Genomic DNA, 72089 nt, shown 5'->3' with positions numbered 1-72089 from the left:
TTTACCGTTGTTGCCAGGCGCTACTTTTGCCTCGACAAAAACATCATAGGGAATAACTTGCGAATCAGTAAAAACCTGGTGATCTTTGCTGTCGCACCAGTTTTTTTCTACTAAGATTATATATATATATATGTTTTGAATTCATTTTTCTCGAACTTCGGAAAAAGAGAAAAAAATTTTTCTCGGAAAAAGAGAAAAAATTAACAAATCTTTGTGTTTAATTACTTTTAAATAGTTTAAAAATATTGTAAAGTGATTTTGATTGTTATATGTGTCAGATAAGCTACACGAATATCAACTATAATCATGTACCCAAGCACACATTAAGTAAAGCGTGACCGGTTAGCTTAGTCGGTAGAGCGTTGGACTTTTAATCCACCGGTCGAGAGTGTAAATCCCTAATTTTGTTTCTAAGCGCAGTTCCTGATTTTTCTGTCAATATTTAAAATTCAAAAATCAATGCAAATAAAAACAATAAATAAACTTTTATTTATGTTGAAATTTTGTAAATGATATTGCATACGTAAATAAATATATATACATGTATTGTTTGTATATAATACATTGTCAAAATTATGTTAAAATATTTACCAAATATTCACAACGTTTCAGAAGTTATCAAATTATTTTTATGTTAGTGTTGGTAGTCTTACGCAACTCTGCTATGACTGTAAAATAAAGGTGCTAAATTAGTAAGTTTTGCTCATTTTGTAGAGTTATTTAAATAAAAAGTAAGTTTTTAATCTTGTTAACTATTAAAAATATCCTTACCTAAAAACCGTTGTGTTGTTGTTTCATACCATGAGATATTGTAACGTCATATTTATTCATTGCTGATGTAAATAAAAACTAACATTATTACTGTCCTTACTTATGGATCACAACACCAGTTTGTAAACATACTTTCTGTACACTCTGTGTATATTAGATAATTAAACACATCTATATCCCGCAGTAAACGGCACAGTAAATTAAGTCTAGCAATATAAAACTGTATACACTTCGTAACACGCACTAATGACCGCACAGCGACCCGAGTAAACTTGAAGGCCTAAAGGCATCTGCGCCCATGCTTAATTGCCTACAAGGCTAAATCGCAGACCATATTTTAACTTATGCAATCACATACAAAATATTACTGTTAAAAGTACAAAAAGAATATTTACAAAATTCTAAAAATTAAATTCATTTTATTAATTCATACAAACAATAAATTTATTTTTTGTGTTATTGTGGATAATTTAAGCAGAAGTTGCTTGTTTATTAGCATGTCGTTAATTTAGATATAGCGGAAGTATTTATATTGATATATAAGGATATAAAATACAAAAGAAGGTTATAAATTATCTTAATACTCTATAAAAAACACTCATCAAGTTTTTAAAATCTTGTTAAATTGTTCACATAAAAGTTTTAACGTAAAGCGAACACATGCGATAGATATTAAAATAATTTTTAGTTGCAAAAAATTCATCATTAAAAAAAGAGATACAGTGCAACAAGAATTTATAAAATAGGTTCAAATATTGCCGCGAGTTTTGATTTGTATAATTATGTTAAAAGTTATCATAAAGTTTAGATTATATTGCAATAGATAATATATAAGCTCGATCATCTCAGCAAAGCCCAGTTTATACCAAACACAATTTCTCACATTTAAAAGGCAATGAAATCTACACATAAACAAAATAACAGTTTTTATGTATTTTCAATTACGAGAATTCCTGTAAACGTTTTGTTGATTGTCTGTAAAAAAAATAAAATTTGGTTTATGTACGCTTACTTTAATAAATCCTTTCATTGGGCAGCTAAACGCTATAAGGAAAAACCTTTTTTTTATTTTTTGTGATGTACTATATGAAGATAACAATGTGTTCAATAAATATAAGGAAGTGATTGCATTAAATGCATTGTATCTCGCTGACACACAAACAAACTAAAATCAAAACCAGTCCCATTATAAAAATTAAAAAAGTTTTTCAAAAAACTAATAATTCAGGTTAAATAAAAATTGCTTATTTACACACTTTTATACCTTTGCATTATAAGTGTTATATTAAAAAAAATTATAATAAACTTACGTGCAACAGCTTCTACATATCCATCAACTGTGTCGGCTGCAAAATAAATTAAAATTTAATAAAAAGTATTGGAAAAATAAAGACATGTAAGAACTGCTTGTAAATGCAATCTGCTTTAAAATTTGACGTGTTAACAAACTGGTTTAGCTGCAAAATAAATTATTTTAAAAATAAAACTTAGTTATAAAACCATGTATCCTAAGTATTTTAAAATATAAAAAAACAGGACAGATTAGAACTGCTTTCTTACATAATTTTAAATCGTTACATGTCAGAGTTAAGTTTATTAATAAAAAAAATGGTAAAATTAACTTACGTGCATTAAATTCTACATATCCAGAATTTGGTTGACCTGCAAAATAAAATTTAATTAGACATTAAAACAAAACATAAAAGCAATTTTAGTCCTACATAAACAATATAAGTTTCTATACGTAGACAGTAGTTTTGTGTGACCTAGAAAATAAGGCACATTAATATTTGTTGGAACAAGTATTCCACTGCTGAAACACCAAAACAGTCGATTACAGGCCGAAAGGGTTCGAGTTTGATTCGCAGCAATGACATACTGATCATACTTAAACCTGACGTTTACATGTAGTTTTTTAAAGGTAGTAAAACTTAACTGCTGGGTGTGCGTAGTTCAATTTTAATAATGATTAGGAGCAGGTAAAAAAGAGTACTTATTGTAGTTTATTATCCAGTACTTAACGTTATAACGAACTAGCTTTTACCAAATATTATTCTTATATAAATATACAACATGGTTTGCAAAAAATTCAACAAGATTTACAAACTTAACATTTCGCGTTTAAAGCAAGTATAATCATAAAGTGTACCAGGATAACACCCATGTTGTAGTGTGGAATTGATTGCTAGTGCAACCATTTCCTTTATGTGATGCGGGGTGATATGAGAGACAGCACATTAAAAGACGTTATGTTATGGGTGTGGACATTGTGAAGCTAGCCACTGCAAATGAAATATCAACGCGTGGTTAATAACTGAAAACAAACTATACTCTGTTTTGCAATTCCTGGTGCGAAAATCACGATATCTGTTAGAACCTAATTAACCCGAAGATAAACAACAGCTGTATCGAGGGTTAGCAAAGGAGCACCAGGAAGCATTAAGCTTCACGAGAACACGAATAATGTGTTTATGGACAAACTCCGGAATATGCTGTCAATCATTTATCGTTTTATATCGCATGACACATCACTTGTTTCCTTAATTTGAGTCATTAGATCGCCTATATATAGTTGAATTTATTTTGCTTAATTTTGAGAAGAGATAAAAATTACGTATAAGCTATAGTTATTGTTGTGATTATTCGCATTTTTGTATATTTTAATTTAGTACGTCGAATCTATCGCCGTTTCACTAATAAAAAGTGTAAACTGTTATTATACAACCAAGTTGTCAATAAATTAGCTAGCCATCTAGTTAATAAGGAGTCAATAACATTTTCGTAAACCAACACAATTAGAAATAAATAACAATAAACTCTACAAGTGGTGAACCCCGATCGTGAATTCCGCTTATTTTATGGTAGTAGAGGCCATTTAACCGGTGAACGCAACTTTCTTACGGAGAAGTTTTCGAAACAGGCGATAGCATTTCAAGTTGCAAAATAGACATTTTTTTCGTTATCATTCGCTTTCAAGTTAAGCCAGGACCAGTCATCAGAAATTCAGCTCATTTCGGCAGTGCACAGATCAGACTCGGTCTAAGAAGTCTTTTGGAGGTCACGGCATTTCCGAATCAACATCCAACCCCATCCTTGTTTGACGAAGACCAGCTAAAGGTATTTCTTTTCATTTACAGTTTTTTTTTTAAATAGATCTTACAGATAATTTCTTATTATTCATAATATTTTTTTATACAAAATTTGTGTCAAAATTTTAGCTAAATTAGTGTTTATTACGTTGTATGTAATACGGTCACATTTCACTATTTTATGACCTCTGACAAGTTTATACAATCAGTCTAAAACAAATTAAATTTTTCTTAGGTTAACTTGGTTATTTAATTTTTATTATTTAAACAATATAACATAAACTAAAATATAACATGGACAAGTTACTTAACCTTAAAAAAAGCCACAAAAATAAGTCATTAGAACCCTTATCCCATAATAATAACAATAACGAAACAGACATTGAATATTCCAATGAATCGCACGAATCACAAGACAGTGTAATTACACAACCACCTGGTACAAACGATTACGCTAATTTACAACCACCTGCAATAAATCGGAATATACAAACTAGTTCTTCGCTTTTGCCCTCAATAAACCCTTCGCAAGTATATCACAGTCAGTTAACCCCACCGCCCTCTAATCGAAAAATAGATAAACCCCTTACTAGTATTGACAATAACTTTCAAACATCTCCCCCAATAGAAATGCATTTAGTCGATAAACAAACGCGTAATTATAATGTAATGGCACCGAATCAAAATAATGCTTATTATTCGGAATTTCAAGAATTTACGGAAACGCTTCGCCGTAGTTCTATAACTTTACCGCAATTTATTCAAAGTGATGTACAACTATGGTTTAAATTAATTGACGAAATTTTTTATGAAGCGGCCTTTTCTGAACAAGAATCTAAAAATAGTTTAGTTCTTTAAAATCTTGATAAAAATATTTTTGAAAAAATCGGTTTTATTCTTCATTATAAAGACATTAACTTTCCATACGATCAATTAAAAATGATACATTTTTTTTCAAAAAGCAATGAGTCGTTACTTATTGTATGATATGGAATTAGGTGATAAAAAACCTCATCCCTTCTTTATCAAATGTTAAAATGCATTGACTTTAAACAAGACGAAACATCAAAAAATCTCGTTAAAATCCTGTTTATGCAAAAACTACCTACGCAAATCACATTAATTTTAAAATGCCAAGAAAATAAATCATTAGAGGAGTTAGCTAACATTGCCGATAGTATGATGTCCTCAATAAAACCAATTACGCATCCTGATAATACCGCTACAACCGTTAATCAAGATTTAATTAATGACCTTCTTGGCGAACGAATTGCCGATTTAACAAAAAAACTTAAACTAATGGAAGTCGAAGAGCAACCTAAACACTTTCAATATAGCTCAAACATACCTAGCACTTCGAAACGTGATTTTACCCTAAGACCTCGATTTAACTCTAACTTTGAACGTCAAACCAATAACAGACAGTTTTATCAACCCAAACAAACACAAGGTAATACGCCGCCATTTCCAAACATCTATAATCGAAACCTTAGTTATCGCTACTATCACGACCGTTTTGGCCCCAAAGCTTTTAAATGCATACAACCTTGTTCGTATCCAAAAAACGATCGAAATCCCATGATTCGCAAGTAAATCATGGGATAACAAATAACACTTTATATACTGATGTGAATAATTTAACTCATTGATTCAATTAATTCCAAACTTGATCCTGCTTCTCAACCTTGTATGGTGTCTTCTACAACGTCGACTGCGTTGGAGGATCCGGTAACTCTAGAGACCCATCCTTTAACCAAACCATCAAGTTCAGAAACTAATGTTTCTTTCTCTTCTTTTCTTATATACTCCTTGTCTATGTGGCAACCGCCCGAACATGTGCAACAAGCACAAAATATATATTCCTTATACTCACCTATATATCAAAGGCAATCGCATAGAACTGTGCAACTAGCACAAGAAACACATATAAATACGGCAACTAGCCAACAAATTAATCGTGCAACTAGCACTCATAGGAATTGTATTACAGAGACAATCCCTTCTGCTCCCATGGGGATGCAAACTTCTAAATTACAGGCCGACGCAATATTAACTCTGTTAAACCCCTCAATCTCCTCAACCTCGTCGCTGGTGGAAAAGTAGACACAGCGGACGAAAACATGTTTTCAACCGTTGTCAATCCATCTACATCAGTTGTGAATTTGCAGAATTGTTCATAGTCTATGTCCAATCACACGGGTTTTGATCCGTGTGAGCCAATAGATTCACATTCAACCTTTCATAATCTGCCGCAATATCTACGCGATATTGTTGATGAATTTCCCGGGCTTTTGCAGAAAACGTTTCGCAAAGGTTACCTTATTCATGGCTTTACCCACCGAATAGATACCGGGACATCACTTCCTGTGACTTGCAAAGCAAGGCATCTTTCACCGGAAAATTCCAAAATTGTTAAAGCAAAGCTTAACGACATGCTTAACCAAGGAATAATCCGCTTGGCAACATCCGACTACTCCAGCCCTCTTCACTTAGTACCAAAAAGGGACAAATATTTACGCCTGGTATGTGATTACCGAGCACTTAACAAAGTTACTAAACGCGACTCTTTCACAATGCCTAATCTTCAGGATTTCACCAATGATGTTTATGATATGACAATATTCTCTCAATTAGATTTGGCTTCGGCATATTATAATGTAGGTGTTCATCCAGATGATATTCATAAAACTTGCATAAGAACCAATATAATGACCTACGAATACCTCGTTTTACCATTTGGACTTTCTAACAGTGCAGCTTCTTTTGTTAAATTTATGTTTCATGTTCTTCAAGACATTAGAAATATCTTTATCTACATGGATGATATTATTGTTTTTTCTAATAACGTGCTAACTCATGAACGCACTTTAAGGCAAGTTTTTGCAAGATTAGATAAATTTGGTTGTCAGTTATCAATTGACAAATGTGTATTTGGTCAATCACAAATAGTATTTCTTGGACATCTAATCAATAAAAATGGCATTCAACCTAATCCTGATAAAGTTGAAGCAATAGAAAATTACCCCAAACCAATGACGCAACGTGCTCTTCGTCGATTTCTTGGTATGCTCCAATTTTACAGCAAATTCGTTTCCCATTTAGCAGAGCATATTCAATCTCTATATAATCTCATTTCAAATAAACGCGGAAAAATGGCCAACATTAAATGGGACGATAGTTCTTCTCAGTCTTTCGAAACAGCCGAATCTCTCTTAAGCAAGCAATGCCTGCTTGAATTCCATAAACATAACGCACCAACCAAATTAGTAGTTGATTCTTCTAAGTCTGGAATGGGAGCATACGTAGCCCAGAAAGTAGAGGATCAATGGCGCCCTCTTGCGTTTTATAGCAAATCTTTTGGAAAAGCCCAGTCTCATTACTCTGCTTATGATCTTGATATTCGACACATTGAAGGTACTTTAAATCAGCCTTGTGATGCATTATCACGACAAAATGAAGTTAATCTTATCTTAGATGACATTCCAAATATTGATTTCAAAAAGCTGGCGAAATTACAAGAAACAAACCAACAAATACAACACTTAAGAAACTCTAATTCAAATTTGGTTCTGGTCGAACACTATTTTGATTTTCACGACGTAACTTTGATGTGTGACATTTCTACGGGTAAATTACGACCCATTGTACCATGTCAAATGTATAGAGCTATTTTCAATTCATATCACAATCTGTCACATGTAGGCGTTCGACCCACCCAAAAACTGATTGCAAAAAATTTCGTATGGCCAAGGATGAACTCAACAATTTCAACCTTTTGCCAGACGTGCCTAGCATGTCAACGATCAAAAGTAACTAGACCCTCTTCCAATTTCACAGGGTTACAAATATTGCTTAACCTGTATTGATCGTTTTACAAGATGGATAGAATGTGTTCCGATTCAAGATGTAACAGTTAAAACAATAATCAATGCCTTTGCTTTAAATTACATTGCTAGATTTGGTTGTCCTTATAAACTACGAACAGATCGTGGAAGCGTTTTTCTTTCAAATGCTTTTAAACAGTTTACTGATTACCTAAATATTAAACATAAACTCACATTGGCTTACAGTCCAGCTCAAAATGGGTTAATCGAAAGAGTACACAGAAGTCTTAAAGTTTCGTTACGGGCTCATTCCAATGCTCTTGATTGGTTTGAAAATCTACCTTTTGTGTTGCTTGGGTTACGAACCGCTCTTAAAGAAGATTTGCAAGTCTCCAGTGCTCAGTTAGTTTATGGCACCACTTTACGTTTACCAGCTGACTTAGTAACAGACGATTTTTATGATGAGTCACTTAAACAATCTGATTATGCTAATAAGTTGGCTAGTTTTCTGTCCAATTTACGAGCAACTGAAACCAGAGTTGCACCTCGCGCTGCATATATTGACCCAAAATTACACACTTGCACCCATGTGTATGTTAGAGATGATGCAAGTCATACTAGCTTACTTCCAACTTATAAAGGACCCTACAAAGTTTCGGAGAGAACACTTAAAGCTTTTAAGTTGCAATACACCGAAAATAAAACTGATAAGGTTTCAGTAGACAGACTGAAGGTAGCTCATATATTCTTACCAGATTCGCTTATTAGCAATGCAACTTTAGACGACTGGATATTAACTGAAAATACCAATGATAATGATTCTTTTTCTTCTGATTTTACAGAAATAGGAAATAATAGTAATTTAAATTGTGATTTGATAAATTCTTCGGAGCACAACCAATCGTTACCACCAACTCAGCCAATTCAAAGGACCAGAACAGGACGAAAAATTTTTGCCCCAAAACGTTATTTAGACTAAAAATAACAAACATGCAATTCGTTTCTCTTCTGTCTCTATTGTTTCTTTTTGTTTATGGCATTGTTGCTATTGAGCAACTGCAGCTTAAATTATGCCATAAAGGTTTACATGAGGGACAATTTACAATTTCTTCCCCCCAATCTTGTAGTAAACATCGCCACGGATCTACCAAAAAATGCAAGGGTAAAGTGTATAAAGCAACAGATCAACTTCAAACAGTTTCAGGTTATATTTGCCAATATCTTAGAACAATCTGGACAACAACTAATTATTTCTTTGGTGCTTGCACTTTAAATGAACACACAATCTTTGACTCGGCACCCAGTTCTGCGCAATGTCATGAAATTGCGAGAACACTATAAGACCCATACTTAGGCACTTTAACCAAACAGTCAGATGGAATTTATGCCACAACAATCAAACCCAAAATAGAATATAACTGGCCCACAACATCACATGGTCAACAATTAAATATTAAACTTACAAAGGTTGAAATGAAATATGACTTTATGAATGATGCTATGCTTAACCCTCTGATTAACATGTCCCCTTGTCACATTTCAAAAGGCCAATGTCATCTGACCTCTTCCACTATTATATGGGATGTTCCTGAAAACTACAACTGTCCACCTTTACAATCACTTGGAAACGATGACATGCTTATCCATAAGAATGCCACTGGTCAAGTTTATCGGATCCAACTTTTACATCTTTCAACAGATTTTACAACCTGGACAAACTGTGGAGAATTTTTTCCTGTTTTAAAGAATCAGATAAAGTTAAATCTTGGTTGTGTGATAACGGAGGTTTAATCCTAGCTCTTACTGAAGAATGTGATGCCCTTACCAAGATAGAAGTAGCTAGATCTCACATCGCTCCTTTTGCAAATCCATTCAAACTTAATAGCACCACACACCTTTCCACATATTTCACTAATGATTCAAGTTTAAATGTTGCTTTTTTTATGATCGTCAAAGAAAATCAAGAACTCTTGGAATGTCAATTCCAGGCAGCTCTAACCAATATTTATAAAATTCTGGCCAAGTCTTACCCCAGTGCAGTGTTATCACAAATATTAAATACTCCAACTGCCGCAATGTCGTTAGGAGACATAATTTACCGAACACATTGTCAGAACATCAATGGGACACTTTTACACTCGTTAAAATATAAAAATTTGTTTTCGACCCGACCACTTATTGCTTACACGAAACCTAACAATAATACAATTCAAATAGGTCAATTGCATGAGGATAACATTGTTTTTGATACCGTTACCCTTTTAGAAACATACAAATTAGGACGCTATTTCACTTTTAAAATTTTAGACAATTTTGTAATGTTTGAAAACTATTCACTAGTTTTGGCTAATGCACATGTAATTAAAATACAGCCATCATTCCAACACGGAGATACGTGTAACAGTTAATGCTTTACACCCTGAACAAACGGAATTTTCATTTAGCGACATTAACAGTTTACAAAATCAAAGAGCAAGTTCTTCGATCACAAACGAAAAAATTACACGGCTTATACATGGTACTAAAAATTATACTCAAACATTAGATATGGATTTTTTATCAAACGAATTTGATTCTATAATAACTTCAGGATTTTTAAGAGCAATTTCAAATATAACAGACCCAATAGTAAATGTGTTTTTGCTAATTAGTTATATTTTGTCACAATTCTGGGGTATAGTCTTCACAATTTACTTCTCACGTCATTATATAACCACACTTAAAACCAAAATTCAAAAAAAAACGCCACGATGACGATAATTCAAATACAGTAATGGGCGAAATAATTAACCGGTCACACACATACCAACCAAATAGCAATGACCATATACGTTTATCAAATAATAGGGTAGAATCACCACCTAATAGAAATGTTAACATACAATACCCTTTATTACAAAATGACATTAGAAACGACATATAAACCATAAATCAATTACAAAAAAAATAACTAAATAAAAAAAGTATTATATAAATAAAAAAAAAAAATATTAATACAATTAAACAAAAAAAAAAAAAAAATATTATAAAACCGGGGTCATAAAAAAATATATCTATATCTATGTTACTCCTGTCAACCTAATATTGTTGTGTTTTACAAGTTTTTTTTAATTTTATTCCTTGTGTTTTCTTTGCGTTTTGTTTTGCTACAACTTGGTTCAATTGTTCGCTTATTTAACTTGTTAAAATTTGATGCTTTAAATTGTGTTTTTTTTTAATAGTGGCTCTTTTTCTGGCAATGGGTGATGTGGAATTGATTGCTAGTGCAACCATTTCCTTTATGTGATGCGGGGTGATATGAGAGACAGCACATTAAAAGACGTTATGTTATGGGTGTGGACATTGTGAAGCTAGCCACTGCAAATGAAATATCAACGCGTGGTTAATAACTGAAAACAAACTATACTCTGTTTTGCAATTCCTGGTGCGGAAATCACGATATCTGTTAGAACCTAATTAACCCGAAGATAAATAGAATTTTATCCAGTTCGGTAGTAAGGTGAACCTGTCATGGCGTCAGACTACGAGCCGAAAGGTTTCGGGCACGAGCCGCACCAATATCACGCTATTCGCCCTTAAGCGCGGCATTCACAGATAACTCGAACATGTTCCAAACCGAACACCCTTACCCGATAAAAAATAAAAACCTATTCCTTAAGGAGATATGGAAATAAAATTAGTATATTATCCAGTGGTCTGGCATACTGGCCTTAGCTTAGAATTACTAATTTTTAAAGTTCAAATTGCAACAACGTCATCCTATTCGCGTTGGCGATGTTAACACGTAGCTCGCACATATGACATTAAAAGGAAGTTGTATTTTACTATTAGCTGTAAATATTACCTTACATCAAAATCCATAAAGAACGTATTACAGTGTACTTACTGTTTTTCCATTTGCAGACCCCGTTAGGTTCACCACCATTCCAGTCAGATTGGTTACTCCGCAAAGTTGTTCCATCGTCCACTTAAACGAGGAATCCTTATTAGCTGGGTTGGTTCTTGTTAGGCCGATCCAGTAAAAAAAAATTTTGACCTAATATTGTAAAAGTTAAGTAAATATAACAATAGTTTTAAATATGCTATATTTACATACATGTTTAATGTAGAAAAATTGTACGGGCTGAATAAAAAAAACATTTTAGAGTCCGACGAAGTGAAAACAAATAACTGCCATACGATTTTGAAAATTGACTTTAGAGAAAATATACATTTGGTTAAATAGTTTTTCGGTTATATGAACGGATAGCAATAACACAGCTTTCAAAACCAATACTGCCTTGGTAAAAACAGAAGGTAATTAATCTCCAATTTTTAAACTTTTGATAAAATAAGTTTTATAAAACATAACAATAAATAACAAATTAAAATTAATACCCAAAAGTAATTTTATTCTTATGCTTTGTTTTATAAAATCACGGATTCCAGATGTCTTGGGGGTTGCCAACTTTGAGTTCATTTCTAAACATTTTGTGACTGCTGTTGCGTGGCTTATCTTATTTAAACTGAAATGATATGCTACATTCTTGTATGCAAACCATAGACGCCTATTTTCTAATTTTATAAAACATTGTTGTCCATTTACAACATTTAAACTCAAAATCAATAAACTTAACTTGTTCATTTTGTTATTTATCGCTTTGGTGTTTTAATAAAGTGATAAAACATAGTAGAAGTAATATAAGTCAAGTAAAGATTATAAACTTCCTGTTATAGCGTGAATAGATAATTAAGACAATAGGTAATTACCTGTTTAATACTACGGACAATATTTATCACAACTCATTATGCTTTAAATGTTTACTGAAATAATTAAGTATATTTTTTCTTTTTTTTATGTTCATATTTGTTGTTGCTGTTTAAATATTTTCCAAATTAAAAAAAACATCGCGTTGTAAAGTGTGGTGTACCCAATGATATATAATAAACACTAGATGGCCAACTCGCTAAAAAAAGTGAAGCCAACCATGTAAATCGAGATCATTCCCAAAAAAACATTGCAAGGTAAACAAAAATGTCCGTTTTTTGCCTGTAAATTTTGTTTAGGAAATAAAAATCGACAGTATTCCAAAAATATAACATATGTGAGTAAAGTGAAGGTTTGAACTGCACTAAAAACTTAAAAAATCCCGTTGATGTAACTTTTAGGCTGGTTAAGGCTGAAATTCATTAAATCTTAATTTAAAAAAATTGCTGTCAGCCTTTCAAATCTACATTTTCAATTCACCAAGCATGTTTCTATACAAAAAACGAAAAAAATAAATTTTGAAGTACATAAGATTTGACATCTTTAAAGAAATACGAAGCCACCACCTAGAAGCCTTGATAGCCTATTACTGTATTGGATAAGACCTTAAATAGTTAGGGTTGATCGTATAAAGGCAAAAGGGAAATAATTTATGTGAAACTGGAGCACTAATTCATTTTTGTACTTACTTAGATTAAGAAGTAGTGCGTGGTTGCAATTACAAAGATTAAGGGTTTACATTTTAATCTTGTAAGCTAGTCTAAAAAATATAATTTAAAACAGGAAATTTAAAATAAAATATAGAAAGTGTGGTCGCAACAAATTAACTTCTAATCAATGATAGTGCTTTTTACTTATTAGTCTATTTATTTCTTTCGCGATAAACATCCATGTTTTAATTTTTTTTCCTTAAAATTTTATATTTCATTTAATATTATGTTTTAAAAAATTTAGTATGAATTTACGTATTGTGTTTAGAATCTAAATAAATATGTATATCATGCAACTGACTTTGTTTATTAATATGCATAAACAAAAAGTAATGTTTTTTAATTTTTATAAAAAAGTGAATTAAAAATTTTATTTAACATTAAGGTTTAATTGAGAGTTATTGAAATGGTTACATGCGCTGCACATATCGGTCTACAAAAAGATTTCTTTTCTTATTTTATAAGTTTTCCATTCACTAAACATAATTTAATTAAAAAAATATATTCCATAAATGTTTTTAATTAAAAAAATATATTCCATAAAAAAAAATATTGTTCCATAAATGTTTAATTGCCCCCAACATTTGCAACAACAAAAAAAAACTCTATGCCAAGACAAAATTGAATATGTAATAGAATTTGATTACAGTTATGTCGCCCAAAATCACCATCTAAAAACAAAATAAAAGATAAAATTAAAAAATTTGCAACAAAAATTAAGAAGACTAAAATCTGGAGTTAAAAAATTAAAATCTTTTTTGAAACTGTAGAAAAATAAAAAGTTTATCGATAAAAACCTCCAGGACATGATATCAAGAAACATTTTAAGGAAAATCAGTTTTACCAAGCTTTTTTTGAATCCGAGGTAAAAATAACAAACGTGCATCAAGAGAAAGCGGAAGAGCTTACACTTATCTTCGTTCTCTTACCACCACCAAGTCCTTAAAAAAAACTTGACATTTTCAGTTAATTTTTCGTTTGAAAAACCAGTCCAAAGGTAGTGCAGTATACAAAGATTGCGCATTAATTTGTGATGGTAAGCACATAATGTCCATTTTTAACAAATCTATATTATAATTTTTTTTAAATCATTTTAAAATTAATAAAACAAAAATAAACAATTGGATGAGGTTAAAGTAGAGACTGGGCTCCGTGAATAATAAAAAAGTGGCAATAAAGAGTAGGAAATGTATGTAATAAAAAAATTACATATAATATTTTTTATACACTATTTAAAGCGTTTTTATTGCATATTGTACAAAATCGTAAAACTTACTCGTTGGGTTAATAAGTTTGCTTTGTTCTTTAAAACCCGATTAATAACGATAATATTGCATCGCAGCAAAACAAAGTCATGTGTATTATAAGACGTCTTATATTTCTAGTTGTTGTTTAATTGTAAAAAACTTGAAAAATGAGAAGCTGAATAAGTCAAGGTGTAGTTTTTAAACAACAAATTTTATTTTCATACACAAAAGGTAAGCATTCTTTTTTTTCTGAAAATAATTTTTGACTAGGGATATTCTCGGACAGACCATAAACCAATTTTCCAACTCGGTAAGTGATTGGTTTTGCGATAACAAACAAGGAGGTGCCTAAATAAACATCCTTATATTGCATAGTCTTAATAGGGGTTACGTTGATAGGTTTTGCTACGCTTAGCAATAAAACTTGCAAATGCTTACTAGCAAGATTTATTACCGTCAACATTTTCATCAGACCAAGGAGCACAGTTTCAGTCGATACTTTTTAGGATTAAAATTTTCTGTACCTCACTCCCTACAAGAGTCTTTTACAGCGTTTATTTGTTTAAGCAAATGCTCAAATTACCGAAAACATTTTACTTAAAGTGGTAAAGGTTCATGATTTTTACTTATTTTATTCTCAATTATGCTTAATTAATAAAAAATAAGATCAATATTTTGCTTTTAAATTTAGTTTGGTTATATTTTACGACATCGATGCGTGTTTGTTTGCTGAAATTTAGTCTAGTTATTATAAAGGTTCTATTTTAATTTACTGTGTAATTTTTTTTATAAAAAAAGGTTTAAACGATTTCGAACCAAATGTCATTTTTAAAAAAATAAATCAAGTTAAAATGCAACTACTGGGAGTGGGGTTCGAACCCACGCAGACATTCGTCCATTGGAACTTAAGTCCAACGCCTTAACCACTCGGCCAACCCAGTAAGTGTAGAAGCCTTGTTAAGATGCTAATTAACATAAATCTAAAGTAAGCCACCAATTGTGATTGGCAGCTTTATGCCTCATTATCTTTCGAAAACGTTGATTTTAAGTCATTTTTTTGGTTGGTTTAAACAAGGTGTTTGCGTAGCGAACTTTGCGCACTACTATTTTCTCGGGGATTCTAAAGTTTTTTGCGGGGTTCATTTTAAGGTAGGAAATGTCATTTTGTATTGCCTTTAATATGCATTTTATTTAAATAACACGATTAGATATATAAAACTGTTATTATATTGCAAAACCTGTTACAGCAATAAAATAAATTTTAAATGGGCAAGTAATTCTTTTCTTTAATGAAATGCAATAACAGTCTTTAATTTATTAACCATAATTATTTTTGTAATTGCGACAAAAATTATTTTAAATCGCTTTATTAACAAAGTAAATTAACGTAAAAATTGCAACAAATATTTGCAGCTGGCCATTTACCCACAACCAGCAATTCGAATTTTTATCACTTTTGCCTATTTATTAAATATATATGTAGTTCACAGATGTGATCCTACAACTTGAGTTGTAATAAAGAATATCTATTGGCTCACGTTTAGGAAATTAAAAATACGAACAATATGCCTTTTTTCTTTTAACTTTATTAATTGTTAGTCCAAAATTAAGATTCGTTTGATTAAAATGCGATAAAAAATGTTAAAATTTAACATTAGTTTGATTAAAATTGGACAATTTGTTCAGCAAAATTTTATTAAAATTCTGTTTTTAAAAAATATACAAATAGCATATATACCTTATTCAAATAGGAACAAAGTTAGTTGTTGGAAACGGTCAAAAGAATAACAGCAACTATAACCGTAAAGAAACTACACAGCATATCTACACATATTGCTGTAAATACCTAGCTTATTGGGAACAAAATCTACACGTCACCAATAAAAATAATTAAAACACAAAAACCATGAAAAAATTACAATGCCATGGGACGAGCATTTAAATAATTGAATAAAATCACGCTAGCTGCCTCAAGAAGGAAAAGCAAGAGTTGTCGTGACCGATTGGTTAAGGATTTAAAAAAGGAACCTATTTAGCTCTGCAGGCACAAGTTTGAATCCTGCCGAAAACGCATTTTTTAACTACAACTTTAATTAATTAAATACAATTTATTAATTAAAGTTGCCTTGAAAAGTAAACAAAAAAGTTGTCGTGGCCGAGTGGTTAAGGCAATAGACTTACAATCTTTTAGCCGCTGTGCGAACATATTCGAATCCTGCCGACAACGAATTTTTTTTATTTAGTTTTAGTTCAAATTTAATTAATTAATTAAAATCACGCTCGGAGAAGAAAACTTAAAAAAACCGCGCAGGTTCGAATCCTGCCGACAACGCTTTATTTTAGTTTAAATACAAATTTAATTAACTAATTCAAATCACGCGAGGTGCTTCGAGAATAGAACATTAGAGTTGCCGACAACGCATTATTTTATGTTTTAATAACTGCCTTTAGTTGTCGGTTGTTTACAAGAATATAAAATTCTGTCTAATTTCTTTCAAAATTAAACGCTAAATTAAGTAATGTCTAAATCCATGTTTATTGAGTGGCTTTTCTGTTCAGTAGAACGAAATTGCCCTTCGTCTTAAAAACAAATATTTGCTTTTAATAAAAAGCTAAAATGAATCATTAAAATAATGGTTTTATTCCAGAAAAACAAAGTTAGAAGTTCCATGTGAAAAGAGTTTCAAACAAATTTGCAAAGGAAAAATTTTAAATATAAAGAAAACTATTTTTATCTTTGGGTTGGCCTTTCGGTTAATAGCCAAATGCGCCAACCATTGCAACACAACAACAACTGATTCGTGATAATTTTATTTAATTTGCAAAACTATATTATAGTAATAAAAATAAAGCAAACGAAAAATTCGTCTCTCCACCTTTCGGTTTACAGCCGATTGCGCCACAGAGACGACATTCATTGCTACACTTGGATTGAATCTGAAGATCAAAATTATAATAATAAAAATGTAACAAAAAATATTATTGACCTTTGGTTGACTCGAACAACCAACCTTTCGGTTAACAGACGAACTCGCTAACTGATTGCGCCATAGAGACGACAATTTTTGCCACACTTGGTCTAAATTTGAAGATCAAAATTATAATAATAAAAATGTAACAAAATAAATTTGACCCTGGGTGGACTTAAACCTTCAAACTTTCTCCTAACACCTGAACGCCCTAACCGATTGCGCGACAGAGACGATTATTTCGCTTTTGAATTTGCAAAGCAAAATTAATATAATAAAAATGTAAATATATTTCGTTCATGAATGGGCCCAAACCTTCAAACTTTGGGTTAAGAGCAAAACGCGCCAATATATTGCGGCACAAATACGACTAATTCGCGACAATTCTATTAAATTTGCAAAGCAAAATTATAATAATAATAAAAATGAGAAAAAACTAGTTTCGTCCTTGGGCAGACTCGAACCTCAAACCTTTCGGAAAGTTAAAGAGCTAAACGCTTCAATGATTCCGACACAGAAACGACTGATTTGCGACATTTCTATCAAATTTGCAAAACAAAATTGTAAAAAAAAGACGATTAAATATTTGACCCTGGGTGGACTCGAACCGCAATCTTTTAAATTAAATAGAAAATAATAATGATAAACATTTATCTAATAATTAAATACATAAAATTTGATTTAATAATTTAGTTGATAATCTTAATTAATTAATGTTTATGATTATCTTTATTTATAAATAGAAATTAAATTTAAAAATGATCAATTGATTTTAAATCGTATTTTATTTATCAAATAAATCTAGATTGTAAGTATTTTTGCTTGTTGTAATGATGAATTTCAAATTACTTTGACACAATTATTGCGTTCTTAAAAAAAAACAAAACAATACTTTTATGGGATATCCCCTTTTTCAATCTAAATATATAAAAACAGTTTTACAAACGTTAACATGTGCATCACTAGCTTCTTTTAAACATCTTTAAAAAACAAAAATAATTTTATAAATTCAAAATCAGATGATTGATTTAATGAAAGTTATAGAATCTGTATTTTTATACAAAATATAATGTAACGAAAGTAAATGGTACAAAAAATAAAATGTAACAAAAGTAATTAGTAACTGATTTTGTCAAAAGTGCACTACTTGGGATCGAACCCAGGAACTTCTGTTTACAAGACAGGCGCTTTACCACTAAGCCATAACGCCCTTTCTGCTTATTAACGTATAAAATTAATATCAAAGTAAAATGTAATAAGGAAAATCAAAATTTTTATTGTTTATATATTTTTGCTTATTGTCGTTTACTTTTTTATAGGTTTAAAACTAAACAACATATAAAAAATATAAATTTTATTTTTTTGCGCTTTAAATGACTTAACTTATTCGTAATAAATAAAAAAAAAAAAGGTTATATATATTCAAATTACTAAGCCATTTAAAAAAAATCATTTAATTAAAATGCCGAGTTAGTGTGTTGTAGCTGATTGTGAAGGAAATTCTGACAACAGTGATGTTAGTATGTTTTATTTCCCCAAACACCCACAACTTCGAGAAGAATGGGTACTCTTTGAAAAAGCAGTCTTCAATATGTAGTTTGCATTTTAAAAACTTCAACCAGTTTACAATGGGATTTGACAAAAAGCTTATACTGAATAATGATGCTATTCCTTCAATCTACCCAGCCCATAAGGTTAGTAAGAAGCTATATGTTACCAATTATTAACAAAGTGTTGACAATTTATTTTTACAATCAGGTTGTTTCACCAATCCATATCAAAAGTGATTTGCAGATAGTTATGAAAGCCGAGGAAGTACACTTGGGCTTCAAAAATATTGCGAAATGGAAACCTAATGTAAACCTTTAAGTAAATCCATTTTAACACAAACACAAAATGTTTTAAAAACACATCATGTGCGGTCAAAATATACACAGACTGATACTAAAACAGCAAGTATAGGTAACACTTTTTTAATAAAAAGATAGACTATTTTTGTTTAAAAACTACATCGGATTTTAACATTAGGTGTAATTTTTCAAATATTTGATAGAAGTTTAAGCTACAGTAGAGAACTTTGAATCTGGTTAAACTTTAAAACCGTTTATCGATCCAATAAGCACCTCAACACCACAAAAAAACAAAAACAGAAAAAAACGATCGTTCGCCAAAAACGAGCGTTTTCCGTCGCGGATAATTTTTTCGTGCTTGGCGATGTAGCGTGTACACGTTTTTGATTGAGTAGACATTGTTTTACTTGTTTTTTAAAGCTCGGTTCCGGTGGACCCCCACCCCCAAATTGTTCCCTAACTGAATCTAATTTTTTAAAAAGAGACTTATTTTTTAGTTAAAACGCTATAAAAAAGTTGAAACGCTATAAAAAAGCATGTTAAAAAATTATTTCCCAGCACACAAAAAAAGTTTTAACAAAACCAACAACAATATTTCTTAATAACCACCATCGTCTGTTTCGTCCGAATCCAAAATGACGATAACCTCTTCTGCCTCCTTAAACATAAACTTTTATCAATTGCGCGCTTATAGTAATTATAACCTCACTTTATTTTTGTTATATACATTTATTTCCTAATTTAAAAAAAAAGTTCTTAATTACCATGTGATGTTAGTCGTTTATAACGATTGCATAATCTCTCTGCTATTCGAACTAATAACATACAACAAGCAATTAATATTTAGAAAAAAGAAACTAGTATATTTAAAATCTTACGTTCTTCTTCGGTGAATCCTCTCGCCACCTCTGATTCACTTTCAATTTCTAATAAATAAAAAACAGTTTTTTTTATGATTACATTACCTTTTATTTCTTCTTCCATTTTATTCCATTTCTTTTTCTAAAAAAAACAAACAAAACGCTATTTATTTTAACGAAATTTATTTATGATTACCTTTTAATTCTTCTTGCATCTCCGTATTTCCTTCTATTTCTTGGCTCATTTCCTCTTCTTCCATTTGTAAGTTGTTGACTGAAAAATTGATGCGTTACTTAATGTTTTTTTTGCAAAAATTGAAAGCAAAATTATTTTTTATTACCTGGACTCGCGGTGGTCAACATTGGTGAATACGAAAATCTACATCGAGAATTCTTTCTAAAATAAAAAAAATAGGTTAATTTTTGCAAAAAATATGGTATAATTATGTTTGCAAAATTATTTTTTTTATTACCAGGACTCGGGGTGGGCGACGTCGGTGAATACATGATATTTACATCGGGAATTATTTCTAAAATGAAAAAATTAGTTAATTCTTGCCAAAAAAAAGGTATAATTATGTTTACCTCTTCGTAAATTCATTAGCGGTCCGTTACCGCAAACATATTCAATTTTTCCTAAAAAAAATTAATGAAGTTAAAGTGAAATACTTTTAAAATAAAACATTTTATTACCTAGGCATCTGTAGGTATGCGAGATTGCTAAAGAAACCTGCTCGAATGTTATTTGACACACCTGACAAGTAAATAATATGCACATTTCTGTTATCAGTGGCGGCTCGTGGGTTAAATAAATGGGGGGGCTAATTTTAGAAAATCACAACACCGCTAGGGGTCTGGATCCCTCAGAAATATTGTAAATAATTAGCTGTAAACACGCTATTTTTACATTTAATGGTTAATTATTTAAATTTAAAGTATAGGCCCTTTTACACGGCGTTTGCAACGTAACGTCGTTCACACGTACGAAAGTTACGCAAGTTTTGTGTTAGGAGCAAAATTTACGCAAGATTTCGTAAGCGGTATACTTTTAGTAGATATTAATCTTAATTAATTATTGTCTATTTTCTTTATAATATAAAACGTATTTTGTATATTTTTAAATTCCGATTTTAATAGAGCTTGAGATTCCACAATAAAAAGCAAAGTAGCATAATAGATTTCTTTTATTAAAAGCGTTTTTTAAGTTTAAAACCAAAAACGTGGGAAAATAATAGTGCAAGTTATGTAACAACTGACAATCCATTCAAAAAAAAATATTAAAAACAATTTATTGAACTTCTTGTTCATCTTGTCAGCTCTTCTATGAAATAACATGATATATCATTAAGTATTAAAATAAAGACACAACAGATTAAGTTTTTGTTAATAATCTATTTCACTTTTTTCTTTTGAATAAATATATTTTAAAAGTATATCAGACTTAGCTGTATGCTAAATAATTACCTAGAAAGTAAGTTTTATAGTTAAAATTAAAAAATTATAAAGTTTTTTCAAATTGTATGAATTAAACCATAAATAATATCATATATCACAAATCTCTCCCATCTTCACAACATACTTAAATCTCCACCACCCCTCTCCTTCCTTTTTTTCCTAGTCATTCTTCCTCTTTTCATTCTCTTTTATGTACAATTACAACATCACTCTATGTATATGTTGTGGTCCTACTCTTATTGTTTAAGTGTTTGTGTAATGTACATAACTATTCATAAATAGCCTATGTTTGCAATAAAAAAGGCTATTTATCTAATGGGCTATTCAAAAAGTATTTATTTTTACATAACTTACTTTAATTTTGAAAACAATTTTTCCACCCATTGCACATGTTTTATCATGTAAGATCATTGGCCTTGTGATATAACAAAAAACTGTTTAACAGAATAACCATTTACGTTAAATCTAAAAGGAATTGCAAATTGTATTAATATTAGTCGATTATCTGATTGAGCTGCAATAAAATCAACCTTACTTTTGTTAGTTTATTCCACCAACACAGTTTTAATAGTAAACCGACAGACAGAGAAGTGCACTTAATGACTGTTGCACTTACAAAATGCTCCTGTAAAATGATGTCGAACTAAGCTTTTAGCTGCAAATAACCAAAATATTTCTTGATTACAAAAGTTTGCTGTTTAATTAACTTCTTACATATCAAAATATGCACATCACAAAATGTCAGCAGTTTGATAAGGGTGCCTCTAAATAGGCTGTGTGCATTGTGTGCAATGTGTGCATTGTGTACATTGTGTGCAGTGTGTGCAGTGTGTGCAATGAGTGTAATCAGTGTAATAAAGGTAAAAATAAATGTATTAAAACGGAAACCAGCCAACGGACACCTTAACACGAAGATTTTCCTCTAAAACAGCGGGGCATTGGAATTTTAATTACCGCGTTAAATTTTATCCCGTTATTTATGACCGGTATTCCGGATAGTATTTAAACAAATAATGAACAATAAATGGATTTTTTTTAATAATTAATGTGCAAGAAGAGGTTGTTTATCAACTAAAACTTATAAAAAGTTAATTTAAAAGCGTGCGGTTTTAGGCATCATAAGCAAATGCGTTGTTAAAATATGACGCATTGTGACAAAACTCGTCGTCTTTCTAACATTATATAAAGAAAATTAATCGTCATATTATCAATTTTTTTACTGAATAATTAGCAGAACAATGTTATCAAGCATTTAAACTATACTTGATGGGTAAATAATCTGTATGCACAATCTGACAATTACACACATTGTCAGTTGAGCGACAAACTAACAGAATACACAGTATGTGTCTGCACACGTTTTTGGTTGGGCACATACTGACAGAGTCAAAAATATACAACAAATAGTCTGTTTGCAGAGTTGTGCACAATGTCAAACAAAAAAATAAAAAGTTAATTTTGTCCAACTTCTTTAAATGCCAACACTTAATCAGCAGCGCAATTACTAGGCAAATAAAAATCTATAATATCTTTAACTTTCACAGGCAACTTGCCAGTTTAACAAAACCAGAACAAAAATAACTTTGTCTCCCCAAACTTTAAATTTGAATATTTAAACATTTCCGAATTGCACAGTCTTGCATTGGTTATAAGCTTATTTTAATGGTTTTCAGTAATTTAAATAGAGTCAGCTTAAATAAAATTTATTTTCTCTTTGTATATTCAGCACACATTGCACACATTGCACACAGCCTATTTAGAGGGACCCGTTTGATAAAGTTACTTAGAATGTGCCCTTTTTCTTTCAACTTTTTTATTGTGAGTTTCAACAGTTGTCTGTCATCCTAATCTATGACTGAATATTTACAGTCACTAGTAAACTATGTACATTGCATGTTTTTTTTTTTATTGGCAAACTTTATTTATGCTCTTTTGACAGGCAGGCAAACAGGCAACCTGCTCTTGAGTCTTCTTGTCAGGCAGTAAATCCATTATGCTTATCTTTAAAAACTTGCCTTAATCGAAATTAAAAGCATTAATTAACATACAATTCTTTAAAAAGAATGCAAAAACTGATTTAAACTTGCTGTTTTAGCGAGGCTTAAGAGCGACCTTTTCATCATAAATATAATGTGAGAATATACTCGATCGAACGATTAGTATTTCTATTTTTTTAACTTAAAAATATTATTTAAAGCCTTAAAACTTCCTTAAACAAGAATAAAATACCCAGTTTACACCTATTTTATTTTATTTTTGTTTAATAGTTAAACAAAAACGATAAAATTTGTTAATATACAACGTTTGAAATTGCCAAAATATTTGGCAACTCAATGGTGGTCTTAGCCCCACATTTCGATCAAAGTTCTCAACTTTTTTCCAAATTTCGAAATTCTGACAGCAAAAACGGCGTTATGATATTTTGTATTTGGCAGCCCGTGGGGCTAATTTTGGTTTAGCCCTCACATGTTTACGCTACGTTTTTCGAAAATTTTTGCGTATTTTGTGGCCAAAATAGGCGCTATTTTTTAATATTTTAAATAATTTTAGCGAAAAACAGTGCAAAAAAATAAATATTATTTAAAAAATTTAATATTAATTAAAAAATATATATAAATCAAAACATAAAACCATTAAAAAAAGTTGGGGGTTTTAGCCCCATTAGCTCCATACACGAGCCGCCACTGGTTATGATCCTCGTGCTCTTGCAGAGATTCAAAATTTTGGTAACATGAGTAACAATACATTGCTGTCTTAAATCGTTTCAAATATGATGCGAAGACTTTTTTTTTAATAAAAACGTGTTGGATTGCTTCTGTACGTTTCTCATTTTTCAAAAACAAGATGTCCAGAGAGGAAATCGACATGTCGTCGTGTTTCATCATGTTTTGAGTATTAGCTATGATGCAACATCCTGACCGCATTTCCTATGTGGTGCAATACTTTTAAGTCTTTAAGAAATTTGCACAAAGTTGTCACACTTTTTTACCGAAATCCAAACATCATGAGCCACAAAATGAATGAAATCAAGAATGAAATCAAGAAGATTTGTATCATTTGCTTAATGCACTTTGGGGGAATCATCCTATGCTTCAAGGCTAACCAAATAATAACGACTTCAGCTTGAATGTCATATATTACTGCGGCCTTTTGGATAGCGATGAACCTTGAGCTGTGAGGGAGAAAATTTGCCTAACGGTAGAAACTGCTTTGAAAGTTGACATTCAAATCAAGCTACATCACTGCCAGTCGATTTACAACTTACCTAAATAAATAAAATGATTCAATGAAAGAAGCCTAAAATTTGAAATTCTACACCCCTCTAAGCAACATGCCACCAAGGAAGATGCTGTTCATTTTGAACAAATTCTTAGTTTGTTGGAGGAACCTCAAATAAAAAAATAAATATAATCCAATCTATTATTTCAAAAAAGAATGTCAATCTTTATTGTATTACAGTCGTTCGTGTATTCAAGATATTTTTATCGTATTCATGCCTTTAAGCATTATTGTATTATAATCGTTCGTGTATTTGGGTAATATATAAATAAAATTGTTTACATTAACATACAAGTCTTAAGCTTCAAGCTTTACACCTTAAAAATCTCTTCGTGACAGGAAAAAGCTGCAACTACGTCACAGTAGCTATAAGCCTTGCGCCAATATGCATAAAAAAATTCGCTTCCTGACAGGAAAAAGCTGCGACTACGTCACAGTAGCTATAAGCCTTACACCAATATGCATAAATAAATTCGCTTCCTAAAAGGAAAAAGCTGCAACTACGTCACAGTAGCTATAAGCCTTGCGCCAATATGCATAAAAAAATTCGCTTCCTGACAGGAAAAAGCTGCGACTACGTCACAGTTTTTAGCTATATGCTTAAAGAGATGGTTCGGTTGCGGAGTTTTTTTTTTAGTTATGTTGGAATTTTTCCAACTTGCACGAGGATATCAATATTTTAAAAATTGGTCAAGTAGTTTTTGAGATATCGGAATTTAAAAGTAAATGTTGTAAATAGGGAAAGTCCCAACGCTCGCGAGTCACGTGACGCACGACGTCATCGTCGTAAGATCATATGCTGGCAGACATAGGAAAATGACCTTATTTTGTCCTCTCTGAGCCGTTTGTTGTACATTTTATTATTTTTTTTGCAGAAAACAAACTTAACATAAAAAGCAATATTTAGCGATATTATATCAGACATTTTTTACTTTTTAAGTATTTTTAATTGGGTAGGCCGTATTTAAAAATTTTAACAAATTATGGCTATGCTGTTAATTTTGAAAGTTTACCAGCCCTAAACGCTTACAAACTCTTCAAGAAACAGACAGGTCAACTAAGTCTTTTTAAAGCAAAGTTTACCGTTAACACAGCCTTAGTTTTGTTTAAAATAAAATCACTTCATTGTTGTTAACTAATATATTGTCAAATTAGCGTATATAGCCTATATAGACGATATATACTTTTATTTTGGTTATACTATAACAATTATTTAGGTTATATTTTTACAAGTGTAAAGCACAAACTAAGTTAAGAAAGGCAGCAAACACTAATATTTGTTGCCAGGGGTACAAGTACCTACGTATATTGTACGTTATATTAAAAATTGTTTGGAATTATTAATAAAAAAAATAAAATATGTTAATCAGAATATTTAGTTTATAGTTTATTGATGTATAATATACTTTATGTGTCTTGATTCATGTGACGTTTAGTAATTAGAACTATTTTTATATGATACCAAAATTGTCGGATATATTAAGTTTTAAGCAAAACTTACTGTTCTAACAGGTAAACTTTGCTTCAGTAACACTTAGTTGACCAGTCCGTTTCTTGTAAGTGTTTGTCAGCCAAGATTGGCCGTTTCTGGCTTGTAAATTTCCAAAATTAACAACATACCCTTAATTTGTTAGAATTTTTCACATACAGCCTACCTAATCAAAAATACTTAAAAGTAAAAAATGTCTAATATAATATTGCTTTTTATGTTAAGTTTGTTTTTTGCAAAAAAAAATTTAAAAAAAAGAACAACAAACGGCTCAGAGACGGCAAAATAAGGTTATTTTCCTATGTCTGCCAGCAAATGAACTTACGACGATGACGTCGTGCATCACGTGACTCGCGAGCGTAGGAATTTTCCCTATTTACAATATTTACCTTCAGGTTCCGATATCTCAAAAGTACTTGACCAATTTTTAAAATAATCGTATCCTCGTGCAAGTTGGAAAAAATCCAACATAATTAAAAAAGAAACTCTGCGACCGAACCATCTCTTTAAACAATTAAAATAACTAATAAAGAAAACAATTAAAATAACTATAAAGAAAGCAATTATAATAATTATAAAAATTAACTAACAATTAAAATAACTAATAAACAAACAATTAAAATAACTATAAAGAATAAACAAATCATCATAATAAATATACAAAAAATATAATAAACAAAAAAAGGAAATATATGAACTTGAATTTTAAATTAACCGGATTTTGACTTTGAACTTCATTTGACCGCCAAACGTTTCCATAAAAGCCTTTAATACACTACTGACGTTTGTTAAAAAGTTGTTGGAATTGGCCATTTGTAAAATTAAAAACGTTTTTAAATATTAAATAATAGTTCATTTAGAACAATCACGAATTCATTAAAACATAACTTTAAATATTTAAAAAAAACAGAGTTATGTGTTTTGAAATTGTTAAACCTTTTTTTTAATGCAAAAAACATTTTTTATTTTAATCGGAAATTTTCATAATACGAAAACTAATTTTATCAGAAATATTTGTTTTTTTAGGTGGCTAAAGGTGTTAAGTTATAATTTTATTTGATTAAATAAAAACTAGATAAAGGCGGGATAATGCTTGAATTAAAACCCGTTTTTTATTCAAATACTAAAGAAGTTTAATTTCCCCTTTTTATATAGATTAATCACCCGCTGGGCACTGCTGCTAATATAACAAGATAGCATACATTTATATATATTTCTTTTCGGGGAATAACCTTATTAACAGCATAGTTGTATGCTTTAAAAACTTTAAATAATTGTTTTTATTGAGCTTTGTAATCGAACTGAAACACCTTTAGTTTAGAAACACAGCAGAGGTTTAATCAGGAGTTCTGACTCAGCCTCAATTAAATTTGGATTGCTACACAATGAAAAATATTTTTTGTAAAATATATCACCCTAAACTTTTTTTAAATTTTCGATTTTCTCTATCTAAATTAGGAAAATAATTTTTAAAAATAGATATTAAATTTTGAAACAAGCAATTTTTGCTTCATAAACCTACTTTATTTTTATAGGTCGAATAATGTTATGCCAAAAAATGTGTGCTATACAAGCAAGTAAAAGTGAAGCAGGCAGAAGTCCCTATCATTATCCTGAATGCCTTACAATATTTTTAAGAAAAGAACATTTTGTTAGGCATTTAAACAAGCATGAAGTAAAAAAGGTAGGTAAACCCTTGGTTATAACTAATTAAGGTACTCAGATTATTTCTAACCAACCAAATTTTAAATTTAAAAATTTAGGAACTGCTAACTGCTACGTGACAGTCAGCATAAATTATTCGTTGTGTGAGAATAATACGTATTTGGAGTTAATTTGACTTTATTTCATAGAAAGAAGCTGGGATTTCGGTTATCAATCTATTCTGTGGCGTGAGAATAGATATATTGATGCGATGCAGCTGAATATGTGGCATGAAAATACCCATAGCTTGATCAAAGTACGTAAGTGATATTATGTATGTGGAGTTAATTTAACTTTATTTAATAGAAAGAAGCTGGGATTTCTGTTGTAAATCAATTCTGTGGTGTGAGAACAGTCGTCTGTTTGCGATGCAGCTTAATATATGGCATAAGAATAAGCAAAGCTTGATCAAAGTACTTAAAATTACATATTTGACTTTTCGCATACATATTTGAACAGCTTTCAATGTCTTGGTTAGTAGTTTTATAATTAAGGAAATCGTAAAAAAATGTTTTATTTTAAAATGTAATTAATTTTTCTTAGCTTATTTTTTATATGCAGTACTTCAATACAAGCAAGCCTACAAAGAAGCTTATTCGAACAACTCGGCGGGTATTTATTAACGTAACATTATCGGATTTAACTAAACGTTCTTACCATCGAGCAGTTCACCTTTAACGGAACTCTGTAAATGAAGGTGCTTCAACATCAGGTAAAGCATTTTGTTCTTGCAATTTAGTAAAAGTAGAGAAAAAATATGTTGTTTATTCGTTTTGCTCAAAGTAAAATCATGTTGATCTTATGTTTCGTGCGCTTCAAAACTCAATAATAATACGTAAATTCAATAGTAGACTATAGATATTTGGACCGAGTCACATTTATCCTGCATAAAAATCCAGTGTGTTATTTGCAACGTGATATTAGCTAGTAAAAGCATTACAACTTTAGAATGACCAAAGTTTATCACTCCGCTTTATATTACATACTTGTTTCATTTTTTGTGCAGATTTTAGTTGCAAATTTTAGCCAAATTAGTAGAATAAGAGACATGAGCAGTAAAAAACGAAATTATAATGAATCTTATATGCAATATGGTTTTACATTTGTGACTGTTAGTGATGTAGAGAAGCGGCAGTGCGTACTTTGTAACAGAGTGCTCGGTAATGACTCAATGAGACCAGCAAAGCTTAAGCAGCATTTGCAAAATGTTTATCTACAGAGCAAAGATAAAAGCTATTTTGAGCGTCACAATAGTGATCTAAAAATGATGAGACTAGATGCTTCGAGTGAGTTTTTTTTAGAAGAACAGCAAAATTGTTGAAGCATCATGCGAGGTGGCACTTAAAATAGCAAAGCAAAAAAGCCACACACTATTGGTAAAGCGTTAATTAAGCCTTGTGTTCTTAAAATGGCTGATAAAGATGCAGAAAAAAAGTTAGCTGCAGTTCCACTTTTAAATAACACAATTTAAAGACGTATAAAAAACATGTCTAATGACATCAAAAGTCAGGTAGTTCAGCAAATCAAAGATGCCCTTTTTGGTCTTTTTGCAATCCAGCTTGATGAATCAACTAACGTGTCATCTTGTGCACAATTGATGGTATTTGTAAAATATGTTTATAATGGTGATTTTAGGGAGAAGTTTCTTTTCTGAAGCCCTTTAGAAACAAATACAAAAGCAGCAGACATTTTTAAAAAAGTCTAACTTTTTTTGATTCTGAGCAGATCGAGCACCAGCAATGCTGGGCTGCAAATCAGGCTTTCAAACTTCTGTAAAACTTCAAGCTCTGACAAGCAAAGGTGTCCACTGCATGCTGCATAGCCCTAGCTTCCAAAACATTGCCTGATTCAAATCAAAAAGTTTTAGAACAGATGATACAAATCGTTAATTTCATCAATGCAGCAGCTTTAAATTCTCGTCTTTTTAAAAACATGGATTCAGACCACCTGGTGCTTCTCTACCACACTCAAACTCGAAGGCTTTTCAAAGGAAATGTTACTCGGAGATTCTTTGAACTTAGAGAAGTAAAAGCATTTTGTGAACGGTATAAATAAATTTTTGTACGAGTATAGTTTCTGGTTGGATGACGAAAATGGATGCTCTCTCTGGCTTACATATGTGACATTTTTGAACAACTTAACAAACTCAACCTACAAATGCAAGGCAGGAATACCAACATCATTAAATTTGTAGATGCACTGAAAGCTTTCAAATCAAAGTTGAGAAATTGGATATGCTTCTCGATATCAGAGAGAATAAACTTCCGGTGCAAATCGAGAATAACATTTTGATACATTAGTCAAAACTTTAAAGCGAATTTGAGAGATATTTTCCTGAAATTACTAATGATGAACTTGAATTTGTAAGAAATCCTTTTACATTTGCTGAATGCCAAATGAATGCTAAGCCAAGCCGAATTCTTAGAGCTGATTAACGATTCTTCAGCAACTCAAACTTATAACAAAAAATTTCTTACGCAGTTCTGACCTGCGTTGTTTGCTATCACAAACTGTTCCTCGTATTTAGCAACTCTCTGATAATAAACAAAAACAAGTTTCGCATTGAGTTAAAATAAATGACATTTCGGTAAATCAGTGATCTTTTAAATGTAGCTTAAATTATACATGGGAGGAATAAAAATTTCTGAAATGAGCAAAGGAGAAATGTGTCAAAAAAGGTTGGGAACCACTGTTTTAAGATATCCATTTTTAAACAGTTGTATACAGATGATTTATGAATACCAAATAAATAGCCAACAGTTCGATATTCTGCTGCAGATGCTAATTTAAAAAGTGCAACTGCAATACGCTTTTTTGTCTCAATCGGTTTTCTAACTGTATAATCACCTATAAACATTTTATTTAAATAAATTAACTATTTTTATAACAACCTGTTTTTGTAAATCTATTTAACTAGCCTGGCTTTCATGTCTTCCCATATTAACTCAGTTAATAAATTAAAATCCCTCTTTGTCATTATAAAGTTTTCAACCCACTGGCTATTTTCCCAAACATCGGAAGATCTAACAAAAAATATAACTAGGTTGTAAAACACTACAAAAATAGCCGGCTGGTGACTTTAAAATTTTAAATAAAATTTTGGTTAAGTTTCTGTTTAAACATATACCTAGGCAGCGTCCATGGCCTTCCTATGCGCTTACAAAGTTTTCTTTGAGTTAGCATTCGTCGCTGTTGCCTAAACTTTGCCGACGTTTACATCGTTTTTGGTATTAAATAAATAACAAACTGCAGCTTACTACATACTGAGCCGTAATAATTACACTATATTCTATCCTACTTTGATTTTCCATCTCTCGAGTATTTTTAAAAGCTTGATTAAACCTAAATTAAATGTTGTAAATTAAAAGCCGCTTTGATTAATAACAAACTTTGATTAATAACAAGTTAAACTCGCAACAGTTACTTGACCGAACTACTTCTCGATCCTGAACAGGAACAAATGGTTGTTAAAGAGGGGGTTCAACAAACAAAATCGTGCCAAACAGAAATGGTTACACTTTATTTGAAAAAACTCACGAATTTCTATATGATATTAATTTGTAATTTAACAAATAAAAAAACAAATTTAGACGCAAAATGAAGATAAAAAAGTACAAACTTAAAGCACAAAGGGTAAACATAGCAAAGGTAAAAAAAGTACAAAAATATTTTAACTTAACTTAAAGTTCTCAAAGTATATTCCTTTTTTTGTCATTGCAGGATTACAATGTTGTAAGTAACTGCTGACATGGCAATTTAATGCAACTTATTAAATGCTCCACTTCTAGTAAAAATAAAATAGTAAAAATATGTCCTGAGGAAGAAAACCAATATTTGGTCAACCATTCAAAATTAATGACTTTGTTTGTTCTGGCTACCCAAATAACGAAGCGATTAGTTGGCACCATTATTATCGTGGAGCAACAATGTGATTAATGTGACCATAAAAACTTATGGCACAGTCAGAAATTAATAGGTTCTTTACCAACGTCAAATATTCTGATGATAGCCGCAATTTTACTCTCAGGATGTATCACTGCGAAATCCTTGCGGATGTTTAAATTCATGAACCTTAAACCAATATGTTACAGGTATGTACATAACTTTATAAACAAACTTACATTTCTTTACAAAACTTTTAAACCTTAAGTAGTTATCCTTGCAGAACATTTTCCCGACACCAAAGTCCTTTTCTGCAACCAGCAATTGTTCGGCTATGGAAATTAGAACAATTTCAAAACTACAAAAAAATAAAAGAATCAGAGCAAATTTGGGGGTGACGGTAGAGCAGATAGCCCAGGACACAAGTGCCAAGTTTGGTGCTTACACACTAATGGACTTGGCAAACAATAAAATTCTAAAAATACAACTACAACAGGTATGTTTAACCAAGTGGTAATTTGATGGGACTACTTTTTTTTATATAACTTTTTTTATTACTTTAAAAAGAATGAGGTAAGGAGCTGCAACCATATGGAACTTGGAGGTTTAAAACGAGGAATTAAAAATATTGGATAAAAAATTATCAGTAAAATCGCTAATAAGAGACAGGCACATTTCTATTGCTAAATGGATTTTGGAAAATTGTAATAGTTGACATTTGGCATGTGACAAAAGGTAAAATTTAAATCTCACAATTGTGCAACATATTTAAATGAAAACATTTACCTTCCTAGGTCTGAATAAAAAACTGAAAGCTGCTGGTGCTTTATCAAAGTGTGGCATTATTAAAGAATGGAATTATGAAAATCTTTGCAGCAATTAGTTGTTTTTGGCTGCACTACTAAGGCATTGTCGTAATGGTTCCATAGAGTTGGTGGATATCTTGGACCAGCCGCACGAAAACCAACTCGACGTCCTCGTAACACTTCTCTTGTTCACGATAATTAACCGCCAAATGTCAGCTGGTTTAAAATGTTTGTAGTAATGAACTGATAGCAGCAGTGGAGTAGTGTCGTATGTTTAATAATATTGTAATTATATTGGAATATATTGCAATAACTAAATTTTGTTCAATTTAACTATTGGGAACATGTCTAAACGAAAGTACAGTCCAGCCTACATGAAGTACGGGTTCATAGCTATTGAACACAATGAAGAATCCCTGCCGCAATGTGTAGTTTGCATGAAGATGTGTAGTTTGCATAGTTTGCCTTGTAGCTTATTTTGGATAAATCCACATAAGCTAACCTTTAATTTTATAAACAAACAGTTTTTGATGTTGATTTGAAATGAAATTGTTATTTATTTGCTGTCAAGCTTTGGCGTATTTTTCCTCCCTATTTTAACAATGAGTTCCAATGCTTTTAACTATAACTTGTTTATCGAATTTGCGGGTTATTTAACAACTCTTTTCACATGGGAACTCTAACCTCGTTTCTCTAGTATTGAATTATTTTTCCAACGATTTATTTCTGCTTTTTATTAAGTGCAAATGTTCGTTTTAAAGATAGTTAGGCAATTTCGTTCTGCTGAACGGACGCCACTTAATAAACATGGATTTAGACATTAACTAAATTCAGAATTTATTTCCGTAAGATTTAGCCAGAATTTTATATTCTTGTATCATCCAACAACTAAGGACAGTTCCTAAAAATTAAAATGAATAATTCGCTACAAATGATGATTTTCCCGATGTGATTAAGGTTTTAGGATTTAAACAGAATTTTGTAGCTTCTGTTCTCAAACCAAATGAACACCTTCCGAGGAGTCGCGCAAACGGAGATAAGCAAGTTTTCAGCTTTTGTTTATCAGCCAAAACTTTAGAAAAAACAGACAATTAACAATTTTTAAATGGAAAAACGTTATTGCGAGCTTTAAATTTTAACAATCAAACTACAAAAACGACAGATGAAGAAAGACCATCGCAGCATTTTTTACGTGTTTTTCTTTGCCAAGCGGGTCAAGTGAACAAGATGAAGTACATTTCTTGCACGAACTACCTAGTTTCTTTTGCCAAACGATGGCCGACTTAAGACGATGAACGACGCACCTATGTCTGATGCCCACAGAAGGCTGATTATTTTTCCGAAGTGCCCAAACGAGGCCAATATGTCTATGATGCCCACAGAGGCTAAGTCCCTTTTATTCGTCGATCGTCGCAATCACCTACCTCATGAAAGTTCGAATGTGCAAGAAATACAGTCATCAAACAATAAACGCTTATTTAAAAATTTACGCTTGTGAGAATTAAGACGCGTATCGAAGAGTAGCGGTTGTGTTTTCTTATTTTTGATTACCCCGGGCTCTACTTTGAGTTGGGTTGATGTAGCTTATTTTGGATAAATCCACATAAGCTTAACCTTTAATTTTATAAACAAACAGTTTTTGATGTTGATTTGAAATGAAATTGTTATTTATTTGCTGTCAAGCTTTGGCGTATTTTTCCTACCTATTTTAACAATGAGTTCCAATGCTTTTAACTATAACTTGTTTATCGAATTTGCGGTTTATTAAGTGCAAATGTTCGTTTTAAAGATAGTTAGGCAATTTCGTTCTGCCGAACGGACGCCACTTAATAAACATGGATTTAGACATTACTTAAATTCAGAGTTTATTTCATCATCCAACAACTAAGGACAGTTTTTAAAAATTAAAATTAATAATTCGCTACACCCTTGCTAATTCAGCTATGAAACCAAGCTTACTTTAACGACATCTTATCACAAATCATCCTGACAAGAAGGATCAAAATGAGAGTTTCTTTCAGCGACCAGGTGAGCATGTGAAGAGACAGCGCTTGATGTATTAGTTCTGTCGTTATAAGTAAGTGTATTTAACAAAGTAAAATATCTTAATACTTATTAAACCTTTGTTAAAATTTCCCAAATTAGTTTCAATTTGTTATCAGTTTAAGGCAATTTAACGATTTATGCATCATATTGTCAAAACCCCAGGCAAATTTGTGCAAAGTATTCCTACACCAAGAATCGAACCCGGGCCACCTGGGTGAGAGCCAGGAATCCTAACCCCTAGACCACAAAGATATATTACTATCGTTAAAACCGGCTTAATGTTTATTTAATTAAACAATCGATATGTTAATATGAAAATATTTGCATAAGCCAAAAACCTAACCAAGACCCCGCGTGACAAGCATAAACTTTACCTGATGCTTGATATTGTCTCTAACATAAGTTTTGTTAAGAAAAGTTCACACAATTTGTAATAACTTTCTTACCGGCTGTTACCTAACTAGTATAAAATCTCTTAAACAAAGGGAGATTACTTTAAATCAACTTTATAATAAATTGCGTTTTTTATGTTACAATTGCTATAATATATATTTTTTTACATCTAAGATATTAATATTAGCATTTTTTTTGTATATATCTTAATCCTCGATGTAGGAAGGTCAGTTGCGCGACCTAAACATAGAGTAACATCAGCTTCTTCGTTCCAGTCTTGATTAGCCTTTAGCAGTTTGGGATATTATAGATTTTAATTGCCTGATAGATATTATACAGCTGATTAGTGGTCGGTATGCAGGAGTGCATACCGTTTAAAGCGCATTATTCAAGGGCGCCTCAGTATTAGAGCAGTGGGAGTTGAACCCAGTACCTAGTGGTGGTGTAGCAAGTGTTCTGACCACTAAACCACGCTGCCGGTATAGCCACGTATTCAATAAAGACATATTTAATTTTAGGTTTACAATTGTTTTAAATTAGATAGATGTTTTGAATATTGACTTTATTTTGGTAAAACGTCCGAAACCAAATTACCTTTTTAAAGTAGTTTTCTTTAAATGCAATAAGTGCGATTAACATTGATCTGGAATAAGCTAATCACGCGATTAATACGGAATTACATCAACTTTAATCGTCGTGCAGTAACAATTCTAATTCTTTGTGCATCATATTGTCAAAATACACCGCGAAATTGAAAAAAAAATTCCCACACCGAAAATGGAAACCGGGCCGCTTGGATTAAATCCAAGAAGAGATGTAATTCGACCGTTGAAACCTGCCTAATATTTGTATATTAAAAAAACACATCTTTTTCAATTTTGTAAAAAGTATTATGAAAAAAAAGTAAATAAAAACAACTAAAAACTTGGTCTGCCGTAAAGATAACCAAAATTTTTTACATTCAAGTGCAACAATTGACTTGCAATAGCTTTAATTTAATATTTTATAACAAGTGGCTCGTTGGTCTAGGGCAGGGATGTCCAACCTGCGGCCCGCCTGAGATTTTTGTGTGGCCCGCTAGTCATTTTCACTCCAAGTAGTATTTTGAACTCCAACTCCAGTCATTTTCACCCCAAGTAGTAATCTGACTCGAAGAATTAAAGCACGCGTTTAGTACTTGGGTAGCCTAGTGGAAGTTGAACTTTAAATCTTAGCCTAATTAAAAAGTACCAGTCAGCTTTTAGGGGCGCAGTAATAGTATATTATGGGAGCAACAGGATTATATATAACTATAAGACTCAAAATAACTATTTTTATATGATACTAATAAAATAATGTTTAAAACTTAATGGCTAATTCTTTTTTTTCAGATATTTGTCATTTTAAACACCGTTCTTAAATAATTCTTTCCATGATGCAGTCAAAAACTAAAAAAAGGAAGATAGCGGATGAAAAGAGAAAATTTCATGTTCAATGGACAGACAAATATTTTGTAGCTGAAGTATTTGATACCATACTTTGTCTTATATGCCAAGAAAAAATTGCAGTATGCAAGGAATACAATATCAAACGTCGTCATTATGATTCAAAACAGGAGTCTGAATATAAAAGATTAACTGAAGAGGAAAGAAAAACAAAAATAGGAAAATTGATGAAAGCAATTAGTTTACAACAAACGAATCTCAAAAAGCATCTTGTTAAAACTGATACATGTACAAGAGTCGGTTACCTCATATCTGAAGCAATAGCTAAGAAGGGAAAACCGCTTGTTGATGGAGAATTAATAAAAGAATGCATTGTTATTGCTTTTAATGAATATTGTCGAGAGAAGGTGAATTTAGTGAAGGAAACAAGTCTATCACATCAGACAATTGGCAGAAGAATTAATGATTTGAGTGAAGATATTGAAGGCAAATTGAAAGAACACTTATCCACTTGCGTTTATTACAGTCTAGCATTGGATGAAAGCACAGATCAAGGTGATACTGCACAATTTGCTGTTTTTATCCGAGGAATTGATGAAAACTTAAACATTACAGAAGAAATGTTGGACTTGTGTCACATGAAGGGGACAACAACAGGCAAGGATATATTTGAACATTTTAATTTGGCATTAGAAAACTTTAATGTTGACAGAACTTTTAATTCAATTACAACAGATGGTGCTCCTGCTGTAAGTGGTAAGAATAATGGATTTATTGCTTTATTCAAACAATCTGTCGACCATGAAATACTAACCTACCATTGCTAGATTCATCAACAACAATGATGTGCTCAAAAATTAAATATGAAATTAAATATTTATAGAAAATGAAGAATGGTTGAATGATTTGTCTTTCTTAGTTGACATCACAGAAATGCTAGCTGAGCTCAATTTGCATTTACAAGGGAAAGGTCAGTTGTGTAGTTCAATGTTCGAGCGAATAAGTAGCTTTACCAGGAAATTAAAACTTTTCATAGCACAACTGAAAGCTGGTGAAATTGTACATTTTAGTAGTCTATCTGAAAGAGCTCAAGACTGTTCTGTAAACTATGAAAAGTATGTTAAGTTATGTGAAGATTTGCTGGAAGAATTTACAGTCAAATTTTCTGACTTCAAAAAGATTGAAATTGAATTAAAATTATTCAGTGACCCATTTTCATTTCAGTGTGATAGAGCGCCACCCAAATTCCAACTTGAACTGATTGAACTGCAAAGTCGAGAGAGTTTAAAAACTTTCCACAGAGAACACATTCTTCCTTTATTTTATAAAGAATTACATTCATGTTATGAATTTAATCAATTAGTTAATTTGTCCAGAAAATTATTGTGCATGTGGAGCAGCACATTTTGTTCCGAGCAGTTATTTTCACAACAGGACAGCTGACTAAAATTTGTCTTCTTGCCAAAACCCAAATAATTGCAAGACAGGACAATTTTTTTCAAAGGACAGGACAATTTTTTTTAAAGGACAGGACAATTTTTTTAAAGGACAGGACAATTTTTTTCAAAGGACAGGACATTTTTTTTCAGAGGACAGGACAATTTTTTTTAAAGGACAGGACAATTTTTTTTAAAGGACAGGACAATTTTTTTTTAAAGGACAGGACAATTTTTTTCACAGGACAGGACAATTTTTTTTAGAGGACAGGACAATTTTTTTCACAGGACAGGACAATTTTTTTCACAGGACAGGGCATTTTTTTCAAAGGACAGGACATTTTTTTCAAAGGACAGGGCAATTTTTTTTAAGGGACAGGACATTTTTTGTAAAGGACAGGACAATTTTTTTCAAAGGACAGGACAATTTTTTTCAAAGGACAGGACAATTTTTTTTAAAGGACAGGACATTTTTTTGAAAGGACAAGACCCTTTTTTTTTGAAGGACAGGACAATTTTTTTTACAGGACAGGACATTTTTTTTAAAGGACAGGACAATTTTTTCAAAGGACAGGACAATTTTTTTCAAAGGACAGGACAATTTTTTTAAGGGACAGGACATTTTTTTTAAACGACACGACATTTTTTTCAAAGGACAGGACATTTTTTGTAAGGGACAGGACATTTTTTTTTAAGGACAGGACATTTTTTTTACAGGCCAGGACAATTTTTTTGATGAATGAAACATATTTTGATTACTGTTACCCTCGAGTCAAACACGTAATCATAATAAAAAGACTATTTTAAATCTGTAACTTTTATTTACAATTTATTTCGTAAATTTTATTCATAATTAAAAAAAAATTGTTTTATACACAATTTCAAAATTATTCAAGTCTTTATTTTCTTTTGTTTTTTTCATTATTCTAACAAATTTTTGTCTGCAGAAACAAAAACATTTCTTTTTTTTTATTGTTGCACTAAATATTAGAAAAAAAGGGTAATTTACATGCTAAGTTTTGGTAAGACAACTAACTAGTAATAGCGTTAAAATTACAAAATCAAATCAGTAAAAATTCACTGAGGATTGTAACAATAACACATTGCATTCAAACTTACCTGTCCAATCTAATAACATATTTCCTATTTGTACTCTTAAATTCGAAGTATTAAACAAAATCCAATTTTTTTCATCTTTATGGTTGACATAATGATATGCAACCTAAAAATAAAGCAGTTTGTTATACAACAAAGCAAACGTCTCATAATTTATTTAACACACCATTAAAATTAAGGGACCACAACTGTGACCATCTTTCTGTATGGGATGGTCTTTAATAATGGTAGTCCACTTTTTTACTGGTTTCCTGACCGAGACCATATTTGTTTTGAAATTTCCTGTTTAAATTGAGAAAGAAACCTTTTGGTTAATAATAAATTTTAATGATACAAGCAAATAAAGAATTAAAACTACGTAAAAGTTGTGTTAAATTAATTTCTTTAGTTTTAATAATTACATTAAATTTTGGATTATGGAGTTTACATATTTTTCTTCTTTGCCGAAAGAATCATAAAAAAATATGGTATTATTGGAAAAGGAGACAATCTGTTAAACACAACTAGTGTAAACTTTAAGCATAGCAACTGCAAACAAAATAATTTTACCCACATTGTATATTCTACGCAACACTTACAGAAAGCATCCAATGTGCATTCGCACATAAGGGCATTATTTTTGTAAACCCATCTTTAAATAATTTAGTTACCTGTATATAATCAAGAAAGTATTTTAATCAGAGGGGTCAATTTTACTTAATTATTTTTATGTATTTTTTGTACTAAAATTACCCTTAACAAACCATTCATTCTGAAGCATACAGGGCTGACAAACACATCAATGTTGATTTTTCTGCCTAAAAATATATAGAATTATTATGAAATTAGTCATTTACAGCAAGCTAGGAAATGCGCTATGCCAACTTGTTTTTTTCGATTTTGTGCTTTAACCACTTTTTTAAGTATGATTTAACACAATCAAAAAGCCACTAGCAGTTGTTACATTTTTTATAGCTGTAAGCTAAGTGGTGATTTAAAAACTAAAAAATAAACAAGATTTGTAACCATTTTATCAGTATTGGAGTATTATTTACTGACCTTTGCCACAAGTATTTCAATAAATGCATCAATTACCTACATAAAAACATTGATATATAACAGGGGTTGTGATAATTCATTGTGTTTTAAATTCCCTTAAATGTACAATTGGCAGCAAAAGAAAATAGATGAGCATAACATTTCCATGATATTTTATGTTACAAGGTTTTAATGTTGTTACTCAAATGACAATTTAAACATTGTACATACTTTATCACTTAACCATGTTACACCCTTAAGTTCTAGTAATGAGCAAGTTCTTAATGAATATCTAAAATGCAATTATGACAACTGGTTATGTAAAAAAAAGAACACCTAAGTTAAAAATAAAACAAACCTAAATATTTAAAAGAAATGGAACAGCACTCATTTTTTTCCAAATTTGATCTTTTGGGTGATGGTGATAACCCCCTTTCAGTTTTTGTTCTACACTGACTTAAACGTGTTTTTCTTACAAGAAGCCGATCTGTTAATAATAAAAATTACAAAATGTAGGTAATTTACAAATAAAAGAATCAATAAATATTTTCACAGTGCCAAATTTATAGCAAACTACCTGCAAAAACTGGAATAGCTTTCCCGTCTGTATTAAGTTTCATATCAAGCTTAAACTGTTTCTTTATGTTATCCTTAAACTTTTTATTAATTGTCTCATTATTTCGATGCAACACTAGTCTTGAAACAAATTGAAAATTCACGAAGTTCATATTACAAACATACTGCCTGTTAATTAACAAATATCATGAAATAAAAAGCCCGAAGTACTATTATATGTGACCATATTAATGTAATGTATGTAATGTTAATAAATTGTTAATCAGAAAGAATTCACGCTAAAACACAACATTTTTAATTTGTTTTAAAGTCTTAATTTTTATGTACCTGTCTTTTGCCATGACTGAGTTAGATTGAACCTTTTTGCAGAATTTTCACAGTACTTTAAGTTTCTAAACAACTTTTCAGGTCCTGCTTTTTTAGAAAACAAGTGAAACTTGTCGAACAGACTATATTTTCTGTTTGCATCTAAGTATACTTTAGGAAGTTTATCATTTATTGCTTTTTCAATATTACTTTCACTCCATTCAAACAGCATCCCCATATTTGGAGAAAATATTCCACTACATCTATTTTCCCCATGGTGGGCAACCTAATAAAATAATGATTTGTTTTTAGTATAAAACTCAACTTAGTTTTCAAAAAATGTGTGGTTTAACTAATTTACAATAAGTAAAAATCACATTTGTTATTTAATAAATTGTGTATATATGTACTATTTGTTAACCTGGGAGGCTACATCAGATATATATAATTGTGGCTGATGTTTCAAAGACAATATTCCATCAATATGATCACGAGCACTCTCTTGTCTAAGCAAAGTCTTCATATAATAACAAACATTATGTGGACAGCGGAAATGTAAAATTCCACCTATTTTAAAATGTAACAATGTGTAAATTGCTTTATTGATTACTAAAAAGATTTTTTAAAACATTAGTGACAAGTGCTAACCCGCGCATCTTTTTAAAGTTTTGTATGTTTTCTTGTAAATATCTTTAAATAAAACCAACTCATTTAGTCGATTGATTAGATCATCTTTACTTCCTTGCGTATTAACACCTATTTTTTGACAAATATCCTGAAGGGATTCAGATGAGAATTTAGATGGGTTTATAAAACAATTAAAGGTAGCATTGGACAACCATATTTTTAACTTTTTTTATTAACACATAAATGAATTTTTTGTAGTCACAGTACAATATAATAAGCACAAAAAAAGGAGATTCATTCAAATTAAAAACAAACCTTGACTAAAGGTAATTTTGATTAATTTCTTTTTTGTCTACATATAAAAATTAAATACAAACAGTTTAAATGTCGCAATAAATCGAAATTCAATTTAACTGACTTTAATAATAAGGTCAATTTTAACTGACTTTAATAATAACATTCTGGGCAGTGATAATGATTTCGTTTTGATAACAATTAATTAGTGTGCTTTTAATCGTTAAAGTAATAAAAGCAATAAAGTTTAATTGTCGACAATGTAACGCAACAGAAAATCAATTCACAACTTTAAGTGAGACATAATTTTACAGTTACTTTTGTTAGCCATTTTAATGTTATGCAATAAATTTAATACAACATTTGTTTGCCATACTGTTAAAACCTCTTCATTACATAACAAAAAAATAATTTAAGGTAGCCTTGCTTCATTTATCTTGCATCATTTGCAAACTCTAAAAACAAATAAAAACATGTAGGCAAATTCACTAAAATAAATAACTACGAAACTAGTAGATTTACCAAATATGTAACTATAAATGCAGTATTAAGAATTACCCTCAAAAAATCATGAACATTTTAATTATGTATATATATATGTTACATAAATATATATATTACATATATATATATGTTTAAAAAATTGAACATAATATTTGACTTGAGTATAAATTTTCCATTTACATATATAAATATAATATAGGATTGAATATAAGTATTTACAATTACATTCATTTGAGCATTAAGCAAAGCTTAAAATTGCCTATTAAAACTACAGTCTACGGTAAGGTTGTTGGTAAAACACAAATTTTCTATATAATCTAGGATCCTACTATATCCGCACAGAAAATTACTATTTACCACATAGGACACGATGAGAGTTTATTCGTGAACACTGTCATTCGATATAAAAACACACAACACTTTTTATTACCCCAGCCCTAACCATCTTCTGGGAAATGCCCTTAGTTGCCCTAAATACAAAAAAACAGTATACGCAATGCAATTTTTTTCAAAAATGTTTTATCCTGTGTGGCAATAGTTAAGACATTATAGGCTATGCAGTGGTCTTTCGAATTTTAATTTTCTGCTGAAAATTGTCATGTTTATAAAAACTTGACTATTTAAAGCCTACATTAGGGTCCAACTAAAAACAGCCCGGGAGCGACCGGGAAGTAGAGGGATATGTTACGTACAACGAATGCTTAAATATCATTATTTGAATATTTTCTTGGCGACCGGGGGCCAAGGTTATGTTATACATACAACTAATGCTCAAAACATCATTATTTGAATATTTTCTTAGCACCCGGAAGGTAGAGGGTGTGTTTTACGTACAACTTATGCTTAAAACATCATCATTTAAATATTTTCTTGGCGACCAGGAAGTAGAGGCAGAGGGTATGTTTTAAATACAAGAAAATATTTAAATGATGATGTTTTGGTTTTTCCACATCTTAATTTACGTTAATTAAACTACCACAAAGTAATAATTTTGTACATAAAACTATTAAATTTGTAAACAGATAATAAAACAAATATTTTATGATAAAATATGTCAGACTGTCAGAGAGAACAGATAACTAACAAAAGTTATCCTACTTACAGACTTATTTTTTTTAGAAAGATAGTCCAAAATCAATATCAGTTTTTAAATCAGTTAAAGTTTCATCCGAACTGGGGGTAGTATTCCTTTTTTTTCCATTTTCAAAAACTGAAAATAAGTTTTCAAGAACCGCAAATATATTTTCTTGACCTTTCACCTATGCAAAGCCTTAACTTTACTAGCCTTATGCGAAGGAACTCCGGTTAGCGATTAACCTTCTCTTTCGGGTTAAAATAAATATTTGTTTAATTAATGTCAAACTTGAAAAGATATAACTTGTTTATTTAAGCTGGGCACTATATTATAAATCTTAATCTGTTAATATAAGATAAAAAAATGAGGTAAAACTGTGACTGTACTTATCTTCCAATTTATAAATCTTGTTCAAATTGTTTTGGCTTAAGTTTTAGTTGGGCTTTGCTCTTCTATAAGCAGTAAGGTGCGGCAGTTTTTCTTCTAAGTTATTTAATGCTCAATATAATTAACAACATCAAAACTTATAAAATACACAATTTAAAATTTTTTTTAAAAGATGATAACTTTTGTTCTTTAAAACTAAAAGTTCTAAATTTTTAGTATGTTGGTTATTATCCTGAAGAATCGCAAACCTTCTATTGACGACACTTAAATGTCACTAATTACTAAATAATAGGTGTTTGTTTATTAAAATTTAAAGGTTGTTGTTAATTTTTTTAATCTTGGTTAATTGTATATCATGATATTAGTAACTCAAAAATAAATTAAAATTTTAATTTTTGTCACTAATTACTAATTAATAGATGTTTGTTTATTAAAATTAAAAGTTTGTTATTTATTTTTTAAACTATATCATGATATTGGTATTTTAAAAATGAATTAAAATTTTTATCACTAATTAATAGGTGTTTATTTATTAAAATTTAAAGATTGTTATTTATTTTCTAAATATTGGCCATTTGTATATCATAATATTAGTAATTCAAAAATGAATTACCATTTAAATTTTTATCACTAATTACTAATTAATATATGTTTATTTATTAAAATTTAAAAATTGTTATCACTTTTTTAAATCTTTGTCTATTGTAAATCATGATATTAGTAACTTAAAATAGATAAAAAATGTAATTTTTGTTTGTTTATTATGTTTAAATTATTGTATATTTATTTAAAGTTCGACATTAAGTATTCAAAATTTAATATAATGTATTTTATAACATAAGTAGTTAAAAAATATATTTGAAAAATAATTTTTGTTTATTTATCATATGTAAATGCTTGTTTATTTATTAGAAAATTTAAAAAAAAAACTTATTTTAGCTGTGTTTTTTAAAAGAAAGAGGCAAAAATAGCACTTAAAATATAAATTTACCATTTGACTTTAAAAAGCTGCAATGGTTTTTTGTTTAAAAAAAGAATGCCCTATTGTTGTCACAGTAATTCTGACGCAAGGTTTAAAATAACGAAAATAAATGCAAGTAATTAAAAGTAACTTGAATGTAAACACATCGAAGCGTATTAAGTAAATTATTGATGAAACAACAAAAAAAAAGTTAAAGTTACCACATTTTTCAACAAAAGCGCAAAATTTTATTATTTGCTTCCTGTAGAGTTTCTACAAACTGTTGAAAAAGTGCAAATTCTAACTAGCTTTATCGAACCGCTGACATTTTGTGATGTGCATATTTTGGTATGCAAGAAGTTAATTAAACAGCAAACTTTTGTAATCGAGGAATATTTTGGTTATTTGCAGCTAATAGCTTAGTTCGACATCATTTTGCAGGTGTTGGTGGAAAACACTAACAAAGGTAAGGTTGCCTATTTTTATTGCAAACATAGGCTATTTATGAATAGTTATGTACATTACACAAACACTTGAACAATAAGAGTAGGACAACAACATATACATGGGTGGATGTTGTGATTGTATAGAGAAGAGAACGAATGACTAGGGAGAGGGAGTGGTGGAGATTTAAGTATGTAGAGGTGGAAGAATATTCATTCGAAAGAAAAGTTAAATAGATTATTAACAAAAACTTTATAATCTGTTGTGTCTTAATTACAACGCTTAATGATATATCGTGTTATTTTATAGAAGATCTGACAAGATGAACAAGAAAATTAATAAGTTGTTCATAAATTTTTTCGTTGAAATGTATTGTCAGTTGTTACATAACTTGCACCATTATTTCCCTAACGTTTTTAGTTTTAAACTTAATAGGCGCTTATAATAAAATAAATCTGTTATGCTACTTTGCTTTTTATTGTGTCAATTCAAGCTCTATTAAAATGAGAATTTGAAATATACAAAATACGATTTAAATTATATAGGAAATAGACAATAATAAATAAATTTTGCGTACGCCGTGTAAAACGGCCTTTATTTTAAACAATTAACTATTAAATGTAAAAATGGCGTGTTTACAGCGAATAAATTTAAAAAGTTTCTTGGGGGGAGCATGCCCATTTTTTTGTTTTTTGTTTGGACAGACTTAGCAATTTTAAAGTTTTTTTAAGAAAACATTATTTATCAAATTTGACATTGAGGGTGCGTGGCGCAATGGATAACGCGTCTGCCTACGGAGCAGAAGATTCCAGGTTCGAGTCCTGGCGCGCTCGTTTTCTATTTAGCAAAATTTTTCCTACTTTAGGTACGTGAAATACTTATTTATGTTTAAGACATATTTATTTGTTCACTTTTCATCACAAGAGAGTTACGGTTGCTAATGGATCACGCGATGCAATTGATAAAGTCGGTTTCATGTTACAATGGCATTGTGACGTTATATAAAAGGGCAAAAAAGTTGTACCTTTTTGCATAGGAAAGGGTGACTCTTGCTTACTTTTTTTAAAATAATTTTAAAATTAATAAAACAATTAAAAAAAAACAATTGGATTAGGTTAAAAGTTGTGACTGGGCTTCGTAAATAATAAAAAAGTGGCAATAAAGAGTAGGAAATGTATGTAATAAAAAATTACATATACTTTTTTATACACTATTTGAAGCGTTTTTATTGCGTACTGTACAAAATCCTATGCTAGATGTTTTTACCTGCTTCATGACGTCATTTTGCATTGTGACGTTTAAAACCAACTTCATCAATTGTAAAACTCACTCGTTGGGAAATAAGTATGCTTTGTTCTTTAAAAACCCGATCGATAACGATAAAATTGCATCGCAGCGAAACAAAGGCATGTGTATTATAAGCAGTGGCGGCTCGTGGGCAAAATGATAGGGGAGGCTAATTTTAGAAAGTCACAGCACGACTAGGGGGGTCCGGGTTTTTTTTTTTTTTGATATTGATGGCCGTAAATCGGCTATTTTAGATACAAAACGATCTTTTTTTATATTACTTAAGAAGATAAAATTTTTATTTTATCTGATAATGGGAACAATTTTAAGGTGTGCCTTTAAAGCTATTAGTAACTGGGGTGTAAGGGCATACAACATTTTTAATAATCTTTTTTAAATAAACACAATTGTATTTTATTTAATTAACTACTAATGTAGCCTATATCTTGCATAAAATAAAAATGTTTTTTTTTGTTATTTTTTATTTTTTTCGGCGTCTTCCTTCTAAAAAAAATTTCAAATTCAATAAAAAGCAGTATAGTACATAATACATTTCTTTCATTAATGGTTAGCAAACTAGATTAAAATTTAGTTGACCATTTACTAATAACCATTTTTTAGACATAAAAAGCAGTAAAAATACTTCAAGTTAATTAAAACATAAAATCAGCAACATATTTATTTGAAACATTAATGTAATTAGATAGTTTGTGCGAAAAATAATGATATAATTTAAAAAATATATATAAAACGAACTAATGAAAAAAATTAAAATTTTGATCACCTTTTTCTTTAACACTTCAGCATTTCTTAAAAGCAACATTACAAATAATTAGTTATATATAATAAGTAAACGAAACAAACTATGAAGGGATATTGAACTATTTACCTCTCCTGCTCCCTTCTTTCATCCCTCTCTACTCTCCTCCTCTTTAACTCTAGTTTTCTTTTTTAATAAACATTTTTATCAAATTATTTTTAATAAGCTGGTGAAAAATCTTTTAGCTTCGTTAAAGCTAAACTTCTAGATTTTTGTCGGAAATAAAAGTATTTAAAGCGTGAAATAATTTAGATATTTAAATCTTTCTATTTTAAAAATGTCAATTTTTTTAATTATTTTAGCCGGAAGGCTGCGGTAGATCAAAAGCGCGCAAAATTAAATTATCTCATTCGTTTCTATTTTAATTACAATTTTTGGTTCGTTTTTTAAACTTTAAAATGCCGTTAACGAATGCCGGGAGGCGAAGAAATTATTTAAAAAGAAGAGGGAAAGTGGAGATTATAAAGAAATTAAAAGAAAGGGCAAGGGAGGCAGCTTTGTCTCCTTGCCAACAGAAGTTGGCGAAAGAGGCGAGATGTTTTAAAGCAAAAGCAAGAAGGTGGAAGCGAAAGGAATTAAAAAAAATCAAGAAACTAATGAAGAGGAAAACTTTGAAGTACATTTATATAAGACCAAGGGGGATTTTCCTGTTTGAGGCTCTTTCCCATTCTCCAAGGAAGAAAAAACAAGTTGTTTCGGACGTATTGTCCCAAATATCGCCACAACTTGAGCTAAATGAAGGAAAAAAAGAATCTTCTGCAGGGATTTCGGAGGAAACCCAAAAAATCGTGGCAAACTTTTACACTAACGACGATGTGTCAACAAGGCAGGTACCAGGGCGAAAAGACTATGTTATACTTCGCCAGGATGGCGAAAAATTAAAAATTCAGGTTAATTTGTTTTTAAAATAAAAGTTTACCAAATCATAAAAATTTAAATTTAATTTTTTATTTAGGCACGGCATTTAACAACTACCGTAAGGGAGACTTTCATTTATTTTAAAGAAAGATATCCCGATATAAAAATTGGAAAAAGCAAGTTTGCGCCCAAAGCATACCAAACTAAGAACGCAATTACCACACAACGTGTGTCTTTGTCGGTACGAGGGTTTCAAAAAATTAACGAAATTTATTTTAGTTTAAAATTGAATACTTTAAAACGAAACTTACTTTATTTTTAGCTACCACGAAAATGTAATTTTGGCTTTGGACGCCCTAAATAAAAATATAATCTCAATCCCGAAGTACACATCAAGTTTTCCCAGCATCTTGGTATGTAAAATCGAACTTCGCGACTGCTGGGAGGGAAAATGCGAGAATTGCAAAAATGGAAAAACAATTTTAGGATTGATTTCTGTAGAGGAATCGTCTCTTCATATAGAAACAAGGTGGCTGCAATGGGCTTATGTCGGAGATAAAATCAAAAAAATTGGGGAAAAGGACACCGTTGGCGATTTGGTGGAGTACACTGTTGAAATGCTCCCAAATTTTATGCAACATGTGTTCGTTAAACGAGAGCAGGCGAAAGAGTACAGGATTAGTAAAGACCAATTAATTGAGGGAAACGCTTTAATTCAAGTGGATTTCGCAGAGAATTTTACTTGTGTAACAAGATGAAATTCAGAGTGCGCATTGGCATCAGCACCAGGTGTTGCTGTTCACTATAGTGGACAGCTTTACAGTCGAATACTGGTGTCTGATTGCCTTGCGCACTCAAAGGATGCCGTGGTGGCCTATTTGGTCAAGGCTTTGGAGGCGGTGCCTCCCAATTTTAAACTTGTTAATATCTGGTCTGACGGGCCCGCGTCACAATTCAAAAACCGTTTTATAAAGGCCGCATTGCCATGCCTGCAACGGCATTTTGGATTTTGCATCAACTGAAATCTGTTTGCGACGTCCCATGGCAAGGGTCCAGTTGATGGCATTGGTGGCGCTTGTAAGAGAGCTGTGTGGCAAGCGGTTTTGCCGCACCTCGAATATCTTGGTTGAGAAAATCACTCAACAAGATATTAATAACGTAAATAAGACTTTGCAAGTTGAAAATATTTTTAATAAAGCAGAAAAAGAAAAAGGGATTCAGCGAAAACATTTTTTTCAAGTTGTAAATGGAAACGCTGTGTCCCTTCTTCTTAGTTCAGATAAGTATGTTGGAGAAGTTGAGGAAGCGGAAGAAAGTGAAGTAACCACATCGGTGTCAGAGTGTACTATAGGATACTATGTTTTAATTTTGTTTGGTGCAAATGAGTACCCGGGCAAGATTAAAAATATTGTTGGGGGTCGCTACGTCATCAGCTGCATGACGCGCGCTGGTCGATGTTGGAAGTGGCCAGACCAGACGGGCGTGTTGGAATACACATTTGCAGATATTGTAAAAAAATAGATCTTCCAACACCGATTAATTCACCTGGCCACTATATGTTTTGAAACCTATGTTTCTTTGCTCTGCCTACTTGCACGATAAATTGCGATATTCTTTGTTTTTGAAAATTTTGTAATTTCCCCGCGTTTTGACGTACCGTTGTACGTTACTTGGTTGACCACGCTGTAATTTTAATCTTTTTTTTTCTACGCACCTTTGTACGTTAGGTCGTTGAATACGATTTAATTTTACTTGTTTTCTGTACTGCAAATTGTTTTTATTTTTGATATTTTTTTTTAGTTAATTTAATTTTTTATTTATTTGCCTGTTTATTATAAAAAAATAAACCATAATAAAAAAAACTGTTTAGCTTTCTTAACATTTCTTTAAAATTAAAAGTGGTTGCGTGTTTTACGCAAAAATATTAAATTTGTAAAAAAAAAAATTGACAAATTTGACCGTCGGTCACGAGTAACAGACCTAATAAAATTATTTGTATTTGGCTTTGGTAATTCTTGAAATAAAACATTGTTTTTTAATGAACCTATTATTATTTTCTTATTAAATTAATTGTTATTTTAAACAACTTATTTACGTAAATTTATTAAAACAACATGTCTAAAAAAAGAGTGTCGGTCACGAAAAAACACTTACGGCGTACTAAATAGTTGTTATTATGACTATTGTATTCCAAACTTTGGTAGTAGGTTTTTAAAAATGCAATTTTAGTGTGTATATTGTACCAACACAATTTAGTTTATAAATAACGCGCCTAAAAATGAGCGTCGGTCACGATGGAACTACCCATATACTATACTCAGCGTTAAACTGATATAGATGAAGTGTTTTGCAACGCACTATGACGACAAAAACTTGATGTTTGTTGTAAATAGGCTAAATCAATTGAATTTATTAATTTTCAAATAAAGATTGAAGTTATTTGTTGATTTCGATTAGACAAGAGTTACAATACTTGATCAAGCTTTTTCTCAATTCGTCGTTCACATCTTTAGCTTTCTTAATAACTTTGATTGCTTGAAGATATTTTTTCTGCTTCCGAGTTTTGTGATCTACTTTTATAATAATCACCGATGTTAGATAAAAGATGGCCATAAACTTTGTATTTGCTTGCATTTAATCCAAACTTGTTCTCCACCAAATTTAACCCAGTTTTAAATGTTTGTAACGCATCATTGATTTCCATATGGTCTTTGTTATCCCCTATCGAACATAAACAATCAACTTTGTTAATGACCTTCAAATGTTTGTTGTTAATAACAAGAGTTTTTTTACCTTGCATTAGTTGAGCCATACAGGGTTTAGGTATGTCCTTGGCTTGGCTGACTCTACTATTTCTTCTCCATCTTTTGTCGCGCCATTTTGGCTTGTCTTTTTCTTTGGCTATCTTTATAGGTGTCAGTCAATATCTCTTTTGGTTTATTTTTTGTTTATTAAGTGGAACAATGTTAACATTAGTACAATAAAAACGCATGAGAATAATACACAATTTAGGAGTATGCTAAAGAATAGCATATCCTTTTCCTTCCTTTCTCTATATGGAGGTGGAAGGCTCTCCCTGTCCATTGGGGATCTCTGGCACGACCCACTCCTCGAATTGACTTAAGTTGACGTTTTCGATCCAGCACATACACTGGGCATCCGAGTTTGGATGATCAGGACACCCAGGTAGTCCTTCTGGCTTGGCTGGCACGTCTAATTTTTCTTCAGCCGAAGTCGAGCCAATATCTTTTTTTGGCTTTTTCGTTATGAATTCAATTAGATCGTCCTCGTCGCTCTCGTTCTCTTCGAAGACTGGCCTCTTTTGCTTAGGCGATTTTTGCTGCTCGTCTTCGGAATCGCTTATTTCGTCACCCTCGGTTATGCCCTTGTTAAACGCCATTATGTAGTTGACTACCTCGGTTAAACACGATGCCATTGGTTGTTCTTTATTGAGTGTTTCTTCTACCTCGGCAGCGAGTTTGCATATAATTTCATCGGAGATGGCGGTTGATAGTTTTAATTTTTTGGGTGGAATTTTTAACGTGGCATCTGACCCCCACTCTGCTTCGGTGAAGCGGCGTTTTATCGGATTTAGATCTCCCATCCCCGCCAGTCTCTTTATTGGCTCTTTAACGTTTGTCGTGATGAATGCACACGTGGCGGCGTTATCTTGCCTGTCGTCGTGCACCTTGACACTCCAATGGTTGTGAAACATAAACTTCACTGCGCTCGTCAACTGGTCGTTATTGAAGAACGACGCGCCGGCATCATCGATTTTCATCATCTTGTGCTTCAATCGAAGCGACATCTGACCGACGCCGGCGCTGTCATTAGTCAAAGTACTGGCATATTCGGTCGGGTAAAGCAATGTACCAAGCAAAGTTTTACCCTTCCCGGCTGCTCTATGCAACATAAAATGTTGAGAGTCTTATGCCGTCCTCATTGGGGTCGCGGATCTCTAACGCCGCCCCAACAAGTCCGACTTTCAAATCAAAGTTCGAAAGTCGGTAGCCATTTGACCTGATGTTTTTTGCGTTCATGATGATCTCGTTGACGATCGCGGCTCCGCTTTCAGGAGTCCAAGGGCACGACTGTTTTGGCATGCTGTTGAAGGCCCTGCTCATTTTGGACCTCTCCTTCCCCCACGTCATCATGCCATATGCACGCTTGACGAACGTTTTAGGGAAGGTGAAGTCCTCCCTGAACAGGGCCTGTTTGAAGCTGTTCACCGTTGGTTTACTTTCAAACGTGGCGGCTACTTTTTTCACTGTGGTTTCGTAGCCCCTGATTCCTTTCCCCTTGTTGTTATTTGCCATCTCTTTACGTAAAATGTCCGGCATGGAATCCGGGTTCGTTTTGTACATGTATTTGATCCAACATGTCAACGTCTTGACCGGCCCCACCCAGCTTATGGCCAAGCCAAGTGACTGCAGCGTGTCGCTGACCGTCTTCTTCCTGATAGCTGGAGTGAGCCCCTCGGCCTTCTTCCGCCAAAGCAGACCATGGTGGTGAGAGCCCACCCCAGCTATCCCTCCCTCTTGCGGACCGACCACGATTGTGCACGTTGGTGTTTGATAAACCCCTTCCGAGCCATTCGTGGTTGTGAAGCACCACTTGCGGACTCGGAAGGAGTTGTCGGCTTCCACATTCGCTCCATTCTCCCCATATTTGAATGAGCTCGCTTCGTTGTTGTGCTTTTTTGTACTCATCTTCAATTTTCGTGTTGTCACTTAATTTCTTCCAGAAGTTATTGATAATATTGTCTATCAAACTGACCTTTATATTTACTGTTCCCATCTCCCTTTTTCTCATCGAACTAATTTAGAATCTAATCTCATTGGTTAATAAACACGCGCCTTTTTCTTTTTTTATGATTGGTTTATTGAAATATAGAAGTCGAACCAAAACGAACTGACTTGGCGCGTCAAAATAAACAGTAAATAAAATACGCGCCAAGCCAACAATAAATTACCGGTGCCGCGCAAATTCCTGCTCGACTGTTGTGTTATAGGGTATGCTCATAAGGTTGTCGGCCTTGCTTCCTACACCGGTGTATTTGGCGTGCATAAGATCCTTCTTGATCGTGTCTGTATACACGTGCATTTGTGTTATCATCCCCTTTGATACTGGCTCGGTACTCTCATTAATGTCCCACCACGGTGATTTCAAATTGGCGGGTTTTTTTACAATACAATTCTTCACCGACTCTGGTATGATTTGTCCGTTGTCGGTTATGCCATGACTCCACCATGGTGTCCAAGGGGCTCTTATTGTTTCGGCATCACTGCCGGTTCTGTTCCCCTCGAACACCATGATTCCTTTCCTCCTTCCAAACACTGTTACATTATAGTACATTGTTGGTAATTTCATAACGTGGGTTAATTGCCCTGGATGGGCTGCCCCTCCTCCTGTATTCTCTGTCGCTGCCATCTTTGCGACAGGCTCATCTTCCGTTGAGTCGGGTTCAATGGATCTCTTAATATTATTTTCTGGGAATGCTTTATGATCTGGTATCAACAACTGTCTTAGTCCTTCTGAATCAAGCCTCACACTTGCCGCGTCTCGTTCGTACCTTGCCTTCTTCCGGTTGTTAATTGTTTTTTTTGCTGCCCAAGATAGCCCCGCTTCTCTCTCTGTTGTAATTGCCGGAGCGGCGTTTTGCCCGAAAGATAGCACCAGTAAAAGCGCTAGCAATGCCAGGGCTTCGTATGCTGTTCTACTTTTGGCAGCAAGGCTTAAACAAAACCTAGTGCAGAAAGTAAATTTAGTAGACAAATGTAATACATCTTATTATGGCTTGGTACAATAAAACTTTTTTTAATTTTAAAAATATACACCAAAAATAAAATACACTTTTTATTACAGTAAAGTTATAAAACATTTTGCCAGCATACTTAATGATTTCGGATGGTATCGTTCTCCGTTTTTGCACATTGTGTTTAACCTTTGCTGCTCTTTCCAAAAGAGCGTGTTAAATGTACTAACTATACCCTTCTTAAAAGCTAAGTTAAATTTGGGGTAGTTAATATTTTTGATAATTTATTTATTCGATATATTTATCACATACACTTAAATGAACTGACTAAAAAACTATATCTTTACCAGATCCCATTATTAATTTTAGATCTAAAGCAATATCCTTTTCAACCTCAACCTGGTTTGGTTGCAGAAGAAGCTTTTCCACTTGAGATTTTAAGGTTTCTATTCTATTATCAAGATATTAAACGCAAATTTATGTTTTATTTTATGTAATCATAAAAATTTCCACTGAATAAATAGCCTAAATATCAAGCAAGTGTAAAAAGCTATATATACTTTACATATTTAAAATTTTCCAACCTCATCAAATAACTGTGGGACTGCCATTTTCTTAACTGGAAGCACTATCTAGGGAGGCACCCCATCCATAAAAACTGGCAGATACATCTAAATTTTTTAACACCACTATTTGATATTGCAGCTGATCACAGCCATCACTGAAGTTAAAGAAAACTCTTATCATTTTCCAGGACCTTCACCCATCCGTTAGGCAATGTTGCACTTTTCAGCTGGTTAAAAGACTACACTTTAGACCCAGTTTCTCGGATCTTTGATGGTTGTCTTTCTTCCTTAATATACTTATGACACTTGGAAAAAATAAAAACAAACAAAGGGTATTGCACCCACTTTTGGGTGTTTGCGTTTACAAGTTCCACCTGCATAAAAAATTAAAGATAAAGGCAAGAAGCCAATAAAAATAACTTTAATTTTATACATACACAATATTATATCTTCCAATTTGAAATGAATTTCACAAATTTTAACACGGTCTTTCCAGAAAAGATTTTTAATGAGCTTGTCTTGATGCATGCCAAGAATTACATTTCCATTTTTTCAGCCCATACTGCCTCCGCTCCTACAGGTAAAAAACGCTTCGATGGGACTCGAAAAAGGGAAAATGCTGGTGATCGATTGCTGCAAAATGGGATGCAACACATACGAGACATATTATTTGTTGGTATTTAAAACTGTATATATATATATTTTAAAAAATAAATATCTGTAAAGAAATTATATACAAAGCTTGTCTTATTTTTTATGCACACTACTATCATAAATAGCCTTTTGCCTCAAGTATAAAACTTGATCTGTCCTGCTAACTTCACCAAGCCTATCACGCTACGGGGGTTTATTTGTTAGAGCAGGACAGAGGCTCTTCCCCGTAATCAAGACATTGGATCACTAAGTGTAAGTTATGATTTTAAGGATTTTCGTAGACTAATATTTTGATCTTTTTTCAGTTGAAAGGCCATATTTATTTTTTTTTGCCTTTTGGTAACAGCGAATTTTAATAAAAAAATGACAAATCTTTGATACAATATTTTGTTCACTTGAAATGTTAGCCTCAGTGCAGTTTAAACAGAGAAGATCCCAGTACTTCTGCACATCAACTTGCTGAATTACTTTTGTCAGGGTGTTTGTGTGAGAGTAAAATATTCTAAAATTTTTTTCTAAATCAACCAACATATTTGTAAATTCATTAATAGGCATCACTAAAGAACCAAAATCGGTGTTGTTTAATGCACCTATTAAAGACTTGTTGCTAAACAACCTATTAGAGTCGCACAAATTTTCAAGAAAGACATAATTCCGAATCAACATTGGTTTTTCTTTTAAACTTCTGCAAAATGAATCCACCTATATACTCCAAAATATACCGATCATCCAAAGTGACAACATTAATTTGATTGTTTTCTTTACAACTTTCGGACTTAAAGAATTAAAATAAAATTTATTAGATAGTCTTCCAGACAGGTTTAAGGCATCTTTTCTTGATAGAAGTGAACTAAAGAGGTTGGGGATGATTGATATTCCATCAAAACTAAATTTAGAAAAAATCGCTGATACAAAAGAATAAAAAGTTGAAACATAGTAATTAGTCGCAGTTAATGTTAGGCAATTGCTAGGTGCTCCAATTTCATTCCACCATAATTTAATATCATCGGCTGTCCAAATCCCTTTTTGTTTAGTACAGGCTGGCAAAGCTATATTTTCAGAACAGGCCGGTAAGACTGGTCTCGTTTGCCCACTGTCAGCCTCTGTAAATAATGAAAGTTGCCCTAATGTCTCAACATCCACACAAACAGATACTACGTCACTCTTCAAGTCAATAAAATTGGCCATATTTTATAAAATGTATTAATAACTTACCAAAATCTATAAAAAATACGAACTTTTATAAGATTTTGTATTAGCGGCGCCAAATGTTTTTGTACTTCACTGAAGCGTGACCAGGAAGATATGAAAATGAGCAAAACGAGAGAGTTGCGTATCATTGGGCCGATTTAGTGGTGAAGCAAAAATAAGTTATTTTTACGACAGTTTTCAATTTATTAGTTCAGTTTTTATTTTAAGGCCCCCCTGGTGTGATGCTGCTGATTTTATATATTTTAGGCGACAGACAGGCAGTTGCCTACCATTAAATTTTATGAGGCCAGCTGTTTATAATTACAGGGTGTAATTATAAAGCTTATAAAACACTGTAGTTTGTATCAAGTTTTTAGACAGTGCAGAAAGTCAGTGTTATTACATATTATTATTATTTGTTTACTATTTCTTATTTATCTTAATAATGGAGAACCAAAGGAAACGAAAAGCTCCTGCTCAGTGGAGTTTTGGAATTGTTGATAATATGCTCGACATCATGATTGAACAAAATGTTTTGTCGGTGATAGATGGAAGGGGAAAGGGAAATGATCAGATTTTTAGGGATATTGCAAGTTTGGTAAAATCAAACTTTCCATCCTTTGTACATTCAAGGTAGGTTATCACCTTATGTCTAATCATGTGTTTAAAGTTACAAGTACTAAGATTTTTATTGATAAAATTCTAACTAGTGTAAAATAACACATTAAGTAATAATTGCCGTGGTAAGTGGAAGAACTTAAAAAGGCAATATTACAAAAATAAGACCGAGCTTAGCAAATCTGGGGCTGCTGGCAAAAACCAAAGCTGGGTTCATTTCGATAAAATGGACAATTTGTTAAAATCAAGGCCAATGGTAAGCTATTTATAAAAATGGTTATGTGTTGTTTTTAAACTGATTTGTTGTAGTTTTTAGTTAAATATGTATAAAATTGCAACTTTAATGTTTTATAGGCAATCATGGATACCTGCGTCGAGGATGATGCATTTGAATTATCAAGAGAAGGGCCACCCCAAGTATTTTCTGAACAGCTTTTGTTGGATTTTACAACTGAAGCTGACGAACTACAACATGGAGGTATAGAAAATGTTTAAACAATTTAATTTTTTATTAAAATCACTTCACATACCATTAATTGCTATTTTTGTTTACTTTAGGAATTGTTTGCTGAACAAACTTTGGATGTGCCAGAGCCCTCAACTTCTGAAAAAGCAGGGCCCTCGACTTCTGGCATGCCGGGGCCCTCAACCCCTTAAATGGCAGGGCTCTCGACTTCTAGCATACCAGGGCCCTCAAGCTCTGAAAGGGCCGGTCCCTTAACTTCTGGTGCACCAGAACGAAGAAAAAGTCATAAAAAAAGTAAGTCAAATTTGATATAAATTTTTTTTAAACTGTTTTTGTGTACAGTTATGTGCCCTATTAAAACTACAGCATAAGTAAATTTTTAAAACTTAATTTATTTACAGAGGCTACTGCAGACCCTGATATTGCAAAGCTTGTAAGGGGATTACACGAGGAGGAACGAATGACCGGGAGCTCACCAGGGAGGAGGGAAGAATGAATCGAGAAGTTTTAAATAACATTCTTGGAACATTGCAAAGATTTTTTAGACAATAGCTGATTTTTATATTATCCATTATTAATCCATTTTTTTAAGTTTTTTGTTGCTTTGTTTGTGTTATTTTGTATATTTTTTTTCGAATCACAATTTTTAATTTTGCGTTTTTATCACACTTACATTTTTTTAAATAATTTATTTTAACTGTTTAATACGAATTATCTCAGCAAAAATTTGATTGGCGTAACAGAAGATTTTTGTAATGTATTTAAGAAGTGCATTACGGCATGCTTAACCTTCAACTGTTTTCAACTGCAATTCCTACAGAGGTGTGATAATAGTTGAAGGATTCTTCAGCCTCCGTAAGATTATGCCTAATAAAAGGCTTAATTAGCCATGGCAGAAGGGGATAAGCTGGATCGCACAGTACCAAGAGGTATATTACAGCCTTCAATTTCCACAGGGCACTAAAATTGTAAAAAATGTACTTTAGTTACCACTACTTGACAGTTACCCATTTGGCACCAAATTAGATTTGAGTTAACAATACTATGGTTTACACAAAATATTTACCTTGGGTAAAGTGTGTTGCAATCTAAACAATCCAGATTGTTTAAATGTAGAGGCATTATGTAGGCAGTTTGACATTAATCTTTATACAAAAAAACGCTTTTTATTTACCAGCATTTGTTGTCAACCACTGCCTGCAAAATTACAGATGTCCATCCTTTGCGATTCGTATAATCTTTATGGCCCTCTGCTGGGGCAGTATATGAGAACCGTCAATAGATTCCATAACCTATTAAATAAGCTTTAAAGTCATGGTTTAAAAGTTTTTAAATGTTTTGTTAAAAGATAAATTTCAACCTGTAGAAAATGATTGCGACTTTGTATTCGCATCGCAATCTCTTTTGCTTCAGTTTCATCAGGCCACAGATTGACGTCGTTTCAATTTTTTTCTCCAAACCTACAAACTAAAAAAAAAAATTTGTATTTAAATAGTTGTATCGACAATGTATTATATTAGCAACAATTTGTTTAAACTATAGAAGCGGTTTAAACCCACCTGGCTGGCAACAAAGTTGGCTTTTTTCTTCAATTGTTGCACGAAACGATAAATATGCATGTTTGGCTTTTCGTATTAATTAAGCCGCCCATGGTATCCTTCTACATCGTTATTTGTTTTTACATAAACTCCAGGTAATGAACTCTTTCGTTTCCTTTGTCATCGCCTTTTTTGGCTTCTGCGAAAAGCTTTTCATTCGGCTAGTTCAAAATCCATTGTTGCCGTCTTGCATGCTGGTGGTGAGGAGAAACATTCAAGAATTTGTTGAAGGACCACACAATAGTCTTGTGTTTTTGTCATCAACACGAACAATAATGGGTGTCTCTTTAAATTAATCTTTTAAAAATAAACTTTTTAGAATCTTCTCACGTTCTATTGATTTATTATCAAATCATTAAAACTTGTTTTACAACTTCAGACACGTTAGGTTTTTATAAATTAACAACATACTGTTATATTCCTCTTTAAAGTTCAAACGCGCTTTAAAGAGGAATATCCATCGATGCTTCACCTGCATTGTGCCGGACATCAACTTAATCTAAAGAAACTAAAGAGGAAATGCATTATATATTGCTGTATTGGAATCAGTGGTAAATTTTACCACTGCATCTCCAAAGCGATTAGAAAATTTTAATACATTTAAATTAAATAACGATTCGAATTCAAGTACCCGTAATTTACGACCTCTATGTTCTACACGTTGGGTTATGCGATTTGCGGCGATAAACTCTTTTCTTGAACAATATGAAATTGTTTTAAATTGGCAAGATAAAGTCTGTCAAAACACTGGGCTAGATAACGTGTCGCGTAATAAAGCATCTGCTCATTTAAGATCATTGGAAATGTTTAATGTTTACTATATGCTGAGGTTGCTGCAAAAAATTTTACATATAGTATGTCCAGTTCACGTTGAAATACAAGCACGTGGGATTGGCGTCGGAGATGTTAGAACTCTGTTGGAAACGGCGCTCTCTACCCTGACGTGGAATAATGAAAATACCAAAATGCAGCGTCAGAAATTGGTATACAGCTGCCCGCTCTTCCGTGAGGTTCCGGTGTTAGAAGTTGTCGAAGGGAAACAGCACCTTCTATTGAGTTGCACTACCAAACTTTATATTTTGCCGTTTTTGCAAATCCTGCGAAGCCATTCTTGCACGATATTCGTTTTTCGATATAACGACATAAATCATATTGAAGAGGTTCTAACAACAAAAAATCTTAAATCTTTAGCCACAATAACCGCAGTTGATGCCGTTGGTAAAATGTACGGGAGTGACATCGATCTGCAAGATTTTTTTGCTGAGTAAAATATTGTGGTTGATAAAGTTAGAGAGTTGCAATTGTGTTTTCAGGAACATAAGTCTCTCACTACATTCTTGCCAAATTTATCTGTTATTTTAAAAATTTACCTAACTTTGCCCTGTACTACTTGTGAAGCTGAGCGCAGCTTTAGTGTACTAAGGAGGATAAAGTCTTACTTGCGTGCCACAATGTCCCAACAACGTCTTAATTATAGTACGATTCTTCATGTCCACGAAGCTGAGTCAATAAATATAAAAATGGACTCCCTTGTAAACGAATGGATTGACCGTGCATCCGTTCGCATCAACACGTACGCGTGGTCATAAAAATCATGTATTTTTGCAAATATTTGTGTTAATACTGTTTAAACTTGTGGTTAAAAATAAAATTAGTTATTTTTACAATAAATTGAATTATAGAGAAGTGTATGCAACTCGTTTTCTTTTATTAAAATAATGTTTTTACCACAAGTATTTTCGTTACGTAAGTTTTATAAATGTTAGGCAACGCTTTACGGGGAATCCCCGGAAATTACTTTTCGGAAAACCCGCCACCCCGTACGAAAATAAAACCCGGCGCCTATGGATATATGTAAATAAAGAAATGCACTACACATTATTTATTTAAAAATATTAAATAGATAAAGTATTAAGCTTTTAATAATAATTAGACTTAACAGCAGGGCTTTACCCTTTCTTGCAAATAATGAAGAAACAGAACAATTTATTTATACAGTGCTCTATGAGTAAGTACTAACAGCAACCACACAAAACATTTGTTTAGGAATTTATTAAAAACTACATGCATGAACAAATACTGGGTTATAACTAAGGAGGAGGGGGGGAGGGAATTAAAGTATACAAATAAAAGGGTTCGGGGAAAAGATTATGTGGAGGGGGCTTATTGGTCTAACCGAATTTATACTATTTGAAGTTCGGGGGGTAGAAGTACGAGGCATGCCTTGTTGGTGGAGGCCCACCACTGTCGCTGCCTCTTTAACCAGTGGCTCCTCCTCGTCCTCAGACACAATTATAGGGTCTCTAGGAAAAAGGGAGACCCTCGAAACTGGCCAAAGAGGCTTCCTAGCCTGTAACCTCTCCGATCTTTAGGAAAGGATGGAGCTGGCTCCAGGCTAGCACTTGTTCTTTCTCTGTAAAATATTTACAAGAAAAGTTTAAATGTCTTATACAGTCAATGAGTACATCACTGTAATCAGAAAAAACATTTTTAAAATCTTTTAGATGTGTTACATAATCATTTTTATTTAACGTTACCTTGATGCAAGTATGGTATGCGCTACCATTTTTCTGGTAAATGATCTTTCAAAAGGTTGGTTAAATAAATATCTGTTTCTAGCTCAAAGATATTTTTTCGGTCGCATCACCTTTAAGAAGTTATGCGTTAAAAGTATAGAACATTTTATACAGTATTTAATTTTTTTTATTCTATATATTTATTATACGAACTGATGGTAAAAAGCATAAGTTAACCGGCAGTTTGGTAAACCGGCATGGCTTCACTAAATTCCCCGTAGAATTTATACGCGTTTCGCTCACGTCTGACTCTACTATAGTACATACCTAAACCCTGTATGTACTATAGTGGCGTCATTGAGTGTCAGAAGGCACAGAGCGCCGAAGCGCCGCACAAAGGTCAACGTGTGGTGAAAACTCGAACTAAGTTTACCGGTTTAAGAGCTGTAATTGGGTTTTCAAATAATCTGAATTTGGGTTTGTAGTGCTCTTTATATCAATAAAAAAGTCTAATAATAAAAGATTAAGAAAACTTTTTTTGCAAAAATTTTACGTAAGCTTACGTGAATTCACATGAAGAAATAAAGGATTTCGATATACTCGGGAGTTATACAGTTACGAAGCGGGCTAGCAATAGCGCCCGCTGTACTAAAAAGTCTTTCGAGCGAAAACCTGGTGCGGACATGAAACAATTGGACAGCAAGGCCATAAAAGACCAGGTGACCGACTCATCTTTGTATTTACTCAAAATTTAATCAAATCAGAAAGTGTTTCAATAGTGGGCATCGATAAATAGCGACAAACGTGAAATGTTTTATTATGTGGTAATTCTGCACACTTATTTGCCCCAAGCTCTAAGACTCGAGTATTTTTCTTTAATCCACGTGCACTATCACAAACGACGCGCTCTCCATCTGTTATAGCTCTTTGCAATACGAAGTTAACAGTTTGCGCAAGACACCTAATATTTGTTAAATATTTGTCAGCTATACGTTATGATGCGGTTATAAGCTGTTTTAAAGTCGTACGATTTTTCTAAAAATTAAACTATTATAAAAACGTTTGTAAAAAAGGTAGTTCCACTTTGCACAAATGTTTTTATGGCTATTCAATAACTTATAAGTTTGTAAACAAACATTCAACCAATATTTACTAAAAAACAACAAACAATGCATATTACTAAAATTTCATAAATATATACAAAAACAAAAGTAAACCTAAAAAACAAATAACTTTCTTATTACTATATTATCTGCATTTAAAACATCGCTCCCTTGTCGTCAATTAAGAATAGTGCAGACATAGGAAACGTTCATTCATAAGAAATGGCCACTCCTAGTTAAGTTATTTGATTGCTTTATTGCCATTAATATCTGTGCGTTGTAATGAATAGGTTAACGACATGCTGACTTCTACTTATTTTAATTTCGGTCATTACATAATCTACACAACCATATTATGAGGTCATTTCTTCCTTAATTTTCTGATGATCTTGTTTGGATTTTTACTATTGCCATGTGAGGATCGAAAATATTCTTATCACCAAACATAACGTAATAAATAATAATTTTATCCGTTTTCGATAGTGTGTACAAAATTTTTTTCAGGGGATTTTTTAAATACCCTCTTTTTTATGACACCTGGAATACCAACAATGCGCTTTCCACCGTTTAACCAGTTAAAAGAATCACAAAGAAAATCTCTAACGCTGTCTTCGTCACATTTAAACAAATATAAATCTCCATTACATGGATTTATTGGGGAATTTTTAATTAAAAAATGGTCCTCAATCTTTTCAATTAAGCAGTCTTTTAAAATTTCAATAACTTTTTTTCTAAACCATTTCTAAATTAAGACTTTGCAGTTTTTAAAATATCTAAAACACAATAACAGATTTTAAATTTTTTTATTTTAAAAATGGTCTAATGAGCTAAACCATAACTTTTTATAATATGGTTAATAAAAATCCTTCCACAAAAAGGCTGTGGAAAAATGTCTGAATATTTTTGTGTTACGGAACAGAGATTACTGTTACGCAACAGATATTACCAACAGCCGATCACGTACGATATTTTGGTCAGGTTGATTAAGTCAGACTCTCACCTTTAAAAACCATTATATAACCAATATATTTTAATAAAAATGACTGGGGCAAGTTAGTTAAAGTGTTCATTGGTTTTTGGAGGTGTAGCTTATTTTAGATAAATCCACATAAGCTAACTTTTAATTTTATAAACAAACAGTTTTTAATGTTAATTTGAAATGGAATTTTTATTTAATTGCTGACAAGCTTCGGCGTATTTTCAATTGCACTTATATCCAGATCACTAAACCAAGCCGAACAAAATTATGCTCAACTCGATATAGAAGCGCTGGCTATCGTGTGGGCTATAAAGAAATTACATTTGTATCTATTTGGTCGTCATTTTACAATTATACCAGATCACGAAACATTAACATATATTATTCACCCAAAAAAGGTGCAACCATGATGACAGCAGTCCGGCTGCAGCGCTATGCATTATTTTTATCTGGACATACGTATTCTATACAATATCGTAATACGAAATTGCACGCAAATGTTGACGCGCTATCCAGATTGCCATTGCACCAAGCAGAGATAACTACACAAACACACTAAATTCCCATTCAGTACTTGCAAGAGACGTGCGTAGGGCCACACACTATGACCCGATATTATCACGTGTATATACGTCTGTTATAACAGGAAATTTGAACTATGTTGATAAAGATCACTTTAAAATTTTCGTAACGAGTTAGCTTTTCATCAGGGATGTTTAATATGGGGTCCTAGGATCATAATACCTGAAAAAGCTTAAAAATTATATATTAGATCAACCGCACAAAAGGGCATTTAGGCATAGTTAAAATGAAATCATAGGCCAGAAGTTATGTCTGGTAGCCAATTATCGATAAGGATATTAAAGGTTTGGCAAGCAATTGTTTACAAACACAAAATGCGCCCGCTCGCCGCTGTTTACATGTTGATTTTGCTTGATTTTGTTTTTTGTTATTTAAGATGCATACTCGAAATGGCCCGAGGTTATTCCTATGACATCAACCACAACGATTGCAACCATTAATAAACTTAAAACTAGTTTTGCAGCACAAAAAGATTACATGAATAATTTGTTTGCTAAACCCAATAGAGTGTGTTTTTTCAAAAATTCCAAATAAAGTCTTTTTTTATAACCCTTTTTTATGAAAATATATGTAAGGTAGGCCAGAATTCTACCAGTCACTTTAATTTTACAACGTTAAAAAATTTTATTTGTTTTTTGTATATGGAGTATGAAGAATTGTTTTGTAAGTATTTTGTTTCTAAACTTTTAAAATTTGTCAAGTAATGGTTTTACGTAAAACGACCAAAAAAATGGAAAAACTAGATCAAGATGGATCCCGTAGAGCACTTGCTGAATGTGCTTTTTCTGAAAGAATTATTATAAAAACAGATAAAAGCTCAAAAATTATTTTTAAATTATCTACAAAATCGGAAATGTGGATCCCTAAATTGTCAAGAAATTAAAAGACTGTGTGGGGACATTTTTGTTAAAATTATTTGCTCACAAGGCTATAACTTGTAGAATCAATTGTAACGAGAATCAGTCACGTAACCTGTACGTAAAAGGCCAACGGCTTTACAACGAACGAACTTTTTTTGCATTCGTAACCGTAACGTCAGCCTGGCAATGTAGCTGATCTTGTAACGTAACTTTTAATCAAACTGTTTAGGTGTTTTGCTGTAGTATTACAATAAAAGTATTACTGTTACCGTCTTGTCGTTTATAAATAAACTTAAACAAAATACCAAAAGAGATAATTATAATAAAAATGAATTCGGTCAACGGAGTTAAATCAAATTAAACAATTAAACCAAATAAACAACAAAATGAGTACAACAATAAATTAATGCATCTCTACAAATGGTGATTTCCCGGTTAATAATATAGTTGTAGAGTACTATAATTAACCTCGAATACGCAAACCAAATATTTTTAACCTTCCGATATAAAATAAAACCTTTATAAAAGTGTTACGTAATTGGTTTGTCATGCGCTCACAAATAAAATATAACTAGCAACTACCTAAGGCTATAACGCCATTTTAACAAAGCGCAGAAAATAAACGTTTTATAGCGCAATAATAAAAAAACGCCAAAACCTACATTCTGTAGAAAACGTAACAACAACTTTGTTTTAGATTATTCGGGACAACATAAACCCTCATTGTAGGCACAACAAATCACGACAGTCTCTCATATCTTCTTGTGTAATAGGGTTTTTTAAGTGTAGAGTAAAAACTGGCCCACTTCCGTGGCTCACCACTTGTTAATTTCTGTAAGAGCACGTGGTTTTCTTACAAAGCAGTTCGGTATTAATGTTTTAAGCAGTGGCGGTTCGTCTAATGGGGCAATCAAGGCTTAGCCCCGGTTATTTACTTTTATTTAATTTATGTGTTTCTAAATATTTTATGTTCAATATGCCGTATCTTATTAAAAATATTGTCAAAGCGGTCAAATGTTATCTATCAGCAACCGAATTAATCTCGTTTAATACGTACGTCAAATTTTTATTACGTCAATCAAACCTTATAAACTGGCCTTAACAACGAACCCGTGTGACGTATTAATAGGGTAAGTATGGTCCAGGTCAAAATTAATGTACCTACAATTTGCTAAGGGGCATTTTATATATTACAATTTTATGACTATTTGAAAATGAACAAAGTTAATTTTTTCATTAGAAACAAAATTTGCAAACCTACCCTTAGAAAAGCTTAAAATAAAAAGTCTTAGGTAAAAGTATTTAGTGGCGGCTCGTCTATAGGGCTAAAACCCACAACCTTTTTTTTAATAAATTTTTGATAAATACTATTTTTTACAAAAATTTTAATTTTTTGTCACAATTTTTAATATAATAAATAAACAAGAATATTAAAAAATAGCGCCTATTTTGGCCACAAAATATGCCAAAACTTTCGAAAAAAGTAGCGTAAACATGGTAGAACTAATACTATATAATAAACACTAGATGGCCAACTTCACAAAATTTAACGCTAAAAAGTGAAGCCAACCATGTAAATCGAGACCATGCCCAAAAGAAGCATTGAAAATACGAAACTGTCCGTTTTTTGCCTGTAAAATTTGTTTTAGTGAATAAAAATCGACAATATTGCAAAAATAAAATAAATGTAAAGTATAAATATCATAAAACCTATCATAAACCCTATTAGAAAATTTTTTAGGTCCGTTTAGGCTGCAAATTGTTTAGTTTTTTCAGTTTAATTGCCTGCCTCTTACTGTCAGACTTTTGAACAAAAATACTGCAGTAACATCAACTTACTAGATATAACTTGTTTCTATGTTTTATTAAACTATTTGTTTAACTTTATAAGAAACATGTATTTACATTTATGCAAAGAAAGCATCACAATATAAACAACTTGTGCTGCTTACTTGTAAACAATTACTAAGGGCTAGCCAGACTTAAAATTTTGATCTTTCTACATGAAATACATTTAAATAAAAAGTTTGTTCAAGCTTTAAAACATAAATGCTACTATTTCATGCTATCATTGACTTAACCAGGGATGTTATTTATTTTGACACCACTGGTAGTATTATTCGGTACAACCACTGAAAAATAGATTATCAAATACACTCCTTTGGTTAGAAATCCTAAGGTGAGTAGAATTGCTCTTTCTGTAGCGAGTTACGTAACGCGCTGTCATAATGCTACAAACAACAATTTTTTGAAAAAATTTCTTCTAGATAACATTGAGCTGTGCAATAACTCAATTGGAAATATGGCAAGGGAACGCTGTAATTAAAAGCATTTCGCAGGAAAAATTAAGCTGAATATTATATTCGGTTTTGAAAAATAGTCACTGGAACAACACTTGTGAACGATTCAAAAACAACATTGGTTCACAATTGTTTAGGTCATGCTATAATCATTGAATTTTTTGAAAAAAGTTTTCAATACTTTTTTTCTGCTATCTAATGCATTTTTCCGAACTACGCTTGAACTAGGCAATATTATGGATATCATTTTAATTCCAATTTACTCGTCAAAATTGGTTGTTCATTTTAACATACTGAAACAAAAACAAACACACTTCATATAGATTTACCAACCGATATCGGATGGGAAAATAAAAATTAAATAAATATCGATCAATAAATTTAATAAGGTACTTTAATAATGAGTTTTGCATTGTGATTATAAAAATCACTTGAAGTTTAATACCTACAATATTTCAATTAGTATTAGTAATTAAAATTTTGAACAAAATACATCCTGTTACGATGATCATATTTAACGTTTCAAAGTATGCTGAACTGTTCAACCTTACGCAAGGTATAATAGAGCAACATTTTAGAAAACCTAAACACACTTGTTGTCAACGTGGCTCCCAAGTGGATTATTTCGTAGAGCAATATAAAACAGAAATTAATAAAACCAAGAAACCGGTTTCAAGCAAATGCATTTATTTTAGGAAAATAAACTTAGGCGAAAACACCACCTTTAAAAGCAACAAAGAACGCGCGAATTAAAATAACGTACGTCTTTGAAGGATTTAACACGTCACACAAAACAGCGAACGAGCTAAAATTTTAAAATACATTATCAAATTCACCTTAACCATTGGTAGATTTACTAAACCAAAAAACTACATTACCATTACGTCATCTAAAATCTCAATTTTTTTTGAAAACTGCACACAGCCTCATTTTTAAATGATTTTTGCACAAAAAAATTTTCGAATTACGCAATTGTTTTACGCGTTTAATCGGATTAAAATAAATAAGTAACAATATAAATAAAAAAGTAAAGTTCGCTTATTAGTACTTAAGGTAATATGTATTGTAGTTAAGCATAACTTCTTTTTTTACGCAATGTTTCCTTCAATCCAAAACGCAACGATCGTATGAAATATTTTTTTAACCACTCTTCTAATGTAAAGTTCTGTAAAAGTTATCGTGTAGTTGGTTTGTTAACTGTTTATTTTAATTTAAAATAAAAATTAAAACGCACGTCATTTGATGACATATACCTATTTATATTATCTTTTTTGCAGAAAGATCTTTAGTCAAACTAAGCTAGGTCCGTATTTTTAGGCAATCAATCCACCATGCTTTAAAGCGGTACGACACTATCTGCAAACAGAAAGAAAATTAACGTAATTTTTAAAGAGGTTCGGTCGCAAAGTTTGTTTTTTAATTATGTTGGAATTTTTCCAACTTGCACGAGGATACCATTATTTAAAAAATTGGTCAAGTAGTTTTTAAGATTTCGGGATTTAAAGGTAAATGTTTGTAAATAGGGAAAGTCCCAACGTTCGCGAGTCACGTGACGCACGACGCCATCGTCGTAATATCATATGCTGGCAGACATAGATAAATTACCTTATTTTTTCCTTTTTTTAAAATTTTTTTGCAAAAAAACGAACGTAACATAATATTTTGCCGTATTTTTTAGTAACCCCAAAAAATTTAGAAACCCCAAAAACTCCTTCGAGCAACTTTAACTTTACAATTATAAAAGAGAATGATATTTCCACTCCAAAACCCGTTTCAGACAACTTAAGGAGTTTTAAATTTTAAACGATAATAATTCGAAAAAAACAGTTTCAGGCGACTTAAGAGTTTTCGACGATAAACGATAATAATTTGACCCCAAAAACAGTTTCAGGCGACTAAGAGTTTTTGACAATCAATTATAATATTTTTACTTAAATAACTATTGATAATAGGGACATTATCAATAGTTTTTTTTTTGTCAAATGGTACTTTGGAGAGCCTGATAGCCTACATGGCAGAGCCAATTAAAAACAAGACAAACAAAAGTTATCGAAATAGTGATGTTACCATTAAGTCATCTTTATATAATTTATGCCCAATGGAAAAATTTATTCACAACCGTGCTGAAATACATTTTGAAAATCTTATATATAAGCATGTTGTAATTTCGTACCATGCATTCGTACTAATTATTTGAAAAGGGTTGGTAATGTTTTAAACATTAAATCTTTGACTTAGTTACGAAAAAATATGTGTTATTACCTTTTGCGCGCAAGCGAAATGTTGTGGTTGTAAAGTACAAACCACAGTTACACTAAACACTACGATCAAAGAGGTAGTTGGGAATGTTAAGGTTTGTGGAAAACGATCGCATAAAACATCATGTATAAAGAGTAGACGCGTTTGTGGAATTCGGGGACAAGACTTGTCGCACCGCGGCGCAACCAAAACGCCATTTAAACAGGCGATTAACTGAAACCGAGCGCTACCTCGAAATTTCAAAAAATGCACTTTCAGTTGCAAGTAAACATCACGCAATCTCAAAGCCGAGTAAGCAATACATTTTTATTTGACAGCTTAAATTTTGCAATAATTCTAAGATGCCTGTTATGGTTATGATTGGGAAGTATGGCTATGTTGAATGCGGTTCTTAAATCGTTTTATAGATAAAATAAAGTTGGATATTATCATTTGTGTTGGCGTATTGTTAAAGGAAACTAGTTCAAAATTGTTTGAAGTCATGCGTGCTGCGAATGTAATTAAACAGTATAAAAGTTCGGCGACGCGTCTTTGCGTTATGTATTGGATATCATTACTTTCTTCATTGACTTTTAAAAAAACATTTGGATAATGTAATGGAAAGCATAATTATTATGACAAGTTGTAGAAATACTTCGGATTTAGTTAATACGCATTTTGAGAGTGAATCTGGGGAAATCATTTTTTCATTAGTAAAAGTTCAGACAAAAATTGAGAACAATTTACTACGATCGGACGTAACTTATGAAATTGTAGAGGGCAATTGTAAATTTGAACTATGGACGTTGATTTAAAAGCATTTTGCAGGAAGATGGCCAGCTTAGAAATAACGTCATTTTTCCAAAACTGTGGAAAAATTATTTTTTGTTAATCGCGTTTTTTAAAAGTCAAGGTTTTAAAAAGTAACTTTGTATAACACGGCGAATGGAAGTAATATTTTACTTATCAATCTTATTAAGACCAACATGATACTTTTGCTTAACGACTTCGGTTTTACCGATAAAGTAAGTTTTTCGCAGCTTATTATATGCAGCGAAATGGTTACGATTCCGGAGCTTGTGTCTATCTTACAGCAGACATTTTATGCGAAAATACAAAAATTAAAAATGTTTTTTTTTGGGTTTAGATTTATACATTGTTAGGTGGTTTTTACTTTGTTTAAAATTGCAACAAACTGTAATTCTAGCATACAAGCTATTGTATCAAGTGCACATTTGCATTTACAGGCTTATTAAACAGTGGCAACATATGTTGGTTTAATTCAGTTATGCATGCTTTAATGTCCGTAGTTCAACCATTTTCATGATAAATAACATAAATTCAGATTGGGTTGATATTTTTTAATTAATTCATACAATTAGTTTAAACGATCACGTTGAAACACAATTTTATTTAAAAACCGTAAAAAAAATTTCGGAAACCAACACGACGCAAATGAATTTTTTTTTAAAAGTAGTGATTTTTGTGACTTGTTAAATTTAATCGGTTTTGATACAGAAATTTCATGTCAAATAACACTTAATGTAATGTTAATTCCGAACAACCCTACAATTAAGGAAAGTAAATTATCAAGTTATATTTTTAATTATTTTATAGCAAAAAATGAACCAGATAACTGTCAAGAATGCAACTGCAAAAATATTAATACTTGCAATTTTATTAATATACTAAATTTATTAGTAATTTCATTTCTGAGAGCAGGCCAGCAGCTAAAAAAATCACACTACAATTCGACCAGACAAACATTTAGAATTTTTTAATTCGGTTAGCAATACTTAAAAACTTCTGAATTAAGGTCTGTAGGGGGGTGCGTAGGAAACTCATGCAAGTAATATGACCACAAAAGGACTAAGCTCAAATTACCAGATTAAATTTTTTTTTTAGGAATATTACACATGACGTAAAGTGACCCTTCACTTAACATAACCTACTAGATATTAATATAATATACCGATTTTGATGGTTTGACAAATGGATGTATGAAGAAAAAATACTTTATCGGAATAAAATCTGGTTTTCAGTAATAGTTTTAAAAGATTAAGATCGTAATCGACAGAATAGAATCACAACCAACGGAATAAGATTGCAATCGACGAAATAAGATCAAAGCCAACGGAACAAGATCACAACCGACGGAAAAAGATCATAACTAACGGAATAAGATCACAAACGTTGATGAACAAAAAGATCAGTAAGTTGTTTTTTTTATATTTTTTCTTTTAAATGAATTGTCAGTTGCTACATAACTTGCACCATTATTTCCCCCACGTTTTTTTGTTTTAAACTTAACATTTGCTTATAATAAAAAAATCTGTTATGCTACTTTGCCTTTTATTATGTCAATTTACGCTATTTTAGAATGTAAATTTAAAAATATACGAAATACGTA

At 31.7% G+C, this 72089-nt stretch overlaps 1 protein-coding gene, 2 non-coding genes and 2 pseudogenes across 3 annotated transcripts; 2 read left to right on the top strand and 3 right to left on the bottom strand.

Moving 5' to 3' along the window:
• Nucleotides 1-15246: 15246 nt before the first annotated feature.
• On the bottom strand, nt 15247-15329 carry Trnal-uaa (transfer RNA leucine (anticodon UAA)). The gene has a single exon. It is a non-coding gene; the product is annotated as a tRNA-Leu (tRNA).
• Nucleotides 15330-36535: 21206 nt separating this feature from the next.
• LOC145755840 (general transcription factor II-I repeat domain-containing protein 2-like) lies at nt 36536-37988 on the top strand. Its single transcript, XM_082572077.1, has 2 exons — nt 36536-37301; nt 37429-37988. Exons 1-2 carry the CDS (start codon nt 36536-36538, stop codon nt 37986-37988), a joined length of 1326 nt encoding a protein of 441 aa, XP_082428203.1.
• Nucleotides 37989-38993: 1005 nt separating this feature from the next.
• On the bottom strand, nt 38994-46578 carry LOC145755839 (uncharacterized; annotated as a pseudogene).
• On the top strand, nt 46049-46121 carry Trnar-acg (transfer RNA arginine (anticodon ACG)). Its single transcript has one exon. It is a non-coding gene; the product is annotated as a tRNA-Arg (tRNA).
• Nucleotides 46579-55485: 8907 nt separating the features above from the next.
• Nucleotides 55486-56416, bottom strand: LOC145755838 (uncharacterized; annotated as a pseudogene).
• Between the last annotated feature and the right edge of the window lie 15673 nt (nt 56417-72089).

The sequence above is a fragment of the Corella eumyota genome, chromosome 6 (assembly GCF_963082875.1).
Source record: "Corella eumyota chromosome 6, kaCorEumy4.1, whole genome shotgun sequence".
Lineage (NCBI taxonomy): Eukaryota > Metazoa > Chordata > Ascidiacea > Phlebobranchia > Corellidae > Corella > Corella eumyota.
The sequence above is the reverse complement of the archived record's forward strand: the minus strand, read 5'-3'. Positions and strand labels throughout refer to the sequence as shown.

What these genes read in the sequence shown, in the direction of transcription:
- LOC145755840 (XM_082572077.1), top strand. Translation starts at nt 36,536, where the DNA reads ATGCAGTCAAAAACTAAAAAAAGGAAGATAGCGGATGAAAAGAGAAAA. An exon ending in TGGTGCTCCTGCTGTAAGTG is followed by an intron (nt 37,302 to 37,428) that starts GTAAGAATAATG and finishes AAATATTTATAG; the next exon opens with AAAATGAAGAATGGTTGAAT.